We start from the raw sequence: 72,089 nt of genomic DNA on the forward strand, positions 1-72,089 counted from the left end.
ACCAACTCAAACTCAGATCTGATTTCGAGCCAATATGTCAACCCCGTAACACATTTTTAACCAGTCACAGAAACTGTGAGACATATGGTGTAAAAAATATGGCTGTCTCAAAAAAGCACCAGCTGAGTAGATCAATGGTAATGTCACTTATAATTTTGTTTCTGATAATCAATCACATAATTTCAGGCCAATAATGGCCAACAGATTGGGCATACAAAGAGTCAAATAAATACATTGATTAATAGATTAATTACAGTTCTTTTTTTGTTTTTTGGGGGGGAGGGGGCATGGGGGTGGAAGTGGGGGGGGGCAATACTGAAAATTTACCCCATTTCAAACTTTGATAAATCAAAAGCATTTCTTTCATACAAATGTTAGCGTGACTAGACAAATAACTCAAACTGTTGGGAGTTAGAAAAAAACAAGTGGTCAATAAACAGTGTCATCATTCTTGATGCCCACAAAAAAGTTTTCAACAGACAAGATTTATTTATTTATTAAAAAAAAAATAAAAAAATCAATATGAGATTTTTTGAACCACCACCAGAATACCAATGGCTGTTCTATAGCATTAATCCACTGGGTGCATTTTCTCACTATATTACTATCATTTTGTAATGATAATAATAATGAAATACAGTTATTTCCATCTAGTGGCCTTAAACTTGGCACAAGAGTAATTGGTATGTTATTTCTCTGACTCTTTTTATTATTATTTTATTTTTATTTTCATTCTTTTGATAAACATTTATAAATCTGCACTCTAATCCATTCTCCCATCCTTTATTATTATCAATCATTATTGTTTTAACAAACATGTTTAAATCTGTACTCCAATTTGTTTCTGTGCAATCTTTGCTTTAAAACCAAACCATACCTTCCCCACCCCCACCGCCTGCACACTTTTTTTCTCTGTCTTCTTTCTTTGAAATGAATATATTCAAACTTAAGTGCTCAGTTATTTCTTAACAATTTTCAGAAACATATAACTAAAGCACTGGCAAACTGAAAGAATATACTGCTTCTCACTGTGTGTTTCAAGGAGGAGCAACTCAGAACCTGTTTGACAAAAACAAAGAAAACCCGTCACATCTCTGTCAGTTTCTTTCTCTCTCCTTTCAAAATTTCTGCAATATTAAAACTGAAATTTTCAGGTTTCCTTATTCATTTATTATTCCAGCCGGACACACAGGGCCGTATCAGCCTGACTGTCAAACCATACACATGCTCAACGATGTCAACACAAAACTGTCACATCTACAAAAAAAACAACAACACTGCCACTAAGACAAACCCGCAAAACAGTTCATGACACAGTATCCCAACCATTTACCTCCTTATGGCAAATAAGATTAGGCCATGCTGAGGATGTCAGCCATTATCATCCTCAGATTACAAAAAAAAACGCAAAAAAGGAAAAAAAAACACTTTAAAGTAAAAACAAAAAACAACAACAACATCAACAACAAAAAAAACAACCCATAAAAAAGGCCATATAGGCAAATAACACTGCAGAACGGGCAGCTAGTGCCCATCCCAGTGTTTACATCTCACTACCTAATTGCCAGAGTAAAACAGCACAGATAGTACACCACAGACGCGGTAAAGAGAAAAAATATCAAGGCTTGCTTGAAAAAAGACTGGGAAATGGACAGGGAATGCTAAAAAAAAAGGAGACAACAGTGAAGACCGAAAAAAGGCAGAAACAAAGAGAGTGACAGAAAAGATGAAATTTTTAGCACAGAATTTCAGAAGGCGGGGATGCAATTTATACTGAAAGACCCCCAGCATCCCCAATGGGGAGAATACAGGTTTCCATTCTGTGTTCAAAGATGGATAAACTGGAAACCTGTTCAATGGAAACCAAGAAAATCTGTTACACCTTTATCAGTTTCTTTCTCTCTGCATTTGGGAAGAAATTCCAAAATGACAATGAAATAAACAAATGATGATGATTGTAGAAATGAATAACATTTGTTGTGTAACATGTGCACACACACACACACACACATATGACAACAGAAACACTTCAAATGGATACAGATTAAAAAAAGAGGAAAAAACAAAATTGCTGGACCAGGATATATACCTTGGTTTTTGCTTCATAATTCTTCACAGTGTTGTCATAAAGTGTTAAAAGAAGACCTGTATTGAATATGCTCTTGGTAATTCAGTTCTACAAATCACACTACTACAATTTCATGCATTTATTGTCCAGGTTTCTGCATCAGGGTGTGATTACCAGCACCTTCACTACTCCTAGGATTGGCAAAAAAACCCAACAAAAACATTAACACTAAAATGGGGCGAAAACAGTTTACAATTATCATGCAATACACACACACACACACACCTGGTACCTGGTCACCAACCACTGAGAACTTTTCACCATTTCCCAGATTCATGCTCATTTCCATGGTGACTATCTCCCAGAACCAATGGCACCAAAAATGATCTGGTCCCTCTACATTCGTGTTAGTATATGATCATCTTTGCTCACCTGCTCACAAGACAGTTTCAGTTCCCCCACAATTATGCCTCTTGTTTTGTCAGACGTCATTCTGTATAATACACTTTTCGTGTATTTGAGATGTTCGGTGTATGATCAACGGTAATAAATTCCTAAGAATCAGTTTCAGTCACAGCAAGGGATTCGCTTGCACAAAAAATATTTTGACAGCTTATGAATATGTGCATGAACTGAATTACAAGTGTGCACACGTGTACACTTTGGAGAATACAATATCTGTGTGTTCTTCAGTTTAATGTCTATTCATTAAAGGTGATTTCAGGCAAAAACATCATGACTGTATGTTTACGAAAGAGGCAAAACTTTTCTAATTTGAGCAGTTATACATGTTATTTTAGTATGCTTTCACTTTAAACAAATTTCTTTGTATATAATCCACAGAATAACAATACATTTTACACAGTATACAGTATTGTCTGACAATTAAAAATCAAACCACTCCCCACTTGCTAATACAATGCAAACTAAATAAAACACTCAAACTTATATATATATAGGAAAACATGCAGTTATGCATGCACACACACACACACACGCACACGCACAGACATACAAACACACACTGACAAAAACGATGTTTAACGTATGCACAATAAAGCAGATACTTTTGCCTTCATTAATAACATACACCTTTCAACATATCTGCTGCTACCTTATCTTGATCAACAAATCTTACAACATCCCTGATCTTTCACATTTCCAAGCAAAAGGAATGCTTAACATTTTTTTCTTTCAAACTGCCGGAAACATTTATTTACTTCACATCCCTTGCATTTTTACTCACATCCACACCATATTTTTTTCAACAAGAAAAAATACCACAACAAAATCCTGTAATCATAGAAACAGCTTTGTCCCCAACACTATTTCTGACATTAGTGTCCTTGTCAACTTCACTTCCATCATTTCTGGATTCAAATTATGCACACAGGAAAAAAAAAAAGGGACCAACAGGTCAAATCTTGCAAATATACAAATATATACATAAACCTATCCTAAACTTACACATGACCTTTGTTATCATTACACAAAACAATAAAAACAAATAACTGTAAACAGACACAATTAAAAACAAAACAAAAAACAAAGTTTTGTAACAAATCTCCATCAACTTTCATCTGCATACAATGATCAACACACAAATCCATTCTTTACTACTTTCTATTTTTTTCAACACTACTCACATGAAACATGTTGATACACTGTTTCAATTTCGAATCTGATCAACTTACACAGAGCTGGAGGAGCAAGGAGAGAGAAAGAAAGAAAGAAAAGAAGGCAGACGTGAATGAAGGAATGACGATGTTAATTGTAGTCGATAGCACCTCAGGCAGTCTGCATCCAATGGAGGGACTTGGATGGAAATGGATTTCATGCAGTCAGGTCCCCTGGACACAGTCACAATACAAAGTCACATGAAGATGAACTCACATCAGTGCTAATCTTGCACTGTCAGTTCTGGAAACAGAACCTTCCAGTACACACACACACACACACACACACAAAAAGAAAGAAAAAAAAAAGGCAAAGTAAAAAGAAATCATCACCACTTGGACGCAGTGGAAAAGGGAGGAAGGCAGAGATCACAAGAGATGTGTGTGTTGGTTGTGAGGAGGAAAGTGGAGTGTTTTTTTTGGGGGGTGGGGTGGGGAGGGGGGGGAACAGGTGGAGTGGGGGTGAGGGAAGGGAAGGGGAGCATGTGAATGGTATCTGTTGTGGTGGTGATGGTGGGAACATGAGTGCAGAGAGAAAATGAAATGAAACACTTTTGCAGGAGATGTTTAAAATCGTTCCAAGTGTACCCCCCCCCCCCACACACACACCCCCAACCCCCTCCAAGCCCTCCCCCCAAAAAAGTTCATGTATACATGGACAATAATTACCAACACAACAGAAGCACCACCAGACAGAGACTCACACAGGACATATATGGATTGTGCTGTTCAAGTGGTGCACTCTGTGCTCACAGACATAGGTGAAAACCAGCACAATGGAACATCAATTATCAACCATGAATATGGGCCTCTCAAAGCTGGCTGTATTACCATAATCTTTCAGAAACAGATTTTATCATCATATTATTCGTAAGTTATTTCACACTGCTGTTGAACTCACAGAAGCAAGTCTTGCAGATTGTCAACAAGCAACCATCAACAGCTTGAAGGAAGGTGTGAGGGGGGTGAGGTGGGCAGGAGTGGGGGGTGGGGATTAGGGTGTGGTAGGAGCCTAACAGGCTAATAAAAATACACCCCCCCCCTCACCCCCCCCCCCCCCCAAAAAAAAAGAAACAACAACCAGATTCTACTTCTACCTATCAATGTTCAAAATCCCCTCAATTGAAATAACACCTGCCACATCTGTTTCACAAATCATGTACCACAGAAGACGAAATAAGTCAGACTAAACAAGTATTCAGAGATTCATTATTCCCAAAATAGCTTTCAATCTCAAATTGCGCTATTCTAATCAACAAATGCTACAATTCTTAGTTCCTACAAGACTCATGGCACGGGTGAACGACAGTATGATTTTGTTTTTTTTATTATGTTTGTGACTGCATACACACACATACATGAGCACTGTGCACACAAAACAAAAGCAAAGAAAGATATATGTAATCATGTACATGTAACGCATGTGTGTGCATGTATGCAATGGTTATGCTGTGTATGCATTCTACCATAATGTTATAATTAATGCATGCAAGGTGTAACATGACTGGCTACACTCAAGTTGGCAATGGTGCGAGGCGTGCACCTTTTTTTTTTTTTTTTTTTTTGAAGACATTGTCTCCTTAAACCTGATATCAGTGCCACAACCTTGGTCTCTGCCAGCACTGAAGGCTTAAGTGATTGCATCTATACTGCTAGGAATGCTAAAGTCTTACTGTACATTTGGTAGTATTCTGGTGTCTTTTAAAATCTTTTTACGGATAATTAAAAATCTTTTACGAAATCTACAAATATTGCAGATATAGAATGGAAACCTCTAATGTTAGTTCATACCAAGGAAATATTATGCAGAGCCATGCTTGTTCTGTCTGAGTCTACTGATGGTATCTAATAATGAAAGCATTATTTGAAATTTAGCATTGTATCTTTATAAAGCAGTTCAGTTAAGAGAGACAATTGTGTCTTAATCACTTTTTTTGTATTGTATTTATTTCCGAAGGAACTGTGGTGCTTGTTAAATTCTTGGTTCGATTATACAATCATGTTTTTGCCCCTCTTCATATGGGGCTAAGGCCTTAAATGAATAAAATATCTGAATCTCAATCTGAAACCTCTAAAGCAAGAAACAATATGTAAATGATGTGTTTCTCCACACCTGTGTCCTCGCTGAAGAGGAGTGCTATGTAGCACTTACTTTTAAGTTGTGTACATTTAAAGGCAAAGTTACTCTTCTTATTTTTTGTATGCTCTGATAAATATCGATAAATTCCAAGAATACTATTGAACAGAGGTTCTATACCACTGACACTAAATTATGGCCTAACAAGTCTGATGTGCCTGTGTAAAGAAAATGCAGAAAAAAAAAATCTATAAATTATTAATCAATCTTGATAAGTCAGTGCTTGTGCGTGTGCATGTGCGTGTGAGAGAGAGAGAGAGAGAGAATGTGTGTGCATGCGTGCCTCTGTGTGTGTGTGTGTGTGTACGTGTGCACGTGTGTGCGTCTCTGTGACAGTGCTTTCATTGGTAGAGTTTTAGCGCAAATAAAGATTTTGTTATGCAGTTTAAAGGGAAAAAAAAACACCTGTTAACTATCTAAATTTCTGTTAAGTCTCTGCTTAAAACATGTTAACCAGGTTTAAACTGGTACTTTCTGCTTTAGGACAAACAAAAGCGCATCATATATTTCACAGCTTTCATACATTATTTTCTCAAACCTTGACTTTCTTTGATTATAATTTCGCACCACATAAATCCCACATTTCTCAAAAAAAAAAAAAAAAAAAAAAAAGGTCATACACGCAAACCCTGAATGACGATACCTTTTCAATTTCTTTCACAGAAAAAAACCATGATATCTGACACACATGTACATTCAATAATGTCAAGCGCCAATCCAGCCTTTTTGAACCTGTTTGTTCAGGAAGATCAATCAGTTCTGTGGGGGGAGAGGGGGGTGGGGGGCAAAAGGTCAGTCAAGAGTGGAGGTCACTTTTTCTGGCGGTGCTCCCTGCACCACTTGGTCAGCCTCTGGACCAGCATTTTACAGGGGGGTGGCAGGGGCACCTGGTCACCACGCAGGTGCAGCATGACCCGCTGCACAAACATGTAGGTGTTGTTGAGGGTGCGGGGGTACTCCATGTTGAACACCCAGTAGCTGGCAAACAGAGAGCCGAACGCCATTGTGAACTCCTCAAACTCCTGCAGAACCGTCTCCTCTGCGATGAGGAAGAACTGGTCCGAAGAAAAGATGCTCCCCCGCGAGACCAGCATGGGCACGATCTTGCCTGTGGCGTCCACCTCGTCGTCCTCACCGATCTCATGCACCATCTCCACCAAATTCTCACGGTGGAGGAGGGGCAGGAGACAGATGGCAGACACCATGTCCCAGTACTGCCGCAAGGTGATGTTTTCCTGCTTCGCCGTCTCCGCCTGCCTCAGAATGGTGGCTGCCCCTGACATACGCCGCGCTGCTGCCAAAATGGCCGCCGCAAACTTGACACAGTACTCCTGGATGGCATGATCAATGTCCACTTTTGAGATACGCTGAAACTCCAGCATCATGTGTTTGCCTCGGAACAGGTAGGGGTAGGTCTCCTTCACCTCGGGTATGCTTGGCATCTCCAGAGTGATGAACGAACGACGCACATCGAAAGTCTCTTCTAGATATTCAAGAATCTCCTCGGGGCTCTTTTCGTTTTCGCCTGTTTTACCCGTGGATGTGGATGGACGCACTTTCTTCTTTGGTTCATCAGAGTCACTGTCAGCATCACCTGCGCAAGCAGCAGCGGCAGCAGCAGCAGCCGCATCCTGTTTGATGGCGGCGGCAACGTTGCTGGCTGTTGATGGAGCTGGTACCACTTCAGCTGTCATTGCTGCATGTCTGCGTTTTCCACTGCGCTGGGCCATCATGGATGACAGACCTGCACACACCGCTACATTCAATCAAACATCATGCCACTGTATTCATCAATTCTCAAGCCACTGCCTTAAAAACAATCATTCAAGTGTTCATGACAAATCTACAAGTGTTCGAGATCCAGCTATTTTATTACCTCAAAAACAATCCAACAGGTGTTCACTACAATTACAATCATCTGCATGTGTTCAGTATCAAGCCATTTACCTTAAAAACATAATCTTACAGGCGTTCACAACACATATTTACATGTGTTCAATATCAAGCCATTTTATTACCTTAAAAACATAATCCTACAGGCTTTCACAACAAATATTTATATTTCAATATCAAGCCATTTTATTACCTTAAAAATGTAATGCTACAGGTGTTTACTACAATTTGTACAAATATCTTCATGTGTTCAATATCAAGCTACCTTATCACCATAAAAACACAATCCTACAGATGTTCACTACAAATGTATTCAAGTGAGTGTTCAATATCAAACCATTTTATTACCTTACAAACATAATCATACAAGTGTTCACTATGAGTATTGATGCCTACAAGTGTTCAGCTTAAAATTAAGCGTACAATTGAGAACTCATGTTCAGCAGCAATCATGTCTATAGTTCATATTATATGACAAGCTAGTTATATGATTTTCTTCTTATCTTATAATTCAAAATCACCATTTACTCTTTCACTGGTATCATCTTAATATCTAAGTAGAATCCTACAGCAGTACTTTCTTAGTACACCTAATAATATGAAGATGAAACACAGTAAGTTTGCAAAAATAGTAACAATTAAACTAACAGCATTTCAACTTAAATCTAAAGCAGAATAGAATCAAAACACCACAAATCTTATCATCCCATCCCCAATGGTAACACGCTAGCTCTCCCTGTTAAAGAATGCATATCTTTCTGTGATTTGTTTTGGTTGTTTTCCATAGTATCAGCGGAAGACAACTGTATGGCCAACATAAACACCATGATTTGCTCAGTCCTACCTTGCCATTCCTGAGTTTATTTTGTTTTGTTTCAGCTTGTTTCATCACTTAAACTGTTTAATTCCAGTTGCATTCTGCAAGATCTGTCGGACTCAATATTATTTCACTGGTTATGAAGCAGCTCAAGATTGGAACCATCTAGAATCTATGGGCAATATCCACAATTTCCCCCCTCCAGATGGAATGAGTAGTGTTCACAGCAAGGCTGTTCACAACGCGATCCGCCAGTCACATAGGAGTGGAGGGGAAGAAATGTGGATATTGCCATCTAATATCTATGTAGACATCTCGTTCTACTTTTATATCTTGATCTCTACCCATACTACCAGCTGAGAAACATTTTTGTTTCATTCCTCAAACCTAAACCATGAATCCTCACCACCCACCCCACTCCCTCTCATTCAACTTGTCCCTACCCTCCCACCATCCCCCCCCCCCCTTTGAGTCAGGATCTCAGTTCAGGTGTGTTTTTTCTCTTCAACTTCAAGAAGTGTGAGGGCAGTTGAAGGAAGGAGGGCACAGACAATTCTCATGTTACCAGTGATCTTGACACAATAAAAACGACACGATAAAACGCAATAGAATGTCAAATTGACACTTGCCTGCTGCCCCAAGCATTGCAGTGTAATCAATAATTGCTCGTCTGACAGCAAGCACAATCAAGGGAGGCAAATCTTTGGCAGACCAGTATGCGAACACTCCCACAAAATTTGATCAGAATGTCTGTCAGGCACATACTTTGACGCATTGCCAGTTCGCACTTGGTAGACATTTGGGACGGGTACTAGCTAATTCGGGCTCGAAAATATTTTATGCAAAACAGCTTTTTGGGCAGGGAGAAGCAATTTTCCTTCCAAAACAATGATGCACCACAACACACACATACTATTTAAACAAATAATATTACGCAACAAAAACTAACAAACTGGACGAACAGCGCGAAGAAATATGCACTGAAATATCTGTGCATGTAAACAGCGTTAATTATTCTCAGAGCGAGTCTGAACAGAACGCCTACCTGCAGCAGACGACAATCAGATCTTTGGGTCTAATGTACCATCATCCAATTCGGAGAATTCCACTTTCTTAACAGCAGGGAACCTTAGTCAGTAATGTGCCAATGAGAACTTACTGAAAGCATCAATTGTATCAGTTCACTTACTTCAGCTTCGTAAAGCGAACGCGCCCAAATGTGGTCAAGTTGAGATATTCAACAGTGCAGAAAGTGGCAACAAATGCTCGTCCAACACATACTCAGCTTTGTCGATGTGTCGAAAGGTCAAGGTCAGGGGGTATTGTGTTCAGGTGCAGCAACTAAAAAACATTCCAAAGCGTTCGTTCCCTTGCTTATTTTGTTTCGTTTTTTCACGATCTTCACAATTTCATCAACGTTATATCCACAGAAACAGAAAAACCAAGCAATCCCTGGAATTTGACATTCAATCCTGTTGGAAAAAATCTACTTTTCATGTTCGATTATGAAGTTGACCAGACATTCTGGAGGCTGTTGATGTTTTCATGAGAGGCCAAATAGAGAATGTGTTGTTCGAGGAATGAGAAGAGAACAAATTTATGAACATCGGTGTCAAGAGTTGTTTTTTATTTTTTTTATTTTATTTTTTACATTATTACTCTATAATAATTTGTTGACTGATGTGTTGGAAGTAAGGAAGAGTGTTCATCTTCTTAGTTGGCTCCTTGTGTGACTTATTAACTCCACCACAAAGGCAGCCACACTCCGTATGCGGGGGTGGAAGATTAAATTGTCAATTGTTTTTATCATCAATGTTGCAGGGTGATACACATAGGTGTGCTTTGAGCCGACTGAATAATGTGTGTGCACATGCCATCCAGTTTCCCTAAACCACACATGCACTTCTCGTTTTGCTTTTATACAATCTGAGGTTAAAGGCAACAATGGCACGACCCATTCCTTACTTTTTAATGACCCCATGTCCAGTTTCTGACACTGCCGTTACTAAAAACATGAACATACATTTTTAGCTGAAATCCAGTGAATCATTTTCATGCACGGTTTCTTACTTGAAAAATGGCTACTTTATTTGTAAGTTAACGGCATTTTGAAATGTATGTGAATCTTATTTGTACTTCACATGTTTTGCCTAGTGCTGATAGTGTCACACATTGCATACAGCTGCATCAGTTTTGTTTCTAATATGGATAGTTTGGGGCATGTTCTTGCTACCATTTGAACAGTAGGCTACATGTCAACCCTAGCTACAACTGTCAAGCAGCCTAGAAATGAATAAGCACACACTGGTTGGAAGATATGGAACACAGTGTCCTGTCAATTTAATTTTATTTAAAAAGTTACTGGATGACGTCAACCATTGCAAGTGCTTCATTTTGATCAGGAATGGATGTCTCTCTATGGTTGAAACAGTCCATAGGTCAACTTCTTTGGAGAAATCATGCAAAGACCAAAAACGGTCTTCGGGAGTGAGTGTTCATCTTTCCCCCTGTTTCTGGTTGCAGTTCCAATGTCTACACATTTCTCTGAACTGGCTTTTTCACACATTTGCCACACTGATTACAAGCAAATAGACAGACTCTATTTTTAGGACTATCATTTTACAATGGTACTGCTGTGGTTCATTGTGCTGTGCAGTGTGTGTGCATCATATTTTTTTCTGTGGCAGAACAAGCTGGTTATTTTCATGTTCTATGACCCACTAGACACTGACATGGGATAGTTTACATGCACATTGTGTGCCAGTGTGCACATATAGAATTCTTATGCCAGAAAGTCTGCATATCAATTGACCTGGGAAATAAAAATCCCAGAGGTGGTAGACTCTGGGATATATATTGTTTGTACATTCTGTTTTGCCATTTGCCAGAATGGCCCCTTTCATATTTTCTGTGTATTGCACTTTCTTTTCTCCCACTAAAAAAAAAACAAAAAAATTCACAATTTAGAAGTAATGTATCTTCCACACAGTCTAACTTAACTTTGTCCCATGGAACATAGGTGGTACAGATAAATGTTTCACTTGTTCAATGGTTTGTGCTTGATGCCTGAGATATGAGATCAACAGCTTGATGTATGCTCTCTCTCTCTTTTATTGTCCTATGTTCGGCAACATGTAAACGGCTTTATCCTCATGCTGTTCATCAAGAATCTCCCACCCCCACACCCCCAACTGCAGCACTTAGGTTCATTCTGTCAAGTCTTAACACTGGTAGTTTACAGGGATCTGTTAATGTTTGGTCACTGTGAGGCCACTAACTGGAGGAGATCCTGCGCTGCTATTTTTGTGGTGTTCATCACGGCGCTTATTCTGTTTCAGTTTTAGCAGAACGCCTTCCCACTGACAACCAAAAAATGCTTTGATGCAGAGCCAGACTTTGTTGATGCAGAGAGTTGGTGCTTTTGCTGAAGAGGAGATTATAATATTGTTTCAGTGCTAACACAAAGGTTTTCAGTTCACCACAGGCATGAAACTGAGGTTACCACTCAGTGCAGGACATGAAAGACCACAGGGTTCCATGGAGCTGGAGAAAGAGTCATGTAGAGGCAGAGAAGAGAGGCTGAGACAGCAGAAGGACAAACACTGAGCTGAGACAGCAGAAGGACAAACACTGAGCCGAGACAGCTAAAGGACAAACACTGAGCTGAGACAGCAGAAGGACAAACAGTGAGCTGAGACAGCAGAAGGACAAACACTAAACCGAGACAGCAGAAGGACAAACACTGAGCTGAGACAGAAGGACAAACACTGAGCTGAGACAGCAGAAGGACAAACACTGAGCCAAGACAGCTAAAGGACAAATACTGAGCTGAGACAGCAGAAGGACAAACACTGAGCTGAGACAGCAGAAGGACAAACACTGAGCCGAGACAGCTAAAGGACAAACACTGAGCTGAGACAGCAGAAGGACAAACACTGAGCTGAGACAGCAGAAGGACAAACACTGAGCTGAGACAGCAGAAGGACAAACACTGAGCCGAGACAGCTAAAGGACAAACACTGAGCTGAGACAGCAGAAGGACAAACACTGAGCTGAGACAGCAGAAGGACAAACACTGAGCCGAGACAGCTAAAGGACAAACACTGAGCTGAGACAGCAGAAGGACAAATACTGAGCTGAGACAGCAGAAGGACAAACACTAAGCTTATACAGCTAAAGGACAAACACTGAGCTGAGACAGCAGAAGGACAAACACTGAGCTGAGACAGCAGAAGGACAAACACTGAACCGAGACAGCTGAAGGACAAACACTGAGCTGAGACAGCTAAAGGACAAACACTGAGCCAAGACAGCAGAAGGACAAACACTGAGCTGAGACAGCAGAAGGACAAACACTGAGCTGAGACAGCTAAAGGACAAACACTGAGCCGAGACAGCTAAAGGACAAACACTGAGCTGAGACAGCAGAAGGACAAACACTGAGCTGAGACAGCAGAAGGACAAACACTGAGCTGAGACAGCAGAAGGACAAACACTGAGCTGAGACAGCAGGACAAATACTGAGCTGAGATAGCAGAAGGACAAACACTGAGCCGAGACAGCAGAAGGACAAACACTGAGCCAAGACAGCTAAAGGACAAATACTGAGCTGAGACAGCAGAAGGACAAACACTGAGCTGAGACAGCAGAAGGACAAACACTGAGCCGAGACAGCTGAAGGACAAATACTGAGCTGAGACAGCAGAAGGACAAACACTGAGCTGAGACAGCAGAAGGACAAACACTGAGCCGAGACAGCTAAAGGACAAACACTGAGCTGAGACAGCAGAAGGACAAATACTGAGCTGAGACAGCAGAAGGACAAACACTAAGCTTATACAGCAAAAGGACAAACACTGAGCTGAGACAGCAGAAGGACAAACACTGAGCTGAGACAGCAGAAGGACAAACACTGAGCTGAGACAGCTAAAGGACAAACACTGAGCTGAGACAGCAGAAGGACAAACACTGAGCTGAGACAGCAGAAGGACAAACACTGAGCTGAGACAGCTAAAGGACAAACACTGAGCCAAGACAGCTAAAGGACAAACACTGAGCTGAGACAGCTAAAGGACAAACACTGAGCTGAGACAGCAGAAGGACAAACACTGAGCTGAGACAGCAGAAGGACAAACACTGAGCCGAGACAGCAGAAGGACAAACACTGAGCCGAGACAGCAGAAGGACAAATACTGAGCTGAGACAGCAGAAGGACAAACACTGAGCTGAGACAGCAGAAGGACAAACACTGAGCTGCTGTGTTTAATTTAAAGACATATTGTAAAAACCGAGCTGTTTGCAAGTGCGTGAGTTTAGAAAAACACAGTTTGGTGCACTGAAACCCACAGCTGTTTCATGATGGATCTCTTGTGACAGACAGAAAATAAGGATCCAAGGAGAAGCAGAAAAGTAATGTGAAGAGAGAATAGACAAGATTATAAAAAGAAAAAAAGGAAAAAAAAAGAATTATGCTTTTTCTTATCTTTCCCTTATTCAGACTACAACAGATATTGCATTATTGCTTTCAACACTTCTGTTTTCCAGTAGCATATTTCGTGCTAGTAAACACACACATGCACACACAAACACACAGAGATATAAAAGCACAATTTTATTCTTTCATATGACAAAATCAAATTGAAGAATAAAGAAATACCCAAACAAGCATGCCATTAAGTTCCCATTGTGATAGTGAACTGAAAGCAGGGATGATATGTTGAAATGTTTTTTCCTTTTCCCCTGTGAGAGGGAACACCACTAGTACATCACCTTACAGTGCAATGAGCGATACTAAACTGAAAGCATGGATGATATGTCGAGTTGTTTTTTGTCGGCCCCTGCAAGAGGGAATGCCATTTCTAAATCATCTTAAAGCGGAAGGTTAATTTGGCTTGGAGAGATCATGAAAGAATAACTCAATCTGAAGTACCAGATCTTATTGAAATTGGTGTTAATAACTTTAAAAAAACAAAAACCAGCACCCCAAAAATCTACAACAACCCACGCCGCCCCCCACCAAAAAAAGCACACACATAAAAACCTTTCAAGAACACCAGTAAATAAAAAGACAAGGAAATCGCCTAGGAGTGTATGCTATTTGGTCATTGGCAAAAAAAGATTAACAATTAAAGGAAGAGTTTCAGACTTACACTGCTTGCTGATGGGGGGGGGGGGAAGAAAAAAGATTAACGATTAAAGGAACAGTTTCAGACTTACACTACTTGCTGCATTTAACAACACACGGTAATCCCTCAGAGGTGAACACCCCTTGTCCCTGGTGAAGGCACTGCAGGACGTCTAAATAAAAGGAGTACCGCTGGACACAAGATATGATCTGCTCTCAGCGAAGTCACTCCCTCGGAGAAGACTCCACCATTTCTTAGTTGTGGAGAAAGGTCACAAGAAACGATAGTCACTCAATTCTCTCTTTGTTATGATCATTATTCTTGTTGCTATTAATGGTTAATCTTGCTCTATTACTATAAAGACTACAGTAAATCTTTAATTTTAATTTGTCAAAATGAAAGAGCTCAAGGTTATGAGTTTGTACAATGAAAATGTTTGAGGCTTAGTGCAAACAGCATAAGGAATACACTGTCAGTATCAATAATGAAAAGAAAAAAAAGTAATTGCTGTTAAGATTAGAGTAAATTTTGATTTTGAAATTTCTAGTATAAACTATATGATTAAAAAACAACAACAAAAAACCCCAAAAAAACTGTGAAGTACACAAGTAAATTTGCAAAATGAAAATAATGTTTTCATACTGAGTGCAAAGAGCGTAAAGAATACATTGTTAGTATGAATTATATTATGCAAAAAACAAAAAAAGCCAAACCCCCAAAACAATGGAGTACAAGCGTTTATGAATTTCACACTGAAAGCGTTTTAGAGCCGAGCACAAACAGGATAAAGAATACATTGTTAGTATTAATCATATTATGCAAAGAACAATCAAGTGCACACGTTAATGAATTCCCACAAAGAATATAAAGGTTTGGAGCTGAGTGCCAACAGCAAGAAGAACAAACAGTACAATGAAAATGACTTCACTTCACATCATTGACTCACCATTTTTCAACGGGGGGAGGGAGGGGGTGGTAAGGGGGGTGGGGGGGGGGGGGGGCAGTTCAGTGACAGAAATTCAACTGTTGTTTTCTACAATAATAACTGAAACATACAGAGAACACCAACAACAACAAAACGGGAGGAAAAAAAAAACCCCGAAAGAAAGTAAAACAAAGAAACAAAACAGGAAGAGCAGATTTGTTGCACCCATACACACACCCTCAACCACCCACCCACCCACATGCACACACACACAAACATATACACAAAAAGACACTGACCTACACATACCAACAAATTCAAACAACACTCAGAACTTTTCCACAGAACTCATAAGCATGCTTTTGCCAATTTCATCCACAACTTGAATGGAACGACAATGATAGCAAACCCCACTGAAACCCCAGTCAATATAAAATGGCATTATATCAAATACACAGCAAACTGATATGAACACACAGAAAAGTACAGATAAAATCATCATTTCCACTCCCAAGCATGTGTAGTATATTACGAGAAAAAAAAGGGAAGGTTTTAAGACCATACTTTTTACAGAGTTGCAAGACGGCACAGTTCTTGTGTGATATAAAAAAATTTGTCAACCAAAAAAGAACGGAAAAAAAAAAAAAAAAAAAAAGTATAACAAAAGTAGTTCTGCGTTTTTGCAGAGGGTCTCTTTGGTGAAAATTCCCAAAGCCTTTTACGCCTATTATGACCATCAGGGCAGTTGATTCATATCTGCTGTGTCCAGGGCTTGGCACAGGAAGGCAAAGCCCAATCCTCTCTTTCCATAATTATTTTTAAAAAAACCTTCCACAACAGAAAAGTCAGGTCCCCAAACACAGCACGATGCACTGAGGAAAATTGGAGTACACTACCTTTCCCAAAGACACACCACCATGCCGAAACCGGCCTCAAACCCTGATCATAAGTGAACACTGTCCCTTCACACAAAGGCAAACCTCTCTTCAATTCAATAAGCCATGCATGTGCATGCATGAGCAAAAAAACATTTTAACAATTACAACAAAAGTATTAAAGATTATACTTTTATTTGTGTAACAACAGTTTGTTGATCTTGTTTGAATATAATACCTAAAAAGGGCTGGTTTTGCTTTATTCTTGAAGCAAGTGGTTGTTGACATATTGCCTGTCACACTTGTGTAATGGAGCTGTAAAGCTGAGTGGCACACAAGGATATGTCTACTATTTGTGGCCTCCTTGAAACTGAAAAAGTAAAACTGCCTTCGTTTGAAAAAAAACACCAACAAAACAGCTGCTAATATTTCAACTCAAACTCTTGACCATTTATTGTTCTATTCTTTGACAGTCGATAAATATAGTGACAGAGTGATTGTACAAGCAATAAAGGATACTTCATTTTAGCCAGCTGGAGATGCTCCCCCCAAAAAACTATGCATCATGTTTCACTCCCTACATATGCTGTTACCAGCATATTTTGAAATGGGTCCTCTCAAAAAGGATAACCATGAACAAACATGGTAAAGTAGGATTATACAAAGATGCTGCTAATTTGCGGGATGTTGTTTCTTTCTTCGATATTTAGATTTACTGTAACTTTGTTTCGACTGTCCCTATAGAAACTCAGGACTGTTGCTGCTCACAAACAGGCTTGCTCTATCACCCTGACTGACACTGAGGCTGTCTGATCACAAGAAACTTTTCTTTTGACACTCCTGTCAAAACAAACAGGAAAATCCAAAAGTCATACATATGAAAGCCTAAACAGAAAACGACGACACAAAGAGCAGCATTTGAAAAAAAAAAAAACACATCAAGAGATCTACGGTTATATTGCACACAAAAGAAACCACCACAATCATCACAAACACCAGTGACTAAAACTGTATCAGGAAAAGACGGTAGCAAGAAGATTTATACACACTTAATTTTGTCAAAGATGTCATCAAGGAGTCCAAGACTTTTCATACAAATACAAAATAAAACATACAACAACTATGCCAAAATATCAAATCTAACAATCAACTTTTCACACACACACACTGACACACACGTAAAGGCTACCATTACAACTACCCCCTCCCCCTCTCCTCCCCCCGAACACACAGATAAAAATTCTGTCACTGTCAATCCATTTAGCAATATAACTGGAAGACAAACATGAAAAGTGGTGGGGAATGTTCATAACAATGAAGAAACAAGAACATGTTCATCAGAATCCAGGACGCAGCAATAGCTTTTACATCGCATGTACAATTCGTTGGTGTCGCAGAACACCTAACAAAAAAGCTAACACCATAAATAATGAACAGACACGCTCCACATAAATTATGCTTTCAAAAACATATTTGTCAAAATTAAATGCTACATAGGGATGGCACAACAACTCTTCAGCCAACACAAAAGGCGGCTTTTGATTTATATTTCTGTTGCAGTTCTACTTCTAGGACTGATATGCAAATAAAAATAGGAATCAGGTTGCTTTGTAGCAGCAGAAATAAATCTGACACACGATAAATGCCTGAATTCTGAACTCAAATGTTTGATTGAGGGCAAAAAGGATAAGCTACAAGCTTATTTTTTCACCATGCCCTCAACAATAAAAGCATTCAAGACATATAAAAAAAAAAAGTGTAAAGAAGAATGATTTACGAAACAAGAACTCTACTTTTTTGTTGTTGCAAGCTAAAGGATATGCTAACCTTCCATTTGTGAATATTCTTCTCGTTCATAGATTTGTGAATCTATGATGATAAGAAGTTTCTCTATATAACACCTAATGAAATAATTCTACTCTAAGCGCCTTAAAATTACAATAGTTGTAACAAAACACACACAAAAAACAGATATATACATGATCCATTAAAATATGCAGGTTGATCCAAAGAAGAAGCAAGCCTGACAAATTACAAAAAATCACTGCATCAAAAATAATAATCCAAACCACACAGCAACCCTCATGCAAAACATACTGTGATTCTGAGGGAACCCTGCCAAGAAGCTGTAGTCCTTTTCACATCAACCATTCCTCTGTATGTCTTTTTTTTTCCAGAAGTGTTTTTAATCTGCTAACATGAGAAAACAACGAAGAGAAAATGAAAGCAGAAGGCGCAACAGAAATGAAAGACATGTTCACAACACACGGAACATCAAAATGAACCATTTGGACAGAGACACAAAAACATGACAAAGAAGAAAAAGAAACTGTCAAATGTATAATCTCAATCATCTGTCAGTATAATTTATTATGCATGGAAGTCACCAACTGAAGATATAAATAAAATTAGGTCATGCCAGACATCAAACAGGTTCCAACCATCATGTTAAAAGTTATCTCTGTCATGTATAAGGCATCCTTCGAAAGCAGCATTTCTTTGATAACTATATTCTAAATCACTGATTTAAAATGCACAACACTTAACAAAACAAAGAAGTGCCAGTTAAATCAAAATTTTAAAATGCTTGTTCATCACTTTAAGTGCCACACAGCAGTGGCAAGCTGGACAATGTCTGTCACCACACGGACTGCCAAAGTGCAACACAGTGCTGCTGGTGACAGTGAAATGAAAAATGACTTTCAGTGAACAAAAACCACAGCTGCAGTCATCTCATGAGGCATGCAGCAATGGAACTTCCTTTCCAATTTACCAGGCAGGTTATAATGTGATCAGACTTTTTCCTTCTTTCTAGTGAAACTGTGAAGTCGTTCTTTTTCCCTCTAGAAATGTTGAGCCAGAACAGTTTCACACGCACACAATGCACGGCTCTGAACAAACTTCTGCACCATGGTTCATAAGATAGTAACAGAACATGTGCAGGTAACCATGATATTGAAGAGGCTTTTCTAATTGAAGAATCTGATGAGACATGCACCCTGGTGTAACTAGTTGTGGAACTGTGTAACTTTACAGGAACTGCGTAACTTTATAGGAAACTTTCAGCAGCACACAGTAGCTGAACAGACCGCATGTGCTCGGTGTAAAAATTGCAAAGTCCATGTTCTTCTTCTTCTTCTTCTGCGTTCACTTGTATGCACACGAGTGGGCTTTTATATGTATGAACGTTTTTACCCCGCCATGTAGGCAGCCATACTCTGTTTTCGGGGGTGTGCATGCTGGGTATGTTCTTGTTTCCATAACCCACTGAACGCTGACATGGATTACGGGATCTTTAACGTGCGTATTTGATCTTCTGCTTGCATATACACACGAAGGGGGTTCAGGCACTAGCAGGTCTGCACATATGTTGACCTGGGAGATTGTAAAAATCTCCACCCTTTACCCACCAGGCGCCGTCACCATGATTCGAACCCGGGACCCTCAGATTGACAGTCCAATGCTTTAACCACTCGGCTATTGTGCCCGTCAAAGTCCATGTTCAAAGTGTTTAATTAATGGCGTAATTAATGACCAGTCACCTCTCCTTACTTCCCAGGCCCTTCTCAGCTCATTGAGCCTTGCGTCTCAGCATCGCTCTGGCGTTAAAATTCATTTGTCTCATCAAAACAGTTTTCACATTCTTACATATGCATAAACCACAAGGGAAGGGAACTAACTCCTGCAGTATTTCTGGGTGTGTCCACATGTAATTTGGAGGAAAAACAGAATATTTTCTGTGTTTTTTTTTTTCCTGGGTCATAAAGGCATGGAAGCCTGCTCAGGCTGTAAACTTCTCAAGGTGGAATAGGTAACACAACAAAAGCAAACACGACAGGTTTGTCACAACATGAAATATATGGATATAATCCAGAAACAAGCATTTCCAAGATTTAAAAAAAAAAAAAAAAAAAATCTAAAGAAAAAAATTAAATCAGAGTAAATATTACTCATTCAGGAAATTATTTGACAATATTATGAGAAAACAAAATATTTAGATAAAAGCGATCATTATGTGTCAATGCACTATGCTAGGATTTTTAAGGCCAGTGACAGTTAACATAAGTGTAAAACATTCTGCCTGGTGTAGATTAGCAGCCCGATAGGGAGTTTTAAACCACAGGCACTTGACAGTAGCAACAATCCAACAGAAATAAAGGGAGTTAACCTGTGCCACACAGATTCTGGAAAGACAACAACACAGTTCAGATGTACTACAGCAATTAGCAGATGAAGAGAAAGCAATTTCAGTTACGTTATTGCTTCAACAATTTTATAATTGAGTACACATTGCTACAACAACCAAAAATGTGCATAGGTATGGAAGAGAATGGGGAAGCAGAAGAAATATGATTACAATAATGACTTTTAAATTATATATATAAAACAAGAGAGGCAAGACCTTCAAGACTCACTTGTGTTAAATTAAGTCCCCTAGCATTAATTACAGAGTAATTTCCCTTTTTTACTATCTGCACCAAAACGTTTGCAAAATAAATAAAAATTCCATGCTTAGCAAAAGAAGTTCCTGTTTGAACACAAAATGATAATAATGACTCCTCTTGTTGTTGTGTCAGAATAAGAGGTCAAAGTGCCAAGTTTAGAGAATGCTAAAAATATAAATATAACAGTATATGCAGTTTGCACATAATTAGGCTTCTTTTTAAAAAATTTTTTGTGCCCATCCCAGAGGTGCAACATTGTTTTAAACAAGATGACTGGAAAGAACTGATTTTTTCCTATTTTTATGCCAAATTTGGTGTCAACTGACAAAAGTATTTGCAAGAGAAAATGTCAATGTTAAAGTTTACCACGGACACACAGACACACACACACACACAGACAACCGAACACCGGGTTAAAACATAGACTCACTATGTTTACACAAGTGAGTCAAAAAGGGGGGGGGGGAGGGGGGTTGGAATTGAAAAGAAGGGAAACAAAGCCTCACTAAAAATGACAGTGGGGAAGTGATAAGGAGTAAAAAAAAAAAAACCCAAAAAACAATACAACATGAGAGAGAGAGAGAGAGGAAGACTACAATGAAAACCACAACCAAACCAAACCGAAATCTTAAAACTGTCAAAGAAACTTGAAAGAAATAAAACATTTACACGAAGAAAAACTGTTGAGGATTTCCCAGAAACAACACACGACCACATAAAAATGTCACAGAAACTATAAAGAAAAATACACTACGTATATATATATATAACACTGTTGCGGATTTCATCATACAACACATGACAATTTCTGAGAGACTGCATTTTTTTTTTTTTTTTTCAAACAGCGGAAATTGAAACGGGAGTGAGACGTGAAAAGAAAGAGAAAACAGTAATCATGATGAAGCAATGCAGAACGATTCCTAATGATGTCACATGCAACACACAGAGGGCTGGATATCTATCTATCAATCAATCTATCTATCTATATCTTTTGTTCTTTAGAGACAAAACACAAGACAGAACAAACCAAGCCCCTCCCCTACCCTACGTTTTTTTTTGTTTTTTTTTGTTGCTGCCCCATCATCTGCACCATTTCAGTGGCATTACTCCCACCCTGCTCATTCAGAGTCCCCGATACACAGCCACACACTTTTCCAGTCCCCTCCTTAATCTCACACTGAAGAGTAATCCTACCACAATGGATCAGTTCTGATCGTCCCCAAATGCACAGTAAGGCGGAGAGAGAGGCTTCTGTTTTATTAATGTACAACCCTCCCCCCCCCACACCCCCCATCCCCGCCCCCCCTGCACAGAAGGGTAGAGAGAGAGGCTTTCCACTTCATAGAAAGTCTTCAACTGTTCCCGGTCCTGTGACAACGATTCATCCAGACATGATGAACCGGCAAATAAATAATTGGCTGCCATCTTAAGTTATTAACGACATGTATTAATTCAAATGTCTCAGAATGTATTGCACTGTGTGACTGATAACTGGCTGCTGTCAAGGCCAGAAAAGGCCTGACATGGACAGAGGAAAAAAAAAAAAGAAAGAAACTGGAAGACAACAATAATAAATGAATACCATGAGGTCACGGAACAATAAAAAAGAAAAAAAAAGTTGTTTGGCAATCATGCTGGCTATGCCACAGGCACATGCAACAAAACACATATGCAAACATCAGGAAAGTGTAACCATTCTACCTGTCCACCACACACACACACACACAAAAACAACAACATGTGCATAAATAAGGCAAAACAGAAAAAATGTTGATGTGGTTGAAGTGAAGATGTGTTTACCAGATTATTTCCACAGGTAATGGCATGCAAAAAAAAAAAAAAAAAAAAAAAAAAAAAAAGAAGAAAAATAAAGACACTGACCACCACTGCAAAATAAATATTCCGTCAATCCAAAGATTATTTAAGTAAAATAATTAACAACATACTGACAAAGGAGGAAAAAAGCAACAGCCAAAAAAAAAAAAAAAGTATCAGAGCAAAAGCGTTTGCAAAAGGTTTTGACCTCACTCAAGATGAGATTCGCCACAGAAAACACACACACACACACAAATGAAATAAAACAAAGCTTTCAACCTTCATCAGTAATACAAGCACAGGAATCACAGAAAATAAATGACGCATAATGATGAAAATGCAAGCTTCCAAGTCATGTAGCTCTTAATGAAAAGGGATACCATTAGAAGGAAGATGCTCACTGCAGTGCAGAAGAAGAAACACCCTTCCTTCTTTGGATCTCCTTGAGAGAGAAAGCGGGGAAGGAAAGAAGGAAAAGGCAGGCAACTGCTTCAGAGGAGACATAAGAAATGACGAAAAGGAAATGGAAAGGAATAGACGGAAATCATGAGACATACGATAGAAATGGAAAGAAAGCAGTACAAACGGAAATCAGAATATTTACGAAAGCAAAAACACAAGAAATGTACAGACAAAAGTCAAAAGATGTACGGAAGAAAAGGAAAAAAAAATGAAACGAACAGAAAGAAATCAGAAAATGTCATGAGAGAAAAGGAAAGAGAGAACAATATACAGACTGAAATCAGGCGACCTGTGAAAGAAAAGGAAAAAAGAAACGTACAGACAGAAATCAGGAAACAAAATGAAAGACAGAAAGAAACAGAGAGGAATCAGAAGACAAATGAAAGAAAAGGAAAAAGAAACATTCAGACAGAAATCAGAAGACATATGAAAGAAAAGGAAAAGGGAAAGGTACAGACAGAAATCAGAAGACATATGAAAGAAAAGGAAAAAAAGAGGAAGGTACACAGACAAAAATCAGGAGACACATGAAAGAAAAGGAAAAGGTAAGGGTACAGAGAGAAATCAGGAGACACATGAAAGAAAAGGAAAAGGTAAAGGTACAGAGAGAAATCAGGAGACACATGAAAGAAAAGGTAAAGGTACAGAGAGAAATCAGGAGACACATGAAAGAAAAGGAAAAGGTAAAGGTACAGAGAGAAATCAGGAGACACATGAAAGAAAAGGTAAAGGAACAGAGAGAAATCAGGAGACACATGAAAGAAAAGGTAAAGGTACAGAGAGAAATCAGGAGACACATGAAAGAAAAGGTAAAGGAACAGAGAGAAATCAGGAGACACATGAAAGAAAAGGTAAAGGAACAGAGAGAAATCAGGAGACACATGAAAGAAAAGGTAAAGGTACAGAGAGAAATCAGGAGACACATGAAAGAAAAGGGAAAGGTACAGAGAGAAATCAGAAGACACATGAAAGAAAAAGAAAAGGTAAAGGTAAAGGTACAGAAAGAAATCAGAAGACACATGAAAGAAAAAGAAAAGGTAAAGGTACAGAGAGAAATCAGGAGACACGTGAAAGAAAAGGTAAAGGTAAAGGTACAGAAAGAAATCAGGAGACACATGAAAGAAAAAGAAAAGGTAAAGGTACAGAGAGAAATCAGGAGACACGTGAAAGAAAAGGTAAAGGTAAAGGTACAGAGAGAAATCAGGAGACACGTGAAAGAAAAGGTAAAGGTACAGAGAGAAATCAGGAGACACATGAAAGAAAAGGTAAAGGTACAGAGAGAAATTAGGAGACACATGAAAGAAAAGGTAAAGGTAAAGGTACAGAAAGAAATCAGGAGACACATGAAAGAAAAGGTAAAGGTACACAGAGAAATTAGGAGACACGTGAAAGAAAAGGTAAAGGTACAGAGAGAAATCAGGAGACACGTGAAAGAAAAGGTAAAGGTAAAGGTACAGAAAGAAATCAGGAGACACATGAAAGAAAAAGAAAAGGTAAAGGTACAGAGAGAAATCAGAAGACACATGAAAGAAAAAGAAAAGGTAAAGGTACAGAGAGAAATCAGGAGACACGTAAAAGAAAAGGTAAAGGTAAAGGTACAGAGAGAAATCAGGAGACACATGAAAGAAAAAGAAAAGGTAAAGGTACAGAGAGAAATCAGGAGACATGTGAAAGAAAAGGTAAAGGTAAAGGTACAGAAAGAAATCAGGAGACACATGAAAGAAAAAGAAAAGGTAAAGGCACAGAGAGAAATCAGGAGACACGTGAAAGAAAAGGTAAAGGTACAGAGAGAAATCAGGAGACACGTGAAAGAAAAGGTAAAGGTAAAGGTACAGAGAGAAATCAGAGGACACATGAAAGAAAAGGAAAGAGAGATAGGTACAGAGACAGAAATCAGGAGACACACTGAATAAAAGGAAAATGAGAAAGGTATGGATGGAAACCAGAATACTTTTAACAGAAACGGAAAGAGCAAGGCACCTATACAGAAATCCCTCAACGTCATGGACACAAATATTCTTCACACACACACACACTTTCATTAAGGCCAATCAACACACCGCGGAAAAAAAAGAAAGCACTGCCACTGATTTCCATACAAACAGTACCCAGTGAAGAGGACTTCATTTAACACATTCCCTGAATCTGCCCTGCATAGACATGACTTCCATTCCTAAAGTCAACTGTCTGACAACAAAACTAAAGCTTTTTTAAAAATTTATGCACATGACTTCATAATAAAGATGTTAAAATCCCTTGAAATGCACCCCACCCACCCCCCGTAACCCCCCTCCTCCCCGATGCCTCCCCCACTCATCCCTCCACAAAAAACAACAACAAAAAACAGTGCACCGACAAAAAATATGGGAGACTTTTCTCCCTGTACTGAATGAATGTTGAGGATTGTCGAGGGCGATCATCATCGAAATTTGGAACGCCTTTCCTCTGCAGACTTTTTGATCAGCTTGGCCACTTTGAAGGGATCGATGTTCACGTTGGTTGCCTGCAATGGAAACAATCCACATTACTCATGGTTGCATTTTGCATGCGGGAGCGTGTGCTCTGTAAGTCTCCAGTCCACACTGCCTTTCTTGCTTTATTCACAGGCAAACTTCATAAAACTAAGTAAACTGGAAGTACTCCTAACAAACTGCACACACACGACGGGCGCAATAGCCGAGTGGTTAAAGCGTTGGACTTTCAATCTGAGGGTCCCGGGTTCGAATCATGGTGACGGCGCCTGGTGGGTAAAGGGTGGAGATTTTTACGATCCCCCAGGTCAACACATGTGCAGACCTGCTAGTGCCTGAACCCCCTTCGTGTGTATATGCAAGCAGAAGATCAAATGCGCACGTTAAAGATCCTGTAATCCATGTCAGTGTTCAGTGGGTTATGGAAACAAGAACATACCCAGCATGCACACCCCCGAAAGCGGAGTATGGCTGCCTATATGGCGGGGTAAAAAAGGTCATACACGTAAAAGCCCACTTGTGTGCATACGAGTGAACGTGGGGGTTGCAGCCCACGAACGAAGAAGAAGAAGAAGAAGCACACACAGAAAAAACCCAACTTATCAATGCTTGATATCATGATCCCCCATTTTTGGGGGTTGAGAGAATAGAATTTATCATTTTGTATAAAAATCCTATTTTGTCGCATGAAAGATTGTATTGTATCATTAATTTTTGTCACAACAGATTTCTCTGTGTGAAATTCATGCTGCTCTCCTCAGGGAGAGAGTGTTGCTACACTCAGAGCACCACCCATTTTTTGGTATTTTTTCCTGCATGTGTTTTTTTTTTTTTTTTTTTTTCCCTATTGAAGTGGATTTTTCTACAGAATTTTGCCAGGGACATTCCTTTTGTTGCTGTGGGTTCTTTTACGTGCACTAAGTGCATGTTGCACACAGGACTTCAGTTTATCGTTTCATCCACATAACTAGCGTCCAGACCACCACTCAAGGTCTAGTGGAAGGGGAGAAAATACTGATGACTGTGCCGTGACTCGAACCAGTGCACTCAGATTCTCTCGCTTTTCCTAGGCGGATGCGTTACCTCTTGGCCATCACTCCATATGGGATAGTTTATTTACTGTTTTCCATAATGCAACGCTTTATGCTTTGTTATCCCACCCCAGCCTGAAAAAAGATAGAAAAAAAAAAAACCCCTCCAAAAAAAAAGAAAAAAAAAGAAAAGAAAAACACGCAACAAAACAAACAAAAAAATGTAAAAAAAAAACCACCAAGAAAATAAATCCTGTTTTATCACCTAAAAGACAATTCCCCCAGTGTTTAGTTTTTGGACAGATGGTAGCAGACGGTAAGATTTTTTTAGATCAATCTATGCACTGATATCTGCCCAACACAACAATACAGCTTCACATGGGCGTCAGAATCATCAGCAAGGTATATTGATAACAAGTATGACTGTTACTGATAGTTGTATTCCGCCTGTCCTCAGTCAGAGACCAAATTTGTATTTGTATTTACAAAATACAGAAGTCATTTGTGTAACTGGCTGCCTACCCGGGTAGAGCCGACGGTGAGCTGGTTTTATGTACTCTTTATTCATTTGTCATCTCATTCAGTCAGGCTGCATGCACATACACACACACACACACACACACAAACACACACACATTCATGTATAACACAGTGAATTTTTACTATAAAAGTTTGCGAGAGACAACTCTTTTGTTGCCGTGGTTTTTTTCTTTTACATATGTTAAGTGCATAATACACACAGGACCATGATTCACTGTCTTGTCCAAACGACTCATAAACAGCACACAGGACCATGGTTTATTGTCCTGTCCAAATGACTCACCATAAACAGCACACAGGACCATGGTTTATTGTCCTGTCCAAACGACTCACCATAAACAGCACAAAGGACCATGGTTTATTGTCCTGTCCAAACGACTCACCATAAACAGCACAAAGGACCATGGTTTATTGTCCTGTCCAAACGACTCACCATAAACAGCACAAAGGATCATGGTTTATTGTCCTGTCCAAACGACTGACCATGAACAGCACACATAGCATGGTTTATTGTCCTGTCCAAATGACTCACCACGAACAGCACACAGGAGCATGGTTTATTGTCCTGTCCAAACGACTCACCATAAGCAACACACAGGACCATGGTTTACTGTCATGTCCAAACGACTCACCATAAACAGCACACAGGAGCATGGTTCACTGTCTTCGTCCAAACGACTCACCGTGAACAGTTCCAAAGAACTCATGTCAGCACGGATGTCTGTGACCACCCCACGGGTGATGACTCGGGCGTACGCAGGAATCACAGCCTCCTCCCCTTCCTGGTTCACACAGACCAGAAAAGAGGTGACTTCTTCTTCTTCTTCTGCGTTCACTCGTATGCACACGAGTGGGCTTTTACGTGCATGACCGTTTTTACCCCGCCATGTAGGCAGCCATACTCCGTTTTCGGGGGTGTGCATGCTGGGTATGTTCTTGTTTCCATAACCCACCGAATAAGACTAAGTTTTATCGATATATATATTTTTTTTATACACTATGTATTGTGTATTTGATTAAAAAACAAAAACAAAACATACATGTCAGTATAAATGATGTGTGTATTCATAATCCTTCCAATCAGAGAGAGTATGTGCAAGCCACGTAAAATCTATTTTTAATGAAACTGATTCTTAATTCTTAATCAGTTGGTTATTGCTTACATTTAAATGCAAAGTAAACAGATTAGAAATGGCTCTCAATGATCTTTTCAGGCCAAATGAAATGAAAGGACTACATCTAAATAATCCTGTGCTTTCAACCTGTGTAGTGATTCTAAAAATACCAGAAACATAACACTGTTGCCTCTTTATACATTATTCAACAGCTAAAAGGAAATTTTCTTCCTAAAAGGAAGTTTATCTAACATACTTACCGTGACCCACTAGTGCAGACTCCAGCTGGGAGTCCGATTCCCGTCCTGTGCAAATACTATCCACCAATGCGGAGAAAACGAAATTAACTACGGCCGATAACCTCCCGGAAGCAGGTTACCTCCCCTCTGTATCCCTAAATAGCTTCCTCTTTTGACGGCAGCCATCTTGACTCCTGATCCTGGTGTGTGTGTGTTGTTGTTTTTTTATAATCAATACTGTTCAATTGTAATTAAACATAACTGGTCCCTACAGAACCCATAATCAGATAAAATCAATACCTGATTAACTTTCAGCAGCCACTGAAATATCTCTAAGCATAAACACTGTGACAGAGGAACATTAGAACATATCTTATGTGATGATTTAGTATGGGAACTGCCACTGAAGAATTTATAACTACAAATTTTTCATAGTTTTCCAAAATAGTGTTTCTTCCAAATACACATTGTTTTATTTTGCTGTGTGATAACTCAAGCTGTAGTGTTTTATTACTTTCATGTCTTGATTCAGCTCAATATGTTTTGCTTTTTTCACTTTAAAAGTTCAACCTTTGTCCAGTTCATATACTGAGTTCAGCAGAGAGATGTTGTGTGAGTGATGAGCTTTTTGGATGTAATTTCCAAATGGACAAATAAAGATGTTCTGCACTGCATTACATGCCATTCTATTGTACTGTATTGTACTGCACTGTGCTGTATTGTATTGCATTGTATTGTACTGTACTGTACTTTTGTACTGCATTGCACTGTATTACAATGTACTGTATTGTATTTTACTGTATTCTACTGCATTGCATTGTATTGTATTGCATTGCACGGCATTGCATTGCATTGTTCTGTGCTGTGCTGTACTGTTGTGTTGTGTTGCACTGTCTTGTATTGTACTGCATTATACTGTATTGCACTGTGCTGTACTGTGTTGAATTGAATGGTATGGTATGGTATGGCATGACGTGGCATGGCATGGCATGGTAAGGAATGGTATGGCATGGCAATGTATGGTATGGTATGGCAATGTATGGTATGGTATGGTATGGCATGGCAATGTATGCTGTTGCACTGCACTGCACTGTACTGCACTGGGTTGTATTGCACTGTAATGCATAGCAGCGTATTGTAAAAAGCATCCCACAAGGAGGAGAAGGGTATAGAAGGGGAGCTCACCAGTGCAGGGTAGGCCATGCCCATGGAGAAACAGTACTTTCCCTGGTCCTCCACAAAGGCTGCACACACACACACACACACACACACACACATTAATTATAATTAATGTTGTTATTTATATTTACATTGTTGTAAGTTAATACTTGTTGATATGCATATACATATTCTCCCTCCCATGACACCTCATTCAATACACACCACAATCTCTTCAGACTTTTTCTTACCATAATATACCTTTCCTCTGATACATAACATTAACACTTTTTTACACTAATATTCACATGCACTCCCTTTCCTTTATCCACTACTTGACTCCTTTCCGTCTAAAAACACTTATAGTGAATAGACGTTAAACTGAAGATAAAAACACACAGACACACACAGACACACACACACAGACACACACTTCTTCAAGTCACCATGGATTCACCAATCAATCACTATCATTCATTATCTCAGTAAGAGAAATCAGGCGTGGTGAAGTCTGTGATGTATACAGTGCAAGCACACAACAGCAAATTTTTTTGTGTGTGTGTGTGTGTGTGTGCAAAAACATAGTACAAAACAAAATCACACAGAACTGAGCAAACCCGATAAAACACTATCTACTGTCTAACACACACACACACACACACGCAGACCTGCTAGTGCCTGAACCCCCTTCATGTGTATACTCACACTGAAGATCAAATACGCACGTTAAAGATCCTGTAATCTGTGTCAGTGTTCGGTGGGTTATGGAAACAAGAAAATAACCAGCAAGCACACCCCCGAAAACGGAGTATTGCTGCCTATATGGCAGGGTAAAAAAACAGAAACGTTCATACACGTAAAATATTACATGTCTGTCTGAGTGTGTATGTGTGCATGCCTGAAATCTGATTGAATGACACAGGAAACGAATGATGAGCGCCCAGTGGCAGCCATCAGTCTGCTCTACGCAGGCAGGCAGCCTGTTGTGCAAATGACCCCGTGTTTGTAAAGCGCTTAAAGCCTGGTGTCCGACCAAGGATTGGTGCTATATAAGTATCCATATCAATCAATCAATCAAACAGCTCTTACATCTACACGGTAGCTGCATGAAAACCAACTTTCCACATTGCTTTTTGATATGTGTCTGACCCTTCGTAAGAAATAGACTGTGACCCCGCTCACCCCACTATATTACTTCTACCTCCAGAATCTGGAAACAATTTCAACGTCTTGAAGTCTGTTTATATTTGTGTGTTCCCAGGAACAGATACATGTTCCTAAACAAAAGATCTGGATAAAAAAAACAACTAAAAAAAACCCACACAAATCAAAACAGCAGCAAAAGACAGCAGACATACAGATACAAGCGACAGAAGGCCGACACACAAACCCACAGGCTAAAACAGCCAGTGTACCTTGCCGAAATCAAACACCTGATACAAGACCGACTCTCTCACCTCTCAGGACAAAGTAGACCATCTCAAAGAAGTCATTGTTTGCTGCTGGTGCCATGATGACAACTTCATGGTCTTTGCGAGGAACCTTCCAAAAGGACACAACAAAGCACAGTGCCGTTATCAACCACAAACACCCAAACGATATTAACCACAAACACCCAAAAGATATCAACTACATATACCCATATCAACCACATACACCCACAGAATAAAGTACAAGATCAGCACTCTATGTTATAAATGTATTCACAAATCAGGCCCTTCCTATCTCTGTGGCTGCCTTCACCTCTACACTCCATCTCGCTCACTACGATCAGCTTCGGATCCACTCTGCTTACGCATACCCAGATTGAAACTCACGACTGTTGGCCGCTGTTCTTTCTCTGTCTCTGGACCTTGCAATTGGAATGAACTTCCTCTTTCGCTTCGTTAAGTCTCCACACTCAGCTCTTTCAAGTCTGGCCTTAAAACCCACCTCTTCCCAAAATAGTCTCCATTCCTTGCCTCTTCCTTGTCTTCAGTTTCTCCAGTTTTAGAGTTATGCATGCGTGTGAATGACTGGTGCGAAAGCGCTTTGATTTGTCTATGCAAAAGATTCAGCGCTATATAAATACCATTATTATTATCATTATTATCATTATATGATATTGATCACATGCACCCATAAGGTATTAACTACATACGCCTATTAACCATGTACACCCAAATGATATTAGCTACATATACCCATACTGACCACACACACCCATATCGATCAGATACACCCATAAGATATTAACTCCATACACCCATAAGATATTGGCCAGTTACACCCATAAGATATGATCATCATTTATAGCCTGATGAAAGTCACTTTCTTCTCAATTATTTCATTTTATTTATTCACCTGTCTCATTTCTATTTCATAAATTATTTTTCATCTATCTATTCATCTATTTAGTCATTTATCTTATTTCATTCTATTTCATTTTCCCTCAAGGCCTGACTAAGTGCGTTGAATTGTGCTGCTGGCCTGGCATCTGCTTAGCAGATGTGGTGAAGCGTATATAGATTTGTCCGGCTGCCTCCTTCAGCAACTGACCTGAACTGAACGGTCACTTTCTTCATCAACAGCTACAGAAGCCGGTCAACACAAGTGCCTCATCCAGTCACATATGTTATTCTTGACCACGATCGACATATTTTCTCCCCCTTCACTAAACTTTCAGTGGTGGTCTGGATGCTAGTCATTTGGATGAGACGATGAAGTGAAGTCCCATGTGCACCATGTTCTTAGCGCACATGAAAGAACCCATAGCAACAAGAGAGTTGTCCCTAGCAATTTTGTTTATTATTGTAAAATCCACTCGAATATATATATATATATATATATATATATATATATATATATATATATGTATGTATGTATGTATATATGTATGTATGTGTGCATGCGCACATGTGTCAAAAGCCTGACTGCATGATACAGGAAATGAATGATGAATGCCTAAAGGCAGCTGTCGGTAAGCTTCACCCTGGTAGGCAACCTGTTGTGCAAATGACTCCGTGTTTGTAAAACATCAAGAGCCTGGTCTCTGACTGAGGATAAGTGCGATGGAAGTATCTGTAATAACAACGCCGATCCCTCAGCACCAGCTTACATATCTAACACTAGAAACCCCCTAGTCAGGGATGCAAAGGGGAGGTGACCTACTTCGGGAGGTTATCGACTGTAGCTACTTTCGTTTTCTCTGCATAGGGTGGGTAGTGGTTTGCACAGGACAGGAATCAGACCCCTGTCGGAGTCTGCACGAGTGGGTCACAGTTAAGTATGTGTAATTAAAACACCATTTGTTGCTTGGAAAACCTCCTCATACTTCACTACAATTTGCCTATTTTCATGCAGCAGCTTCATTCTTAAATCAGTAACTCTCTCCTTCACAGAGCATGAAATCTAGATGCTGGCTTTCTGAACAGCATTCCAAAGATATCAGTGCCTGAAAAACAAACAAACAAAACAAACAAAAACAAGAGAGGCAAGGCCTTCAAGACTCACTTGTGATACACTTAAAAAAAAATCCAAGCTTTTTATGTACTGAGTATGATTTCAAAATGTAATGTTTAAGATGAGAAAGATCAGTTTAAAGCAAATTAACTCCCCTAGCATTACAGAGTAATTTCCCCTTTTTTTACTCTCTGCACCAAAACGTTTGGAAAATAAATAAAACTTCCATGCTTCGCAAAAGAAGTTCCTGTTTGAACAAAAAATGATAATAATGACTGCTCTAGCTGTTGGGTCAGAATATCAGATCAAAGTGCCAAGTTTAGAGAATACAAAAAAATATAAATATAACAGTAAATGCAGTTTGCATATAATTAGGCTTCATTCTTCATTTTTTTGTGCCCATCCCAGAGGCGCAATATTGTTTTAAACAAGATGACTGGAAAGAACTGAATTTTTCCTATTTTTATGCCAAATTTGGTGTCAACTGACAAAGTAGTTGCAGAGAAAATGTCAATGTTAAAGTTTGCCACGGACACACACACAGACAACCGAACACCGGGTTAAAACATAGACTCACTTTGTTTACACAAGTGAGTCAAAAAACCAAACAAGACAAAACAACACACTCCATTCAGCATGTACTGACCAAGCTGGCGAAGGCAGTGGCCGATCTGTGCGTGACCGCCAGGCCCAGGGTCGCTGACACGTTGGCCATGTCTGTGTAGAAGTTCGCTCCCGATATGCTGTAGTAATCTTGGGCTCCTCTGCGCCACGACTCCACCACACCTGACACACATCAGTCACACACTAAAAACGCTCTGAATCACAGCAGTCCTTGTTGTTATAGAAAAATACAATGCATATTTAAATCTTCGTTCTGTCATGTTCCATTCCTGTTGGCACTGCTATAAATGTATTAATAGAAATCTAAAATACATAAAAAGAGAGAAAAAAAAAAGTCAAACCATTACAGTAGCTAAGTCAAATAAAAAAAAAGGTGGAAAGTTTTAACAATAAAATCTTTGATGGAAGAGAAATAAGAGAAATTGAAAATGCATGATGTATGCATGCATATATTGTACATCTTTATGTGCTCGTTTCAGCAATTAATGACACTGGCTACAATACCCGCTGACAATGTGATTTATATAAAATGTGTTGTTCTTTTTTTCTTTTGGGTGGTGGGTGGGGGGGGGAGCATCTCCACTGATTTTCCTCTTCCTATTTTCTCACCAGCGCCCCCCCCACCTTACTTTTTTTGTTCATGCTACTGTCTTCATGTCGGCATCACATTGTTTATGTATATCATGTTGGTGTTCATGTATACTTTGTTTTATGCCTGTCATGAAATCAAAACTGATGAAAACATTATGAACAAACAACAATAAAGCCCACTCCAATTCATGGCAGTCCTTGTGTGTGTGTGTCTCTCTCTGTACACAAACCACCACCCACAATCACACGCTCACACTCTTGCCACACGAATCATAGATACATGAATACCAAAACATACACTCTTGTATGTAATAAAATAAATTTCACCGTTAATCTTCGCATTTCATTCAAAGATGTATCCTCAGAAACGAAAAATCCGAACTGCAACAACACAAAAATGGAAAAACAATCATAAAAATAAATATATAAAACAATAATACAGTATTCTCTTCTCCTTTTTGTGAGCTGCAGATAAATAAACCAGCAAAATCTGCATTAAACAATGCAAGAAGACATTTTGGGAAGAGGGAAGGGGGACAAATAAATAAATTAATCAAGTCTATAAGTAATCCAGAAACAAATAACTTATCATTATCGGAGAAGGGGAGGTGAGGGGAGGGGAGGGGATGAAGATAAATCAATAAATTAATCCTCACTTACTCTAGCAAACAACAAAGGTTAAGCCAGTCTATAACCCAAACAAAGTATTTTAACAAATAATCAATATAAAGCAAGTCTATATCCAGAAGAAAGTAAGCAAGCAATAATTCCTCCGCAGGACCTACCTATCTTTTTGACCTTACCAGTGTTTACACTCCCTCAAGAAATCTCTGCCTTTTCCTCTGACTGCCACCTTTTGAAACCTCCTCGTATCAATACAAGAACTTATGGTGAATGTTCTTTCCTCTTTGCTGCTCCTCGTAAATGGAACCACCTTCCTCATCTTATCCGTGCATCTGATTCTATCTCTGCTCTTCGCTCTTCACTTAAAAAACTGATCTTTTTTAAAACCTGTTTATAAGTACTCTCAGCTTCCTTCTTCTCCAACACCATCCATGCCAGCTCACTTTGGATGCATGGAGAGTAGGAGAAGGAGGGTGGAGTGGGAGTGTGGCAGGGGAGGGAGGGGTTTTGAGAAAGAGTAGTCATGAATGATTTCTGTAATTTGTAATTTTTTGTTTCAAGTGAAGCACCCTGAGCTGTCAGAGAGAAAGGGCGCAATATAAAAGTACATTATTATCATCATTATTATTCTTATCATCATTAACTCTCTCCATACGAACGGCGAAAGAGACGACGTTAACAGCGTTTCATCCCAATTACCATCATCAAAATATTGCAAGCGGAACGCTCTTATACTGAAGAGGTGAATGTTGACAAAGAATACCACAGTTCTGACGATGAAAGCTAAAGGTTGGGTCATTCAGACACCCACTGGACATCCGAGGGGTCTGTGTAGAGGAGAAGAGAGGACTGGCCGTACTGAGTGAGTTAAGACAAAACAAATCTCATCCGCCATGATGATGACAGACCCCCATACCATGGTATCTCTCAGGATCCAAGAAGCCGTGGAGGTGGGGGTGGACCTGGCTGGCCCCGCACTTGGGCAGCACGTCCCAAATCACAGACGGGAAACGTGCGGAGGGAAACGATTTGTGGGCCTTGTGGAACCTGCACACCACATGATAGACAGATAGACAGATATTTGCATTGACTGTCATATTCCAACCTGCACACAGCATGATAGATAGACAGACAGATATAAGCATTGACTGGCATATTCCAGCCTGCACACCGCTTGATAGATAGATAGACAGATATATGCGCATTGATTGGCATATTCCAACCTGCACACCGCATGATAGATAGACAAATATATGCACTGACTGGCATATTCCAACCTGCACACAGCATGACAGATTGATAGATATAAGCATTGATTAGCATATTCCAACCTGCACACCGCACAATAGATAGATATATGCATCGACTGGAATATTCCAACCGGCACACCGCATGACAGATACATACATATACGCATTGATTGGCATATTCCAACCTGCACACCGCATGATAGACAGACAGACAGATATACGCATTGACTGGCATATTCCAACATGCACACAGCATGATAGACAGATACACAGAGTAGGCTATTGTTGAGTAGGCTATTGTTGTTGTTGTCCTGTTCTTGTTACGTGATGCAGTAAGTGTTGGTGTCGTCTTTGTAAACAACCTTTTATGCATGCAGATGTGTGTATCAATTTGTCTGGGTCTCTGGCATGGTTTGTTCAAAATGTGTACAGCAGTTTCTCTCTCTCTCTCTCTCTTTCTGTCTCTCTTGCGAGCGCTCATGCTTTCTTGATTGCCTTGGACCCTTTTGTTGTTGTTTTTCCATGTGCGCCCGTGGGAAATATTTTGGAATACATTTTTATTTACTCTCTTTCTGTCTGACTTTCACTCTCTGCTTCTCTTTCTCTCTTGCATGGGTCTTTGTGTGTGTACTATTGTTGCTGTCTTTGTCTCCATGTAAAGAAAACTCACATGCAAAACAATGTGTATACATGATGACGTATCCATGTAGTCACTGCTGTCCGGGTCTGTGGCATGACATAGGCAAAATGTATTTGGCACCCATGTGTGTGTGTGTGTGTGTTTGTGTGTGTGTGTGTCCCTCTCTCTGTGTGTCTGTCTTATCTCTTTTCAGGCTATTTCCCTGTCAGTCTCTCTATCTCTCTCTCCCTCTCTTATGCGTCTAAATGTTGGTGTCATTGTTGCTGTCTTTGTCGGTCATCATAAAGAAGAAAACACATATGCAAAACAGCTTGTATGCGTGATGATGTACATATCTATGTATCATTGCTGTCAGGGTCTATGGCATGACATGTGGCGATATGTGCGATGTGTATATAATTTATAAATCTGTCTCCATCGTCCACCTCCATCCTCCTATCCCCCTCTCTCTGTGTCTCTCTCCTTTTGTCATGGTTGTTCGTACTTACTGACACGTGTGTCTAATGATGTGGTTCCAAACTTCACAAACACAAAGCAGGTAGTATGCAGTCCATTATTAACTTTCCACTGGGATCTAAAGACATGAAAATATTTCTCTCTCTCTCTCTCTCTCTATATATATATATATACATATATATATATATATATCTATATATCTATACATACATATATATCATATTAATTTAGGTTGTACATTCTCTCTCTCTCTTTCTCTGTGTACGCGCGCGCACGTGCGTGTGTGTGTGTGTGTGTGCTTTTGTTTACTTTATCAGGAACTTTTCTGTTGTTGATCATAACTATAAAAACTATGACAAGGGTAACTTATCTAAAAGCATCACACACACACACACACAAACATCTGTCTCTCAAAACACACACACATCTCTCTCTCTCACTCTCTCTCTCTCTATATATATATGTATATATATATATATATTTTACACTACACTACATTACATAACACATTTTGCAGCCATTTACTGTTGTGTGAAGAGTTAACAGTTCCTTCGGTACTTGGTCAGCACTTTCTGTGCGTACATGTGTTGATGAGTCAGGAGCGATACCATCTTCGCGCCATGTGTAGCCACCTGTGGTGATGCGTGGTGTGTGCGGAGGACGCAGAGAAAGGGAAGGGGAGGGGAGGGGAGGGGAGGGGGAGAGGTGGGGGAGGGGGAGGGGGAGGGGGGGGGGTGACTGGTGCTCTGTAAATAACACTATGTGGTTTGTGGGAGGCGGCAGCTACGCTATTCTCTCGCTAAGCATGCTTCCAGACAGACACTTGCAGACACGGCGGGCACAGTTTAGAGTACTGGTCAAACAGTGAGATTGTGCTCATTTTGATTTCTCACCCTCCGACGTCATGATGTGCCGGATTCTGAACTAAATGTCTCAGATGGAATGGCCGTGATAGACAGTTATGAAGGGGTAATGCTCATACCAGGTGACTGTGAGGGGTAAAGGTCATACCAGGTGAGACTGAGGGGGTAAAGTTCATACCAGGTGACTGTGAGGGGTAAAGGTCATACTAGGTGAGACTGAGTGGGTAAAGGTCATACCAGGTGAGACTGAGGGGGTAAAGTTCTTACCAGGTGACTGAGAGGGGTAAAGGTCGTACCAGGTGAGAACTGAGGGGGTAAAGGTCATACCAGGTGAGAACTGAGGGGGTAAAGGTCATACCAGGTGACTGAGAGGGGTAAAGGTCGTACCAGGTGAGACTGAGGGGGTAAAGGTCATACCAGGTGAATGTGAGGGGTAAAGGTCATACCAGGTGAATGTGAGAGGGTAAAGATCATACCAGGTGAGAGTGAGGGGGTAAAGGTCATACCAGGTGAGAGTGAGGGGGTAAAGGTCATACCAGGTGAATGTGAGGAGGTAGAGGTCACACCAAGTGAGAGTAAGAGGTAAAGGTCATGCCAGGTGAGAGTCAGGAGGTAGAGGTCACACCAAGTGAGAGTAAGAGGTAAAGGTCATGCCAGGTGAGAGTGAGGGGTGTAATGATTACCTTGTTCATAAATAGGAACATCGATTGATAAACTTCACGTTTGTTTTAATCATTGAGTTATTCCCCTTTATGTTTCTGTGACGTTTTCCAGGTGAACAATGGTGGATAAAAATGATGGCAACCTGTTACATGGCCTAAGCATTATCATCCAAAGCATGTACAGCTGATCAATCTTTGAATCAAGTACACAACACGAAAACACTCAAAAAGGGGGTAAAGGTCACATCAGGTGAGAGTGAGGGGGTAAAGGTCATGCCAAGTGAGAGTAAAAGGTAAAGGTCATACCAGGTGAGAGTGAGGGGGTAAAGGTCATACCAGGAGAGAGTGAGGGGGTAAAGGTCATACCAGGTGAGAGTGAGGGGGTAAAGGTCATACCAGGTGAGAGTGAGGGGGTAAAGGTCATACCAGGAGAGAGTGAGGGGGTAAAGGTCATACCAGGAGAGAGTGTGGTGGTAAAGGTCATACCAGCTGAGAGGTGAAAGGTAAAGGTCATACCAGGTGAGAGTGAAAGGTAAAGCTCATACCAGGAGAGAGCGAGGGGGTAAAGGTCATACCAGGTGAGAGTGAGGTCCATCAGGCCCATGAAGGTCTCTGGGGACCACCTCAAGGGGTCGTGCTGCTTCATGGCAAGAAGGGCGTGCAGCGTGTCCATTTTAAACGTGTTGGACGCGGAGAAGGCGTGCTCGTTTTCCACCCGCAAGAACGTGTGCTCTGCCGTGTAGCTTCAGATAACACCACAATTGTTCACTTGCATTTCAATTCATATTCCCCTGACACAATTCATTTTCTTCAAAGCCAAAAAAAGAAAAAGTGTGAACAATATATAAAATATAAAAAAAACAAAAAAAAAACAAGAGAAAGAAACAAAAATAAAGGAGCAAATAACAGACAATAAAGGGACAGATGTGGTTGTCTGCGTAGCCATGTGTCGTAGACTTACGTGCACAGCCGGTTTTGACTAGATCACGCCCCTTAGAGAGGCCACTTAAAGGGACAGATAATCTTGGTACGTTTTAAACAGTGAACAATGATCCACAAAATAAAAAAAGAAGAGAAAGATACAAAATAAACAAAGAACAGGTTGTGAAGGGATAAAAAAAACAAACTTGATACATTTTCAACAGTAAACAACCGTCTTAACTACAAAACAAACAAGAGAAAGAAATAAAATAAAAAGACAGAGAACAGGTAATTAAAGGATAAATAACCCTGATATGTTTTCAACAGTAAACAACTGTCTTGACTACAAAACAAATAAGAGAAAAGAAAGAATGAGAAAGAAAAGAAAAAAAAAAGAAAAACAAAAAACAACAACCACAAAACAAATGGGATAGATTATCTTTATACATTTTCACATTATTCAAGAGAAACCAGTCACACTTCCTGTACATTTCAGAGGACAGACTAAGATGGCTATTATTTATTTTTTTTTTTTTATAGGCTGCACAGTGGAAACATTTTGTACTGTGTCTTCACTACAATTTCTGTTACCGACTCAACAATGGAGGGTAAAGAAGAGAAAGGGAATCAATGCTTAAAAAAAAAAAAAAAAAAATCTGTAAAATAAAGTGGTCATTCACCCATCCCATCATAAAAAAAAAAGACAAAAAAAGACGCAACATTCACAACTACTTAAATCAGGTATCAATTAAAAAAACACAACAAATTTGGAAAGGAATAAGCAAAATTTCAAATGGGAGGTATTCAAGTTCCAATGAACCTGAAATACTTACTCTTTGAAGCGACAGAAATCACAAGTTGGGGCTGTATTTTGTATCAACTGATCAAAACTGCACACATAAGAAAAGGACAAAAGTCAAGCAAGTTAGAACTGCATACAAACAAAACATGTATTCATTTCCATCCAGTGTGTGTGGTGTGTGTGTGTGTGTGTGTGTGTGTGTGTGCGCGCACGCGCGCGCATGTGTGTGTGCACATGTGCATGTAGAATAAATTATTACCAACAAATAAAAAAACAACAACAACAACAACAAAAAATCAACAAAAAAACCCCCAAAAAACCAAAACCGCTGAACATATCAAAATATGAAGAATGTTAATTTTCCTCAATTTTTTTGACAAGCCAACATATTCTATTGTGTAGCCCTACAAAATTGATGAATTGTAAAAAAGCTAAATTATGTGATTTTTGTTCACTGTCATAATTGTTTTAATAATAATAATAATAATAATAACGTACATTCATACAGCACCCTCTCTCTCTAAGAGCTCAGTGCACTTTACATCAAAGAAAAGGTTGCAAATGACCTGAATCATTCATGAGTGGCCACTCTTTCTGCAAACCCCTCCCTCCCCCCCGACCCTGTCCCTCTCTCATTCATCATGCATACAAAGTGAGCTGACACGCATGAGGTGGTGATGGGAAAGAAGGAAACAGAGTGCTTATAGACTGATTTAAGCAACAACAAAAAAAGAGAAAAAAAAAAGTAATGTATATATATTCTTAAAACCCAAATCACACTTACTATTTGGCTTCTGGTTGGTCTGGGGGAGAAACAGGGCGTTTGTCACGCAGAGGGTTGAAAATGGTATGCTCACGCGTGAAATAGTTGATGACATGGATGATGTCCTGAAAAAAGAGGAGAAGAAAACATCACAAAAATATATCTTAAGCTAAACAGAACTGACAAAAACAGGAAGACACAAAACAACAATATCTATACAGGTTTTATCATTTACAAGTGTTGAAAAAGTAAATGTCATGAACACGACGGAATTAGGACAGAAAAGAGGATTTAATACATCCATAAAAGCAGTAAAGAAAAGAATGAGAATGAATATATATATATATATATGAGATTGAGAGAGAGCGCTTACGCAATTCACTGATGCATATGGTCTAATTCTTGGTACAACTACAGGTCTTGAATGTCATTCATTTACTCATCAACGATGACACATTTTCCCACGCTTGTGATGACGTTTTTTTCATTTGCGTTGTTTGCAGCACACACAGTCACAGCAATGAAATACTGGATATAAAAATTAAGACTAAACGTCCCATAGCCTTTTAAGGCCGTCTCCCAGGGCAGTGAATGAATATCTACTGTGTCTAGGGCTCCGCATAGGAACACAGGGCCCAATCCTCTCCTTCCACCATTATAACCTGAGTTGAAAACACGACAATGAAAACCTTGGTAAGCAAGTCTAATAAACAATAGCAAATCTAACTTGAAAACTGAACTTAAGAGTCAAAGCTAACACTACAGATATTTACAATGATAGATCATGCCAGCATTGATTCTGCTCTTATTCTTAATATGTTATATTCTAACCTTACACTTTAATCAAATCATTCAATGGAAAGGGATGACTCCTGTTGACAATGAAAAAAGTCTAAGAAAACGTGCTTTATGAGCTTTTCTAAATAATAACAGTAATTAACCATGGGATGTTCCATGATGGAACTTGCATGTTCAAATGCTGCATGATAATACACTGATTCCAACCTTTTCTTTCTTCCTCTCCACCTGTGTGGCTCAGATGCAGATAATATTGAAATTCATCTCTTCCAAACCTCATATTTTTCTCTATATATACATGGCTGTAGCTATTTCTTTAGTGTGCATATTATCTGTTCCCTTCCATTATTATCTTTTTATTTTATTTTATAAAATCAGCTGACACGCGACATGCTAATACGCTCCGCATCTTGGATATCATCATCATTATCAGGACTTTCTTTTAACCATATCCCCAGAACAAACTTATGAACCCAACTTAGAAAAAATTACCTGTGTACGAACAGTCACACAGTGTATAGATGCAGGCAGTCTTGCTTTTAAACATGAACAGAAAGCTCTTTTTTTTTCTTTTTTCTTTTGTACAGATCAAGAGGCTTGTGATACCGAATTTTATAAAGTTTCTCTTTTGGCTGTTGTCTCTGGTTTTGACCACACACACAGACACACACACACACCCACACACACAAAGAAGTCATTTGTAAACTGAATCACTTCTTTCTTTATCTTCATACCTGCTGTAAAATGATATTCCAACTGTACACAACATCTTGCCAGTAGGAACTCTCTCTCATTCACTAACTCTCTCTCACACACAAACACACATACGCTTACACATACACACATACTTTCATGTATGAATATGCACTGCAACATGAAATCAAGAAAGACAACATAAAAGGGAAAAAAATGAAATAAAAAAGGAAAGGAAAAAAAAAAGACACCCCCCTCCCCTCATGATAGACCTCTACAAAATTCAGAAACACACAAAACACAGTGATACACACTCATTTTTATGCAGGAGTATATACCGTGACTTTTAAGAAAAAGACAACATAAAAACAGAACAACAACAACAATGCAAGACCCTACCTGATGATACACCTCTTGGAAGAGATCCTTGTTGTAGCCCAACCACTTCCTCACTTTCTCCTGAAATGGCTTGGGCAGAATGACAGAAGCATTTCTTGTGCTCACTTTGTACAATGTCCGGAATTTCACCAACAATTCCCTGCAAAAATATGTTGATGGCATAACGCCATAAGATCCATGAAATGAAGATATATATATATAAAAAAAAAAGTTTACTGTTTTCAATAGTCTGGAAAACATCAATCAACAACAAATAAAGTTCTGGCACCAAGGTGTTCAACAATATAAACATACAACAAAACTAAAAACAATAAAAGTTTGGTTTTCTTTAAGCTGTTTCAGTGTATGTTATGTTCAAGAAATTGGGTTAATGTGCTCCAACCCAAACTCACCTAGGAACATGTATTATATAAATATAAGAATTTGGAAACTGAATGAGCACTCAGTCTCTTTGAAATCTGTGTAACTAAAACTTCAAATGATACACACAAAGCTGCCTTCAAACTTCAAGTTCAAAGTTTTATTTCCTCCCAAATACTTTGGATGATGCACTAAAATTTGCCCAGGAAGCTATACTTACAAAATATTGTGGCGGCATACTCCCCCAACGCTCTAACCACTCAACTACAATGCCTATGGATAAAACATTCACATATAATTGCAATGAAAGGACGGGTGTCAACATAGGGACATTATTGACACTAGAAAAGTGAAGATTCTCTGGGTGTGTTTCCTCTTTCTGCAACTCCCAAATGCACTCACATTAAGTGTTTACACAGCAGAAACACTCCTTTTTCTGGGGTGTGAATGCTGGGTATCATCATGTTTCCAAAACCCACCAACCTTTAACACCCATATTCAAAATCTTTATGTCACTATGTAAAGGGAGTACGGCACTAAAGGGTCTTCATGTGTGTTAACATGGAAAAATCTCTGCCCCGAAAAATCTCAACCCACCGGGTGCCAATTCTGTGACTGATCCCAGGACCCTCATGCTGGATATTGTGAATGTTTTAACCACACATATACTGCGCTCTATCTCTGACTGAGTGTGCTCATGTTTGAAGCTTGCTGTTCAAACTGAAACATCGACACACCTGCATTCTTTGTTGGAGCTCATACCCCAGTGGGACAGAACCTCTGACAGGTTTTCTATTGACAGTTCCATCTTGGAAGGCAGGCATGTCTTCTGGAACCAAGCCTGAAATCCATTCAGAAAAAGAAAGATGAAATTAAACAGCAACATATGTAACCAAACAAACAAACAAACAAAAAACCGACCTAAAAAAGCCACTCACACAAACACACTTTCTAGCTAAGACTCTTTAAATCTGTCACATAATGTATAAATTGTCGGCTTATCCATAACATTTTGTAAATATAGTAAAATGACAACATATTTCAAACATTATACAGTCTGTTTATCAAATTAAATCACAACGTAATTGTCAAAATAAATTACAACGTAACATCTAAATTGAACACACTATTCTGATAATGGTATCAATGTGAAGTGCAAAAATATGGCACTGGATACTATCAATATGTGTGTGTATATAAGACGGGCGCAATAGCTGAATGGTTAAAGCATTGGACTTTCAATCTGAGGGTCCCGGGTTTGAATCACGGTGACGGTGCCTGGCGGGTGAAGGGTGGAGATTTTTACGATCTCCCAGGTCAACATATGTGCAGACCTGCAGGCTGCTAGTGCCTGAACCCCCTTCGTGTGTATACGCAAGCAGAAGATCAAATACACACGTTAAAGAACCTGTAATCCATGTCAGCGTTCGGTGGGTTATGGAAACAAGAACATACCCAGCATGTACACCTATCTATCTATCCATCTATATAACAAGCTTCAAGTTTGTAAATCTAATTGTGAATAAATGCTTTACATACTTCTGGATCAAATCGGTGTCAAGCACAGATAATTTTCTAACACTTTAACCAGGATAAAACATCACAAGGTTGTACCCACTGGGAGGATTTATTCTATATTACAAAACATAAACTAACCTGTTCCAGCTGCTCGTTTGCAGGCGCTTGGTATGCTGGCCATACATCATAATCACCAGAAAATCTTCTCACATAAGTCTCAAATTCTGGTGGTGAACTGACGACTTTTTGGCTACTCCATGGTGTTGAGTACAGCAAATACAGCACCATAAAAGCACACACTCCCGCCACACATATCACCCATTTATCCTTCAGGAACCCTTTCATTCTGTAACTGAAAATCAAAACATATACTATTATAAGGTTCTGCTTGACTGGATGTTTCATTTTGTTGGGTTTATATTGCTGATTTCATTTGTGGTAAATCATTGCTCATAGATGTACTGTCAATATTTATGACCAATGCGAGATTTCCTGTTCAACAAGCTACAGTTTCATTATATAATTTGTATCTTAGTTTCTTTCCTTACAGTGTCATCGTCCTATGTAATGTCAGCTTGTTGAATAATATCATTTTCCTCCTGTACACACACACACACACCGTGCTTTTCTTTTTCTTTTTTTGAACTGACAGATTTACTTCATGGAACATTTTACCAGCCAATAAAAAACAAACAAACAAACACCCTGTTTTGTCAAAATATGATGCTTCCTTGAAAGGAAATCTGCGACGCTTTAGGCGTATGTATTCAAGACCTTGTGTTCTGTGGGAGGTGGCGACGATTATCGATTCTGATTTGGTGCGTGTGCGATCACAAGATCGGGTGGCGGATGTTCTGTCATGAGGATTGTAAGCGTTTACAGCTGCATGGAGATTAATCTTACCGCATTGTCAATCACTTGTAATAGTCCATTACACCGCCACGCTATTTTCAACTCCCTTATATTTTCATCTTGATTACTTGTTTGATCACGTTGCCTGGTAAAAGCTCTTGAAACCCTCAGCCAGTACGCAAGGGAGGTTATTCCATCGAACACAATAGTACAGCTCAGTGGGTTATTCCAATGAACGCAAGCAGCAGGCAACGTGTGAGGGGAGAGTACTTAGATGTATGCCACTCAACTTTTGATTGACTGATAGCGCCTATCCTCGGTCGCAGACCAAGCTCTAAGCTCATTCCAAACACGGTGATTTGCACAACAGGCTGCTTATCTGGGAAGAGCCAACTGACGGCTGCCATTGGGCGCTCATCATTCCGAATCGTTTCCTGACTGTGTCATTGAATCAGATTTCAGGCGCGCACACATACACACGAAGACAGAACTGTAACATTTTACACGCGTGACCGTTTAGTTAGTTTCCCCGCCATGTATACTGATGTGGGCAGCCATACTCCGTTTTCGGGGATGTGCATGCTCGGTATGTTTTTGTTTCCATAATGCTGACTCGGACATAGATTGCAGGACCCCAGCGCGTGTTAGTTTGATCTTCTGCGTGCCTATGCACACCGGGCTGACGAAGGGGGTAAGGCACGGGTCTACAGACACGGGGGAGTATCCGGACACACTCCCAGCCCGATACACCCCCGTGTCGATACACCCCTGAGTCGATACTCCCCCGGCTCGTTAATCCCTCTCAAAAAGATAAAAAAAACCCAAACAAGCACTGAATACACATGTATGTATACAGTTGTGACTGATAATGCTTTCTGCTTCAGTGATGAAAGGCTGATGTGTCAGTTGTGGGTGATCAGTGTGTTATGTGTTTTCTTACCGACGGTCCGCCTTCAGAGTTAAGCAGCAGTGTATTACGGCCCGCTATTATGTGGGCTCGCTACTCAGTGCCGGCCTTGTATTCAGTGTAGTTGTGTACTGAAGACAGGCCCAACACTCGGCTTATATCACAGACTGACATAAGTTTATACTTTGGGCCAACAGCAAAGTGAGAGCTGTATTCAGTATCAATGGTTTCTCCACTCCGGCAATGGGAAACCATTTATAGCTTAGTCTCACCATTATTGTTCTGATTTGTACTCCCATGTCACCCAGTACAGCCAATGTCATTATATATAAAAAATATTTTGCTAAAATTACGGCGCGATCGCAATCGATTCGCTGACACTCTGGGCCCTCTACTCCTGCCCTCTCAACAACGCCAACCCACCGCCTTCTCCACTTCCTCCGCTCCCTCCGGTCGACTCCACTAAAATTGAGAGAGAGAGAGAGAGAGAGAGAGAGAGAGAGAGAGAGAGAGAGAGCGTTTCCCCGTATATGCACTGAGTCGTGATGAGAACGTCAAAGTCCGTGTAATACGGCCAGTGTAACTACAACTACAATACAAGGCAGTTGCGAGCCCACACAACAACACACGTCGCACACTGCTGCTCAACTCTGAAGGCGGAGGTTGCAAGAAGAAAACACATAACACATTGATCATTCCACAACACATCTTTTATCAAGCAGAAAGCATTATCAGTCACAATTGTGTACATACATTGTATTTGCTTGTTTTTGGATCTTTTTGATGGGGGGATTAATGAGCCGGGGGAGTACCGACACGGGGGAGTATCGGGATGACCCTGGTCTGCACATATGTTGACCTGGGAGATCGGAAACATCTCCAAATTTTACCCACCAGGCGCCGTCACCGAGATTCGAACCCCGACCGGGACTCTCAGATTGAAAGTCCAACGCTGTTAACTGAATCGTTCCGTCAGTCTCCGTTTTTGACTTACATGTTGGGAGACGAATACTTTAGTCACTGATGCCACTGGCGTGCTCTCAAATGCATGCGCATGCGCACCTGTCCTCTCCCTGCATTCGTGTGCCTCTTTCAACCCCCTCCTCCCATTTATGTATGTATGTATGTATGTGTGTATGTATTATGTCTGCCACGGTATATACCTACATGTACATCCAGGCACACTACATTATTTATTTGAAAAAAAAAAAAATCACAGAACAAAATCTAATATGCTGCATAAGCCTTAGGCTAGTACGTCTCAAATGAAGGAAATGAATATCGCATATATTTGGCTACATACTATTTCAGTCCAGTTAACTCTCTCCATACGAACGGCGAAAGAGACGACGTTAACAGCGTTTATCCCCAATTACCATCATCAAAATATTGCAAGCGGAACGCTCTTATACTGAAGACGTGAATGTTGACAAAGAATACCACAATTCTGACGACGGAAGCTAAAGGTTGGGTCATTCAGACACCCACTGGACATCCGAGGGGTCTGTGTTGAGGAGAAGAGAGGACTGGCCGTACTGAGTGAGTTAATCTCCCATCACCCTGCTCTGTATCTCCCTCCCTTCCTCCTTCTGCCCCCCTGCCCCTCTCTCTCTTTCTCTCATCCATGCACGCTTGAATACATACAGACACACAAGCATATGCATGTGTGTCACTGAGTGCGTGCGTGGGTGCGTGCATGTACAGTGTGTGTGTGTGTGTGTGTGTGTGTGTGTGTGTCAGTGTGTGTGTGTGCGTCAGGGTGTGTGTGCGCGCGCGCGCACGCGTGCGCATGAAGTCTATGCGCTTGTAGAGGGTATACACTTCATTTTGCCTCATCCATCAGCACGAAATCCGTCTTACCCAACCGTTGAGGTTTTCGAAAATCAACTCGGAAGGTGACGAATTCTGGCAGGCTACAATGAATCTAACGCTGGCAGAAATAAAAGCAGTGGTTGAAATTTACTCTTTGATGAAGTCCTATTTCAGCGTCCTAAATTAATAAACCTATTTTACCGCGGGCAATTGTGTGCGTGTATGAAACGATATTACCATTAGTAGATGTTGTCACCCATTTTCAGTGTCGGGATTTCGACTCTTATTTTGTACGTCATTTTACTCCGTCAATTTGGATTCAGTCACTAAACTAAGGTGCCACCATCTTGCTTTTTCAATATTTGGTCCCACAAACCATGACAATGTAACCAAAAATTGCAAAAATTGAGGACGCTAAACATGATAGGACATTAGTCATTTGTCACAGATTTTTTGTTGTTGTTGTTGTTTGTGTGTTTGGTTTTTTGTTGTTGTTGTTGTTTTTTGTGCTTCTTTTGTTGCTTTTTTTTCTACAAAAGCCCAGAGACGCCTAATTTGTTTGCACGATGCGTGGCCTCTTGACGGTAAAAAGCAAACAAAACTTTCCACGCTTCGTCAGCTGTCAGTGCAGCGCGTGACAAATGCCATGATAATGGAAACTTGTTTGCCTGGCTGTAGGCCACTCGGAGGACTGTATGGGTGTATCACTGTCTGTCTTGCCTTCCTTTCCTGTGCAGAGAGGGGGTATATGGCATTACTGGTTTGAGGACTGTGTGGCCAACATCCTGAAATTCGAGATGGACTTTTTATTTTTATTTTTTTTCTCGGGTGTCGTCCTGACAGTTGTGTGTGTGTGTGTGTGTGTGTGTGTGACCTACGAGAGAGAGAGAGAGAGAGAGAGAGAGTGTGTGAGAGACAGACAGACAGAGAGAGAGAGTGAGCTTGTTTTCGTCAGTTGAGCGAAATTAAAAAAAGACTTTCCTTGCTAGCTTTCCCACTTCAAACCCTACCTTTAAAAAGGATTCTGTAAAACAACAGGTCATTCAGTTGGTCATGATATAAGGCAGTTGCTGGTTCGGCGCAAGTAAATGGCCATCTGCTGTTGTTGTTTTGAGACGGGCTCCTTTTAGGGCTTTGACATCCATTGAACCGTTTGAACCAAGAGGAACTGCACCGGTATGTTGGAGATTTATCTGTCTGCAACGACTTCTTCCCAGTTTCAGTCTTCTACGTCTGTTCTCCCTCTTCAACGATCACTTCTTCTCCTTTCTTCCTTTCCCACCATACCCCTGTTTTGGTCAGATTGGTGAGGTCGGTCCGACGCTGGACTGTACTCTCGCCCGGGGAATCTCTGGAAACGTCCGGAGGAGCTTGGAGTGACCGCCGTATTCATTAGACGTGAGCTGGATTCCTGAAAGATGGTGTTGTATCCGAGCGGGGTGACATTGTGGCGTGGTGAATGGTAAGCATACTGTTTTCCTCCCCGTTAGGAGTGAAGCGCTAAATGACATTACTGAAGTGAGTCCGACTCTGATGTGGACATTCATAGATACCGGAGTTGGGATTAGGGTAGGATAGGTGTGAATGAGTGTATGAGTGATCGAAGACTTGAATTGTATATTTATTTAATATATTGTTGAAAGGTTTATCACCGCGTTCTAACGTCCTAAGCTGCCTGAAATCACTGTGCAAGTGGGCACTGAGGTTGTTGAGCTGTATGTGATAGGGTGCACACTGTCTGCCGGCGCGAATCAAGGATAGTCGGATCGCTTACAGAGGTTGTGGGGGCAATACTGGTTGCTATCACTACTGGGGGGGGGGGGGGGGGGGGGAGTCTAGCAACACGAACTTTATATGTCGACAATCTGAAAGCAAGTTTGAAATGGTGTCAGGACTCCAACAGCACGACGTAACTTTTCACCACGTAGGCCCACACACACTTCACCCCTATACACCCCCCCCCCTCCAAGCACGCACACACACACACACACACACTCACTCACTCACTCAGACACATGCACACCTGGCAGTGAAAGAATTCCGGCTTTTCCTTCATGGGTTTCGGTTTCAAGATGGGTTTCATGGCGAGGACTGATCCATATACGATACTCTACATGTACTGTTAAAAAAAAAGAAAGAAAGAAAGAAAGAAATGGGGGAAAAAAAAAATAGCGGATGCCTGGCCATCGCAAAATGATCAGACCTTGAGAACCCACCGAGGTTTGTGTAAAACCTTTAACCATAAAAAAAAGAAAAAAAAAAGAAAAAAAAAGAAAGAAGTAAATACATTTAAGATATTGTGATGGGAAAGATGCACACACACTAAACACAAGTGTGCAAGTGCGCATACACTAACACGAAGACAGACACACACACACACACACACACACACACAGAATGGCAACACAAAGCACATGCAACCGTCAACCAACAAACGATAAAACGCAACAGGGGGTGACCGCTTCAAAAGCCCAAATCGTAGTCGCTTTTCCAGGGTTCCGTGTTAACAAACGAACCACTGTGTTGTTTTATCTGAACACCCGACGACAAGGTCAGGACACTTGTGTACACGTCCACTTCTACTTTATCATTTACTTGTTTTGCGATATCAGATGTCACTGCGCAGTGACACATTTTCATATTTCAATTTCGTGGGTTGATTTATTGTTTTATCATTATTAGGGAATTGTTATTTATCAATCTACTATTCGACAGATGGTAATTATCATTCTATAAAATACCAACTTCATGTACCACAAACGGGTTGTCTAACTACTGACAAAGGAGAAGCTGCCTTGTATTTTTGAATCATTTCAGAATGGAAGGGATATTTTAATATCTACGTATCCCACTGTGATAGACAAACTATCTATTTACTCTTATGATATTATTATTATCATTTCTTCACTTCATATCCATGCTTCAATATAAGTTTGAAGGTGTCTATAAAAAGTAAAAAAGAAAAAAAAGAAGAAAAAAAAGGAAATGTACATACGATACAAAAGAAGCTCAGCACCTCACCAGCAATTTTAACACACACACACACACATGCACGCACACACATACAAACACACATACACACATATACACACACTCTGGTGGGTTTAGGGGGCTAGGGAAGGGGTGGCTTCAACCAACACAGTATACCTCATTCTACTGCAAACGTGCTCTCAAGCAATGACACCCGAATACCATTACCAGTGGCAAAAAATGAAAGTGAAGAAGAATGTGAAATTCACTTCCGTGTTTCTGCACGCTGGGTCGTTGTGCGTCGAGCTGAGAAGACGACAGTCAGTGTGGGACCTCAGAGCTGTTGACATGCACTTTGGTTGGAGAGAAACGGTGTGACTGTAGCTGTGCTGACCGTTCCCTGGTTGGAGAGAAACGGTGTGACTGTAGCTGTGCTGACCGTTCCCTTGTTGGAGAGAAACGGTGTGACTGTAGCTGCGTTGACCGTCCCCCTGTCAGCACCTTGTGCTGGTGGCCATGGAGCGGACTGGCATTGGAGTGGTCTGGCTGTGTCTTGGCTGTGTGCTGGTCAGCGTTCAGGCTGACGATGGTAACCTTTCTCTTCTGTTGTTTTCGCTTTCCCCACTTTTTCCGTATTTTGTGATCAGACATAAAATACATGCCACAATTATCTTGCTTGTTGATTTGTTTCGAACTCGAGCGCGCGTACGTGTTCATGCGCGCGCGCGCGCACACACACACACACCGTCACATATATTTAAAAACAAAAATCAAAAAGAAATCTGCCAATTATTTAGATAATTCTAACCTATGAAAATGACAATAATTATCAGCCATTGATATAAAAACAACAACACCCACACATAAAACAAGTTTGAAAATAAATTATTGGGATTTCAAAAGCTTCCTTAGCCGTACTGTTATGCTTTGAACCATCTGTGTAAATATTCTGGTGTGAAGGACTTTGTTCTTTTGGGGAAATCTGGATTCAATCAATCAATCAATCAATCAAAAACACTTTATTAATCCACATGGAAATTAAGTTGTGCAATCACAGGCTCATTGTAAACACTGGCATAAAATCATGCGCAACATAAGAAGAGATTAAAACTAGTCAAATAAGAATTCCCAATAGCTGACGATATACTACCCCCCCCCCCCCAACACACACACACATACTCATGTTAAGACAATAGGGTATTGCACAACAATTTAAAAAAATGAAAACATCCAACAAAAAAAGGGTATAAGATTACTAAAAATGACATGCGCGCACGCACGCACGCACACACACACACACACACATGCACACACACACACACACACGCACGCACACACACGTTAAGACCATAAGGTATTGTACAACAATACATAAATAAAAACATCAATGGAATAAATCGTATATATAAGTAAAATGCACACACTGAGCTTTTTTCCAAAATCACTTTACTAATGCAAATTTTATGTGGTTTTCAATGGGTGGTATCTATATTCCAGATTCTGTGTACGTGTTTTCAAAAACACAAAAACTGAAAATCTACTAGATTATCCATACAATTTACTGTCGGTAGTTTGCATTCTTCAATATGTTCTTTGGTGTGGGCAAGAAAAAAAATCATCTATCCACGGGTATTGCCACTGACGCTGACGCTTATCCAAACTCAACCATATACAGGAAGACCTGTGTCACAGTTGGTGAGCGCCGCCATCCAAACTGTGCAAATGGTTGTAACTAACACCTGTGATCCGGCTACAAGCAACACCACACACACACACACACACACACACGATTACCATTTGGGTCATGCCTTTTAGCCTGTTGAGTGCATTTGTCTCAACGAGTGCTTGTCGATTGTTTAATCTTTCTCTCGTTGTGTGACTCATTTCGTCTCCACTCATATCAGTGTGACGTTTGCGTAGCTGTGGTGGTTATCTATGGAATACTATCTTCTGCAATGTTTATGCTCATACAAGTATCGCCGTCTGTAAGTTAACGTTCTAGACTGGGTATATCTGAAGAAGAAAGCCTTGCTAACTTAGGTTTACTAAACAATGTAAATTATTTTATATTATTATCAATGGCATACATTGTAACGTGTTTTACTCTCTCCCCCCCCTCTCTCTTCTTCTGAATGAAACTGTATTGTGCAATGTGGCGTTATAGTATTACAATGCCATAAAGCGATTGCGTATTTGCTATAACTTAGTTTACAGTATCATTATAAATTGTCAGTTACAATAATCTTCTGAAGCGCAAATGTTATGCAATATATTTTGGGAAACTGATTGTGTGATTGATATATGACTTGCTCCTTCAGTTTGGGGCTTAGGCCTAAATCTGAATAAACCATTTCGTATTCGTATTCTATCTCCCTCTGTCTGTGAATAAACAGTATGGGGTCCTCTGTCTGTCTGTCTATCTGCCTTCTTTTTTACCCGTTTTTCTTTTACAAACCAGATTAGTTTCAACGAGGTGATAAACAGAAAACAGACACCGGTGTAGCAGCCTATTCTTATCCCCGCTGGATTTTACCCCTCGGTCAAATCTGACTAGTCCGGAATTACTCTGGGGTCTTCTAGACTGGCCTGAAATGACCCACGGAGGTATAAACGGCATGGTCAGAACTGACCCCTTTAGCTGGATTTTAATACACCCCCACCCCCATCCCTGGTCGTTAGGGGGTCATTCTGGGCAAGCCTTTTCTTCCACTATCCTGTCCTTGACCCAGGCCAATCCACATGAACCTTGGGATCTTGGTACATTTTGCTGGAATGACCCACGGGGTGAATGTGGCCCAGTCAAATTGGACCTCACCTCCCCTTCGTAGTTGAGATTAACCTGGTGTGTAAGCTTAACCTAAACATAATACCCCCCCCCCCCCACACACACCTCTTCTCTCCCCCTTCGGCCACGCTCCTCCCACCTCGAAACCCATGTATCGATCAGCAGGTGTGTGGGATGGGTGAGTAGTTTTTGGCCATCTTAAATGGGCTTTTCCCGATTTTGTCCACAGAGGTGTACATTTTTATCCGATCGCTTTAATTCTTTAATAACTGTATGTGTGAAAGGGAATGCAGAAAATGAAAGAGAACATTTGTTTCGTTTGAGAAATCGTTCCGCGCAGTCATACGGGAATATTTCAAATGGGATCGCATTCCGATGTCTGTGTGTCCCAAAGAAGTGAGACATAGAGAGAGTGTGTCGGTGTCTCCGCGTACTGGTATGTCCAGAATTGACTGTTCAGAGTTAGCGTTCAGATCAGACTGAAGGAGAAGGAGATGGGGATTGACACAGACATAACATAACATGGACAGATCTGTACTGGAACGTATCGACACTTGGGCATATCGGTAGGCAGCTGTGTACACATTTGTTAATGCGTTGGTGTTTCTGCATTCCGATGTCTCCAGAACATAGGTTACCGTTAGGGTCAGGGTTAAGATCAGACTGAAGAAGGAAATTGGTACTGACAGTACGCAGATATATCTGTATTGGGACATATTGATTCGTGGGCCTGGTTAGAAAAGTTTGCAACATATTTCTTTCACAGCCAGCATACATTTTATGTCATTCATTATGTCCTGGTCAGCAGTGGTCAGACAGCGGTCAAAAACCCGCCAAGACATCACACAATGTATGTACGTGACAAAATAAGTCAATCTGAACACTTTGGGGTTGTGGTCAAAATAAGTCAATCTGAACACTTTGGGGTTGTGGTCAACAGTGATCAGCAGTGCCTATAGACAGAATAAGTCAATCTAAACACTTTGGGGTTGTGGTCAAAATAAGTCAATCTGAACACTTTGGGGTTGTGGTCAAAATAAGTCAATCTGAACACTTTGGGGTTGTGGTCAACAGTGATCAGCAGTGCCTATAGACAGAATAAGTCAATCTAAACACTTTGGGGTTGTGGTCAAAATAAGTCAATCTGAACACTTTGGGGTTGTGGTCAAAATAAGTCAGTCTGAACACTTTGGGGTTGTGGTCAACAGTGATCAGCAGTGGCCGTAGACAAAATAAGTCAATCTGAACACTTTGGGGTTGTGGTCAACAGTGATCAGCAGTGGCCGTAGACAAAATAAGTCAGTCTGAACACTTTGGGGTTGTGGTCAAACAGGGTTTCAGCAGTGTCTTTAGACAGAAACAGTCAATCTGAACACTTTGGGGCTGTGGTCAACAATGAACAGCAGTGGCCGTAGACCTGGAGGAACACAGGCCTGGGGGAACATGGACACGGACTAACAGAGATCCGGAACCGGGCTGGGGATGACCTTGAGACCCCCATCCCCAAACTGTTTCTGAGAACTGTATCTATTTATTCATTCATTAATTCATTCATTCATTTTACTTGCTTTCGCCATAGGGAGGAGCTTCAATATAGTCTGTTACAGCAGCCTTTGCTTCCGTGAATTTGTAGTGGAAGTGAGAGGGAGGAGGGTCAATAAAGGCTAGCCCAGAACGATCCCCCTCCCTTTTTCAATAGCTTGAAATGGGGGGTAATTCCATCTAGAGCGGTGAGGGGGCGATCTTGACTATCCACAAAATGACATCGGGGGTCATTCGAGGCTGGCCCAGAATGATCCCTGGGTAAAACCCTGCAGGGGGGTAGGTTGTAGGGGCTGTTACACAGGATTTTGTGTCATCTGTCACACACACAGTGCCCGATTACGGCCCTTGGTAGACACAGTTTGTACACATGTGTGCCCTTCACACACGAACAATCATCAGTTTCCCCTTTCGTGTTACTGCTCTGTCAATTCATAGATGCTGTCGTTGGTCTGTTCTTTGCTTTGTCGTCGGTCTGTTGTTTGATGCCATGTCAGAACAGTCACGAGCAGTCATTGGTTCTGCTCTGCCTCTTTGTATCTCTTTCCGGACACACACACACACATCAATATACACACATACATGCACGCACGCACGCACGCAGCACGCACACACATACACTCACACACACACACATGTATACACTCACGCACACACACACACACACACACACACACACACACACACACACACACACACACACACAAGAACAGAGAAAATAAAGAATGAGATATAAGGACAGGAACAAATTTCCTAATTTACACACTGCTATTATTATGTACGAATCCACATGAATACATTACAGAGGACAGTGACAAACATTACAGAGGACAGTGACAAACATAAAACTAAAACATGATAGTAGACGAAAAGAAGAGCAGACAAACAACTCTTTCTTCATCAAAAACAACAACCTAAAATGAGGGGTGTGGGTAGTGGGAATGGAGAGAGGCAGGAGGGGGTAGGTAGGGGAATGGGAACCTTTTAAAGACCGACAGCAGCTGGAGCCGTTTGGATTCTCTCTATGAGGGAGAGAGCCATGTGTCCTGCTTACTTCACATCTTCAGCAGCTGGTAGGGTGGAAAACATGGGCTGGATTTCTTATGATGTACAAGTCGTCATACAAGGTGGATATGAATGGTATAGCAGAAACATAGCTACAGTTCGTTTCTCTCCTGTACGAATTCATGCAACAATGTGCTTTGCAAGTGAGACCAGTTTTGTGCGCTCATAATTATGCATAATGTTTGATTTCTTCTTTTACCCACCCCCTCTGTTGTAAATGGTTTAGCAGAAACATCACCAATTCGTTTCTCTCCTCTATGAATTCATACAAGAAAGTGCTTTTCGAGTTCCACCAGTTCTGCGCACTTATGATTAAGCATCAATATTTTAAAATTTACCTTCCCCAACCCCCTCTGCTTTCAGTGCCCTGACGTTGTCTTTGGAGCGTGGAGTCACAGCTTAAAATCAACATCATTATTTTCTCGCAATACAGCAATAATTTGGTCAAACGAATTTAAGCAAAGAATGGTACAACTCAGATGCTTTTTGTGGTTAGGTGAGTGGGTTTGAATAAGGTCGTCTCAAGCTCCCCCCTCCCTACTTTGTCCCTTTCTCCTCTCCCTCCATCTTTACACGACCAGTGTTATTTCAAAGAGTTTGACTACATACTGAAAAGTTGTGAAGGAAAGTATCCCGACACAGTACTTTCAAGAGCAAAAGAAATTAGACGTCAGGACAGGTCAGCGGTGAAGGCTGACGAGACAGGAAATCACTGGATGAGGAAGAAGGAGACAGAGTTAATGACCAGATATCACGTGGGGTCATTACGACAGGCTTCACTGTGACTGGGACGACCAGTCTTTGGCAGGAAGAAACAGGATGAGGAAGAAGCCGGAGGAAAAGGAGACCGAGTTAATGCCCAAATATCACGTGGGGTCATTATGACAGGCTCCACTGTGACTGGGACGACAAGTCCCTTGCACAGATTCCAGAGAGTGGAAAAGGAGAAGGGGGTATCTCAAATCACATTGTTGGCTGTTTACGTTTGAATACAAACTACATAAGGGGGTACCCTATTTCACGTTGTTGGCTGTTTACGTTTGAAACAAACAACACCGAGACTCCATCTTTACATTTTCCTGGTACATGGTCTGCACCCCTTCAGTCCGGGGTATCCTTTACTCGTACACCCTCCATGTTTGTCATGCATCCGTCGTGCAGTAATGACCGAGTTTAAAACAGCAGCAGTTACAATACCTCTGCTACTAAGACCATCACCACCGCTACGACTACTGCGAACTCTATCAGTGCTGTTGATACTGCTACAACTGCTGTACTGCTGGTGACAAGGACCATAAGACTGATGTTAACAGTGATGATTATATCATTATCAGCCTTGACAAAGATACAAAGATTTTGTTCTTTATTTTCTTCCTTTGGGCCACTTAGTATGCAACACAACACAGTGCATCATATCACGTGATTCCTCATAAATGATGATAGTGATAATGGTAAGAGTGATAACAATATCATTATCAGCCATGAGAAAGATACACGTGTGTTATTCTTTTCCTTTTTAATGTGCACCTAGTATCCCGCACAGCACAATGCAGCATATCATATTACTTCTCTGCCCCTATACTCACAAAGTTCACAAACACACAGAATTATAGTATTATTGACAGTGAGACGAAGAAGATTAATGTTGAAATAACTATAGCTTCTCCTCTCCGTTTGAGGCCACGGCGCTTTACGTCATCATTTTACACATTGCACAAAACATACATTCATCTCATTTCATGTGAAATTTATATTCTAGTTATTATGGATCACACACACACACACACACACACACACTTAGTCAAATGGTGGGATTTTAGAAAATCTGACAAAGGATGAAAGTCCTAATGGAGTTTTTCCATTTCAAACAACAGGACATACTCGTATATATATATATATATATATATATATATATATATATATATATATATATATATATATATATATATATATATATATACTGTATTGAGCACAAACATTATCATTAGACGGATTCGAATATTTATTAAAAAAAAATTTAAAAAAGAGAACAAAAAGAAAAGAAAAAAAGCCACCTGCATTCTCGTATGTAGTGCTGAAATGTTGGTGCGCTGATGATTCTTAAGATTCCAGTGATTTGTGTGTCTGTGCTTGTGTGCGTGTGTGAATTTGTGGTGTGTGTGCATGTGACTCTGTGTGTGTGTGTGTGTGTGTGTGTGTGCGCATGTATATATTTATATGTAATGTGTGTGTGTGTGTGTGTGTGTGTGTGCGCGCGCGTGCGAGCGTGCATGAGTGCTTGCGTGCGTGCGTGTGTGTTACAGTCAACGTGGCACCTGGTAAGACATACAATCAGAGCAGCAAGTATTCAGGTTTTGATGACTCCAGCCAGGCAGCCAATGGAGACACAGACGGACACTACCCTGACAACGGAATCCACACCAGCCGCTATGACGCCAACAACCCGTGGTGGGAGGTGAACCTGGGCAGGGTGTACCCCCTGCACAACATCACCGTCTGGGCACGTCCCAGCTGTGAGTGGAGTTTTCCTGGTCAGACACGTCATGTGATGGTCGTGTCCCAGGCACACACGTGACACCCGGTTCTTTTCATTTCCTGTCCCTCCATCCAGTGTCACGTGACGCTGGGTTTCTTTCACATCGGCCACACAGTGTTACCAGTCTGCCTGTGCCCTCTCTCTCTCTCTCTCTCTCTGTGGGACTCCGAATTGGGTTCACCAAACCCATATATGGTTCCTTAATTCATTACCACTGTATTGGTTTGATGAGATTGTCCATAAAAAATGACACTTAGGTGACCAAAACATTACTGGAAGTAAAGTTCACAATCATCTGTTAATTATGAAAAACAAACAATTGGTGACCACAAGGAAAAGCAGGAATTTCAAAATACACGTGCAGTTGACTTTGATAAATGAATTATAAGAAACAGATGAAGAAGAAAAGAAGAAAAACAGAAAAAAAGTGTGTGCGTGTTCTCTCTTTCAGTTAAAACAGTAACTACTACTTTGTATGGAAATTGCATTGATGCATACATCTGCCATGACAGGAAGATTCTTGCATATTATGGGACATCAATCTGAATATACTCTGGGTGTGTGCGTTATGTGTGTATGTGTGCATGTGCGCGCGTGTGTGCATGTGTGCGTGCGTGTGTAACATTCGCACTGATCAATTACATGTTTATACTTGAATATTAAGGCATCGAGTTCAACAGAACATGCACATTGTTAGAATCAAAGGAAAAGGCATGTGAGCAATTACTGAAAACTATATTCTTTGTGAGGCAGCTACAAAATAAAAAATATCTCTAAGAATTAGTTTGGAACTTTTTGGTACTGTGTTAACACACACTGAATGACTTTGAAATTCAGGGAACCGATACTGTAGATATTTAAAAGAAATTTCAATTGAAACCGTGAAAACATTATTTCGATTAAACGGAAAAACCGAAGCTTAATTTTGTTGTAAAATATCAATGCCACACACTCCAAAGTGGTCAAAGGATTATCTATTCCTGATTCTTGATACGTGTACTAGTTTGAGTAATTTAGTGAAGATCAATTGTCTCACCTTTTCGTGCTCAGTTGAAGGACGCCTGTACCCCTCCAACATCACTGTGGACGGCCAGCAATGTGCATCAATACAGTCCATCCCCTCCAACAGCAGAAGGGTGGACGTGACGTGTTCCTCCGTCATGTATGGACAGACAGTCCGTATCACCAGACAGTCAGCTGGGCTGTCTTGGGACGCTCGGACACTGAATATGGCTGAAATGCAAATCTGGGGTGAGTGTGTCACAGGCACATACAGGCAGGGCACAATAGAAATGGTATCACATGTGTTTTAGTCTGCTAACTTTAATGTCTGTCAGCCTGATGCAGTTTTTGAGAAACATGCCGGCATCAAAGTCTTCTCTGTTATTTCGGTTAAATAAAAACGACCGATCACTTTTGAGGCGTGCTACATAAAATCACTGGGGTGAGCCGTACTGGAACTGGGGTCCACTTCACGTAAACGGAAACGCCCGGAGTAAACGTGTTGTCCGAGACAATTCGTCAGAAATTGGAATTCATGGCGCCGGGTGACTGAGCAGAAGTCTGCGTCTAAACTATTCGATTCTATTCTAAACTATTGCGATTTCGCAAGACTGTACTGCAGTCCATTAGAATGCACCATCCAGAAGTGGATATGATGATGGTGATAATAATGATAATGATGATGTGTTTCTATTGTGCCTTTCATTAAAATGAAACAAAAAGAAACATAATACATACAAATTATAATTACACACAGAGGCAAGCACACACTGGTTTCAAAACATAACAGCAGAGTCGTTGGTGTTTGTCACCCAAGTGCATGCCGCACGATCGCACGTGATGCCCTCCGGACATAACCAATGATTCAAGGCCGAGCAAGCCAAACGTAAATTTCAGTCCGTGCAGCAACTGACAAGCATGCGCACAAGGGAACTTATTCGGACAAAACCGTTGTCAAGAACTATTTGTGATAAGTCCAGTTGCTCGTTGTCATAGCTTCCTTCCTCCTCCATGAACTCTGACTTCGCTGCAGCAAAAGTATTGACGATCAAAGTCCAGACGTTTTGCTTCACACTGGGCATACGTAAATCAGTCACCATGAATTGGACCCCTGGTACAGGAACTTGTCATGTACGGCTTTCCAGACACATAAGCCACACACAGAGATGACACGGACATCTCTCCACAAACACGCATGCGTAAATGTACACACACACACACACACACACACACAAACGTGGACCAGCAGACTGAAATTTACACCCCTTCCCCCAAAATGGACGTCACAGTTCAGAAGTGATGCTTCATGACAATAATGATAATAGTAATAACTAGAGTTTCAGCGTTTTTAGGGAAGCTGATTGTGTGCGGATCAGTAATAAATAGCTATATATAATCATATGTATGTATGCTTGTATGTATGTCAGTTATGTCCCAACTATCTGGGCTATCATTTAATTATAGCGGAGAATGCCTGGCCCAAGTTACATCCCCACTCTCATGGCCAAGATGGTTTTAGCACAGTCGGCGTTGGGATGGTTCCCAAAGACCAACGAGCCCCCAAGGCTGCAAGAGACAGAGAGCCAGTGCCTGCCAGTTTGAGAGCCATAGTCCTTCACAAAAGACTAAGCTGTCAATGACTTCCCATTGCAGTGGAAAACACACTGACCATACAGCTCTCGCTTTGCTGTTGGCCCAAGTGTAACCTTTGTGCGCGCGTGTGTGTCTGTGTGTCCGGCTCAACGCTTGGCTTATATCAGAGATTGACATAAGCTTACACTTACGAAGTCTGTCCTTCCATCAACACATAAACCCGACACACTGTCTGTTTACCTGATGTAGTCTGTCCTCCATCAACACATAAACCCGACACACGGTCTGTTAACTTGATGTAGTCTGTCCTCCATCAACACATAAACCCGACACACGGTCTGTTTACCTGATGTAGTCTGTCCTCCATCAACACATAAACCTAACACATGGTCTGTTTACCTGATGTAGTCTGTCCTTCCATCAACACATAAACCCAACACACGGTCTGTTTACCTGATGTAGTCTGTCCTCCATCAACACATAAACCCGACACACGGTCCTTTAACTTGATGTAGTCTGTCCTTCCATCATCACATAAACCTAACACATGGTCTGTTTACCTGATGTAGTCTGTCCTTCCATCAACACGTAAACCCAACACACGGTCTGTTTACCTGATGTAGTCTGTCCTTCCATCAACACGTAAACCCAACACACGGTCTGTTTACCTGATGTAGTCTGTCCTTCCATCATCACATAAACGTAACACACGGTCTGTTAACTTGATGTAGTCTGTCCTTCCATCATCACATAAACCTAACACATGGTCTGTTTAACTGATGTAGTCTGTCCTTCCATCAACACGTAAACCCGACACACGGTCTGTTTACTGATGTAGTTTGTCCGACATCAACACATAAACCCGACACACGGTCAAGATCTGTCCTTCTGAACGCTGTTTTGGGAGTGTTTTACTTTGGTAATGTTTTTATCAAGGTTTGAGTTTTCAGTGTTGCGTGATCTACACGAAGAGGAAGAGCAGTTTCATATCCCAGTGTATCCTGCGGTAAAGAATGATTACACCAACAATACTACCACTACCATGACTGCTACTAATGCTACTAACAATACAATTAAAATATTTGTCAAACCATTATGAAAAATAAAATGTGTGAACACAAGGCACGTAACACACATTCCAAGGTTTCTCAAAAATTTAAAAGTACAGTTTAAAAGATATTATGTACATTTACCTAAACTGAAAAAAATAACAACTTACGAAAACAATGACAATATATCATTATTTCCAACTGCGACATGCTTATGGTGATGGTTGATATATATATACATATATATATATATATATATATATATATATATATATATATTTCCAGTGTTAGAATTACAAACTGGTCATTGTATGTGTACAGTGCCCAGTGAAGTCAGTGAGTGTCCAGTGGGCACGTACGGGTCATCGTGTAACTCACAATGCAGTCAACACTGTGGGAAAGGACCGGACAAAAACTTCTGTTACAAGGACACTGGGTATTGTTATGACGGTGAGTAAGGTAGAACTTTCATTCTGAAACAAAAGTGACTGTGTTTGTACACACACCAGCATCTGCCCACCCATTCAGCAGCATATACACGTTCAGAACATTCTAAGGAAGCAGGGCTGGAGAATGGTTGAGACGCTTATATGCGTCTAGACATTCGGATAAGAGGATAAACCGAAGTCCCGTGTGCAGCACGCACTTGGCGCACTGTAAAAAGAACCCCTCACAACAAAAGTGTTGTCCTCTGGCAAAATTCTGTAAAAAAGAATTCCACTCTGATAGGTAAACAAATACATATATGTATGCGAGAACAAATCAAACATACAGAAATGCCACTAACTGTTGATTTTCCAATATACACAATAATTTCACGATGTCTCTGAAATAATTGACGTACTGGTATTTAAAAAAAAATATTTTGAATATTTTAGAACTGGATATTTTTTTCACATACTTTGAATATTTTAGAACTGGATATTTTTTTTCCCGACGTATCATCCCTTTCTTCATCTGTTCAGACCAGAGAATCTGTGGAAATTGTGTTAATGAATGACAGAATTTGGGGATTCTTTGCACATTGACAGAAAAATACCGCATTGTTTTACCCGAAACTTCACTGTCAGTACCGTCTGTCTGACAACACAACCTGTTTTCGCTTCTGAGTCACATTTGTCAGATACATATATCCGTATAACAAAGAGGCAAAACAAAACTGCTGATACGAGCAAACGGGCATTTGTAAGAAGATGAGTGCTGTCCCACACGACATATGCAGATAAGTATATAAGATCTTTTTTTAAAGGTGGGTTCAATACTGAATTTATGGACGAACGGGAAACATTGGTTACATATAACATGAAACGAGACGAGGAGGCGACATGTTTCGACCCCTGGGTCTTGTTCATGCACAACGATAATCTCTCTCTCTCTCTCTCTCTATATATATATATAGATAGATAGATAGATAGATATATCTACAGAAAACGAAAACAACAACAGCAAAAACAACGATACATCACATGTGATGAATGGCACATTGAAGGAATATATGAATCTCTCTCTCTCTCTCTCTCTCTCTGTGTACAGGATGTGTTGCAGGGAGGTACGGGGACCAGTGCACCACCCCCTGTTCCCCAGGATGTCCGAATACTGTGTGTGATCAACAGTCAGGACAGTGTTCTCCGTGCAATACTGGTTATACAGGGTTACAGTGTTCAGGTGATTCCTTTGTGTTAGTCTGTTGCAAGAGTTTACTTCCTTTAATTATGTGTGTATGTGACTGTTTCCGAATTGCCAATGTGCTTCCGTGCATGTGTGTGTGTGTGTGTGTGTGTGTGTGTGTGTGTGTGTGTGTGTGTGTGTGTGTGTGTGTGTGTGTTTTGCATGCTAATCTGATACATACTGACTGTTTTCAGAGTGCCAGGATAAATATTACAAGACCACCAGCAACACATGCGTCCAGTGCAATGTCTACTGTCGGTCACAGAGCTGTGACAAGGCAACAGGCAGATGTGACGGTCAGTTTGTTTTCCAATGTAACTGCTTCAGGAACATCAACAATATATTACTAAGTAAATACAGAGATTACTGCTGACATGATGACAAACATCTTCAATAGTGCGCGCGCACACACACACGCGCGCACACCACAAAGAGCACAGAATTACATACGTCGTTTGAATCAATCTGATCTTGATTACCTTGGTAACTATATGTTTGAAAATGGTCTAGCTTTGTCGACTGGAATAACATGTATGATGTTGTTTAATTCAGGTGGTAACCCATCTGGCATACCCATTTTAAAATTACTTGATTACGTCATTGATTATAAACAGGTGGTGAAGTTTTCAGGTATTCATTTTACTTCAGAGCTGACATCAAATCAAATCAAATCAAAAACACTTTATTAATCCACATGGAAATTAAGTTGTGCAATCATCATTGTAAACACCGGCATAAAATCATGCGCAACATAAGAAGAGATTAAAACTAGTCAAATAAGAATTCCCAATAGCTGACGATATACTAACCCCCCCCCCCAAGCCCTCCTCCCCCCCCCACACACACATACTCATGTTAAGACAATAGGGTATTGCACAACAATATTAACAAATGAAAACATCCAACAAAAAAAGGGTATAAGATTACTAAAAATGACATGCGCGCACGCACGCACACCCCCCCTCCCCCCCCACCACACACGTTAAGACCATAAGGTATTGTACAACAATACATAAATAAAAACATCAAGGGAATAAATCGCCGTATATATAAGTAAAATGCACACACACACACACACACACACACACACAAACAACGTATGCATGCACATAACATATGTCACGCCAATAAGATTAGAACATTAACATTAAGATACATGAAATCCAAGTAAAATAAGAAAATATTTAAAAATCACTTCCGATCACACACACACAAAAATGCTTGCTTGCCCGTGCTCACCCGCTCAGTCCCACATGCACGCATAATGTCTGCTCCCATACACTCGCCTGCTGGTGAAGTTCAGGTGTTGGTGTGGCGAGTGGGCTTGGGGGGTGGGAGGGTTCACTTAGTGTATTGGATGTTTTGATTGTGTGCGCGAATGGCTGTAGGAATAAATGAATTAATGTATCGAGATGTTCTTGCGCGTGGAGCTCTAAACCTACCACTTATGTCTGACCTTCTGCTATTAATGTCATCACGTAGTGGGTGGCTTACGTCGGTCAAAATTGTTATTAGTCTGTCAGTCAGTTTTCTATTGTGCATGTCACTAAAGGTGTCTTGTCTTATACCCACCACCCCACCCGCTTTCCTAATGACTTTTTCCAACCTGTCTTTGTCATGTTTGGTCAGGTTTCCCCCCCAGCAAAATATGGAATATTCACTTTGATTACATTTTAACAAAGGCAAGGAAAAATATCAATTTTATGAAAATTATAAGCCACTTAACCTTGGGAATGGATACAAAACATTGATTCATCTTTCCATGGCCCTTGTAATATCCAAGATAGCCTATGCACACGAAATATTTTTCAGTACACCTAAATATCTATTACAAAAGATTCAAAGTGTAGACTGTATGCTATCAAAATTGTCTTCGGAGTGCCCTCTCATGCATCCAACCAGGAAACATACAAAACAAACGGAATTCTTTCCATAAATGAATATCGTGAGTTAGTAACAGCAAAATTCGTTGTGAGATACATTTCAATGACAAAAAATTTCATTGCTGATGAACTGACAGTGAGATATGACATTGATTTTCCTAAAAGAGCTAGCTATTTCATCACAAGAAACAGTTGCAACTTACGTTTCAAATTTGTTAAAAGAATCTGATGTTAACATGAAAGAGTTAGCAGCAAAACCACATCGCACTCCTATTCCTTTTTGGGAAATGTTGAAAGCAGATTTTGATGTCAGTTATTCTGAAACAAAAAAACGAAGAAAATATTAACATCACAAGTACTGCCAGAATCCATATAGCAGAAAAATATCAGAATCATCTCTATATATTTACAGATGGATCTGACAAAAATACCGGTGCGGCTTTCTATATTCCTTCCTTCAAAGTTGAAAAATCTTACTTTATTGTAAAACATCTTTCTATATTCACAGCTGAGCTGCTATTATACAAGCTCTGACTTACTTAGTGAGCCATCAAATAGTTTTCTCGAAAATAGCATTCTTTGTTGATTCCAAATCAGTACTTTATGCTCTAGAATTATTTAGCCTTGAAACAAGACTTGATTTAGTTATTGAGGCAAATCATTTGGTACATTGTTTGAGGATTAAAGGGACTGAGGTAAGTTTTTGTTGGGTGCCTTCTCATGTGGGCATTCATGGCAACGAAACAGCTGATAAAGCAGCTAAAAGAGGAGCACAAGAAAAATCGACAAAAATACATGTCCGTCTTTCCGTAAAAGAAGCATACACTTTGTTAGAAAAATCAGCATGGGGCCGATTTCATAACCGATGGAAGGAAAAGTTTTTAAAACATAAAGGAACAATATTCCCCGAGAATATTATTAAAGAAAAGATACCGAATCCATCAGCTTGCTATACAAGATTAATAACCTCTACTTTCTTCCGTATAAAACTTGATGCGCTGAAGACAAAATATCGTAAAAATGTTACATGCATCTGTGGTAAGCAGTTTGGCTTGCATCATTGTTTGTTTCACTGTCAGCAGTTACGTACCTTCTTGCCCAAGTATTGCAAAGAGAACCGTGTGTCACGTGTGTGCAGATTATTTTTGGAAAGTTATTTCTGACGAGGTTCATATGGTCGAACTTTCACAGGCATTAGTTCATTGCACTATTTCTACATTCTTTTAATGTACTTCAGAATTGCGTTAATGGTTTCTGATTATTATTATCATTATTGAATTATTACTGTTAAATGTAACTGCATGTTAGTTATGCATTTTTTGGTAGATTTATATATATTTTTTGTTTTCCTCTTCCCTCTCTCATCCCCTGTGCCCCCCCGCACCCAACACCACTCACTTTTTTATCGTCTAATATCACTGATAGTGAGAAGACGCTAAACTAAAGAACGAACACACACACACACACACACACACATATGTATATATATATATGTGTGTGTGTGTGTGTGTGTGTGTGTGTGTGTGATATGTGTGTGTGTGTGTGTGTGTGTGTGTGCATAAATTTGAAATGACATGATGTAAAGATAATATTCAAGTGTGTTTGCAAGCAAAATGTAGAATTGTATATGCCATTATAATTGAATAATTGAATGGATTTTTTGTTCAGAAAAAGAAAAGAAAAAAATGAAGGAAAAACAACGGAAAAAAAACATGTTTGCGGAATCTAAAAAAAAAAAAAAAAAATTCAGTAGCTCAAGGAGGCGTCACTGCGCTCGGACAAATCCATATACGCTACACCACATCTGCCAAGCAGATGCCTGACCAGCAGCGTAACCCAACGCGCTTAGAAAGGGAGAGCTATATTGTAATAACATAACGGCTACAAACATAGACCTGAATGAAGAGCGCACACGCACACACACACACACACACACACACACACACACACACACACAGTGGACAAACTAAACGCCACACAAACTAACGTCACACAAAGCGGGTACTGAAAAGCAACACTGTTGGGAAATGCAAAAACAGGAGTGATTCTGATTCAGTGGACTATCACACAAAACCTAAAGGGTCTGGAAATACAACACGACAACAGAGCACAGAAAGGGAAGTGATCTCCGGTATTGCAAGTGATCAGACACCACTGAGTGTGACAGATGCATGTGAAAAGTAAACAGTCACCGATTCTTTATCTGAGACACACATTAAGAAACGATAGCCACATTTTGCGTGTCATATATTTTTGTCTTGAAATAACCGAGACCAATCCTGATGTCCCAGACTGTGTTGACGGTCGGTACGGAGACATGTGCGACAAGAACTGCAGCACAGCTAACTGCCGACGGTGTGATCGGGACACAGGCACAGGGTGTACAGAGTGTACACTGAACAGCAACCTGAAGCCTCCAGACTGTACAGGTTAGTTTGGCTCTGACAATTTAACACCCCCTGCTTTTGTTGTGCATGGTTTAATAGTGTTCTCCGTGCAACACTGGTTATACAGAGTTACAGTATTCAGGTGATTCCATAGTGCTTGTCTGTTGCAAGAGTTTACTTTCTTTAATTATGTGTGTATGTGACTTTCCGAATTGCCAATGTGCTTCTGTGCATATGTGTGTGTGTGTGTGTGTGTGTGTGTGTGTGTGTGTGTGTGTGTGTGTGCGTGCGTGCGTGTGTGTGTGTGTGTGTGTGTGTATGTGTGTGTGTGTGTGTGTGTGTTTGTGTGTGTGTGTGTGTGTGTGTGTGTGTGTGTGTGTTTTCTGCATGCTAATCTGATACATACTGACTGTTTTCAGAGTGCCAGGATAAATATTACAAGACCACCAGCAACACATGTGTCCAGTGCAATGTCTACTGTCGGTCACAGAGCTGTGACAAAGCAACAGGCAGATGTGACGGTCAGTTTGTTTTCCAATGTAACTGCTTCAGGAACATCAACATTATATCACTAAGTAAATAGAGAGATTACTGCTGACATGAAGACAAACATCTTCAATAGTACACACACACACACACACACACACACACACACACATATATATATATATACATATATATATGTGTGTGTGTGTGTGTGTGTGTGTGTGTGTGTGTGTGTGTGTGTGTGTGTGTGTGTGTGTGTGTCTGTCTGTCTGTCTGTGTGTCTTTGTCTGTGTCTGTGTATGCATAAATTTGAAATTACATGATGTTAAGATAATATTGAAGTGTGTTAGCAAGCAGAATGTAGAATTGTACATGTTATTATAATTGAATGGATTTTTTTTTTAGATAAAAAGAAAAGAAAGAAATGATGGAAAAGCAAAGGCAAGAGAACTGGACGATGTTTGCGGAATCTAAAATTCAAAACAAATGTGATCACCTACAAAGGGAAAGCTATATTGTAATAACATAACGGCTATAAAGAATTAAAGAGAGAGAGAGAGAGAGAGAGAGAGAGAGAGAGAGCGCACACACACACACACACACACACACACACACACACACACACATACACAGAGTCAAGCTATCTGTGGGATTTTAGATAATCTTATCTAAGAAAGGACGAAAGTGCTAAGGGAGTTTTTCTATTTTCAACAACAGAACATACTGGTACATATGTTTAATGTATTGAGGGCAGACATATTCATCTGACTGTTTTGATTCAGATAAAAAGCCACTTGTATTCTTGCCTGCAGCGCTGAAATTTTTGTGCACTGATGGTTGAGATTCCAGTGACTTGACTGTCCGCGCTTGTGTGCGTGTGTGGATTTGTGGGGTGTGCATGTGATTGAGTAAGTGTGTGTGTGTGTGTGTGTGTGTGTGTGTGTGTGTGTGTGTGTGTGTGTGTGCGTGCGTTCGTGCGTGCGTTCGTGTGTGTGTGTGTGTGTGTGTGTTACAGTCAACGTGGCACGTAATAAAACATACAATCAGAGCAGCAAGTGGAGCAGTAATGACGACTCAGGCAAAGCAGCCAATGGAGACACAGACGGAGACTTCCCTGCCAACGGAATCCACACCTCCGTCAGTGACCCCAACAACCCGTGGTGGGAGGTGAACCTGGGCAGGGTGTACCCCCTGCACAACATCACCGTTTGGGCACGTGCCACCCGTGAGTGGAGTTTTCCTGGTCAGACACGTCATGTGATGGTCGTGTCCCAGGCACACACGTGACACCCGGTTCTTTTCATTTCCTGTCCCTCCATCCAGTGTCACGTGACGCTGGGTTTCTTTCGCATCGGCCACACAGTGTTACCTGTCTGCCTGTGCCCTCTCTCTCTCTCTGGGACTCCGAAATGGATTCACCAAATGATGATTTCTGGCTCCTTAATTCATTACCACTGTATTGGTTTGATGAGATTGTCCATAAAAAATGACACACTTAGGTGACCAAAACATTACTGGAAGTAAAGTTCACAATCATCTATTAATTATGAAAAACAAACAATTGGTGACCACAAGGAAAAGCAGGGAATTTCAAAATACACGTGGCAGTTGACTTTGATAAATGAATTATAAGAAACAGATGAAAAAAGAAAAGAAAAAAAGAAAAGGAAAATGGAGTGTGTGCGTGTTCTCTCTTTCAGTTAAAACAGTAACTACTTTGTATGGAAGTTGCATTGATGCATACATCTGCCATGAGCTGGAAAATTCTTGCAAATTATGGGACATCAATCTGAATATACTCTGGGTGTGTGCGTGTGTATGTGTGCAAGCGCGCGCGTGTGAGTATGTGTGTGTGTGTGTGTGTGTGTGTGTGTGTAACATTCGCACTGATTACATGTTTATAATTGAATATTAAGGCATCGAGTTCAACAGGACATGCACATTGTTGGAATCAAAGAAAAAGGCATGTGAGCAATCACTGAAATATATTTTCTTTTTGAGAGAGCTAGAAAACAAAAAAAATGTCTCTAAGAATTAGTTTGGAACTTTTTGGTACTGTGTTAATACATATTTCATTGAATAATTGTGAAATTTTGTGCACCGACACTGTAGATATTTAAAAGAAACTTCAATTCAAACCGTGAAAAAATTATTTCGATTAAACAGGAAAACAGAAGTTTAATTTTGTTGAAAAATATCAATGCTGTTACCTAATGCCACACACACCCCAAAGTGGTCAAAGGATTATCTATTCTTGATTCTTGATACGTATTTACCAGTTTGAGTAACTGTGTGTGGACTAATTGTCTCACCTTTTCATGTTCAGTTGAACAACGCCTGTACCCCTCCACCATC

The 72,089-nt window shown here is 40.3% G+C and overlaps 3 protein-coding genes across 16 annotated transcripts in view; 1 reads left to right on the plus strand and 2 right to left on the minus strand.

Moving 5' to 3' along the window:
- Positions 1 to 4,826: 4,826 nt before the first annotated feature.
- Positions 4,827 to 9,884, minus strand: LOC143299729 (sterile alpha motif domain-containing protein 3-like). Of its 2 annotated transcripts, none has more exons than XM_076613110.1 (2): positions 9,781 to 9,884; positions 4,827 to 7,625 (listed from the first exon to the last, which is right to left on the minus strand). In XM_076613110.1, the coding sequence occupies exon 2, from the start codon at positions 7,612 to 7,614 to the stop codon at positions 6,691 to 6,693; it is 924 nt and encodes a 307-aa protein (XP_076469225.1). In that variant the 5' UTR covers positions 7,615 to 7,625; positions 9,781 to 9,884; the 3' UTR covers positions 4,827 to 6,690. The 2 variants fall into 2 exon arrangements, with proteins under 2 accessions (XP_076469225.1, XP_076469226.1); XM_076613111.1 differs by having other exon boundaries at positions 4,827 to 7,637; positions 9,781 to 9,883.
- Positions 9,885 to 25,610: 15,726 nt separating this feature from the next.
- On the minus strand, positions 25,611 to 46,204 carry LOC143299880 (uncharacterized). The gene is made up of 13 exons (XM_076613374.1): positions 46,101 to 46,204; positions 45,336 to 45,549; positions 44,417 to 44,520; positions 43,320 to 43,458; positions 41,451 to 41,554; positions 40,698 to 40,754; positions 39,519 to 39,686; positions 35,989 to 36,119; positions 33,880 to 34,019; positions 31,250 to 31,334; positions 29,820 to 29,878; positions 27,964 to 28,062; positions 25,611 to 25,741 (listed from the first exon to the last, which is right to left on the minus strand). The coding sequence occupies exons 1-13, from the start codon at positions 46,103 to 46,105 to the stop codon at positions 25,658 to 25,660; spliced, it is 1,389 nt and encodes a 462-aa protein (XP_076469489.1). The 5' UTR covers positions 46,106 to 46,204; the 3' UTR covers positions 25,611 to 25,657.
- Positions 46,205 to 49,838: 3,634 nt separating this feature from the next.
- LOC143299914 (uncharacterized) overlaps positions 49,839 to 72,089 on the plus strand; it is a 110,642-nt gene continuing 88,391 nt past the window's right edge. For 5 of the 13 annotated variants that reach the window (XM_076613436.1, XM_076613443.1, XM_076613444.1 and 2 more), the window contains exons 1-8: positions 51,895 to 52,327; positions 59,434 to 59,643; positions 60,717 to 60,917; positions 63,632 to 63,760; positions 64,844 to 64,975; positions 65,173 to 65,274; positions 69,153 to 69,290; positions 69,668 to 69,769. In XM_076613436.1, the coding sequence (XP_076469551.1) occupies positions 52,255 to 52,327; positions 59,434 to 59,643; positions 60,717 to 60,917; positions 63,632 to 63,760; positions 64,844 to 64,975; positions 65,173 to 65,274; positions 69,153 to 69,290; positions 69,668 to 69,769 (1,087 nt within the window). In that variant the 5' untranslated portion in view covers positions 51,895 to 52,254. Of the gene's footprint in view, positions 50,231 to 51,889; positions 52,328 to 59,433; positions 59,644 to 60,716; positions 60,918 to 63,631; positions 63,761 to 64,843; positions 64,976 to 65,172; positions 65,275 to 69,152; positions 69,291 to 69,667; positions 69,770 to 72,066 lie in introns of those variants that run through there. The other 8 variants (XM_076613435.1, XM_076613441.1, XM_076613433.1 and 5 more) reach the window with 7 other exon arrangements.

Source organism: Babylonia areolata, chromosome 25 (genome assembly GCF_041734735.1).
Source record: "Babylonia areolata isolate BAREFJ2019XMU chromosome 25, ASM4173473v1, whole genome shotgun sequence".
Lineage (NCBI taxonomy): Eukaryota > Metazoa > Mollusca > Gastropoda > Neogastropoda > Buccinidae > Babylonia > Babylonia areolata.

Coding starts and splice junctions, on each gene's coding strand:
- LOC143299729 (XM_076613110.1), bottom strand. CDS start 7,614: ATGATGGCCCAGCGCAGTGGAAAACGCAGACATGCAGCAATGACAGCT.
- LOC143299880 (XM_076613374.1), bottom strand. Junction 44,521..45,335: donor CAAACGAGCAGCTGGAACAG/GTTAGTTTATGT, acceptor AATGGATTTCAG/GCTTGGTTCCAGAAGACATG. Junction 28,063..29,819: donor GCATGGCCTACCCTGCACTG/GTGAGCTCCCCT, acceptor TGTGTGAACCAG/GAAGGGGAGGAGGCTGTGAT.